At 44.8% G+C, this 72,089-nt stretch overlaps 2 protein-coding genes and 2 pseudogenes across 4 annotated transcripts; 2 read left to right on the forward strand and 2 right to left on the reverse strand.

Annotated features, from left to right (window-relative positions):
- The first annotated feature begins 18,738 nt into the window (after positions 1-18,738).
- Positions 18,739-20,181, forward strand: LOC308511587 (tryptophan--tRNA ligase, cytoplasmic-like; annotated as a pseudogene). Its single transcript has 2 exons — positions 18,739-18,745; positions 18,852-20,181. The product of its transcript is annotated as a tryptophan--tRNA ligase, cytoplasmic-like (transcript).
- Positions 20,182-36,707: 16,526 nt separating this feature from the next.
- LOC308511589 (ferritin heavy chain-like) lies at positions 36,708-37,256 on the reverse strand (the record flags this gene model as incomplete). Its single annotated transcript, XM_081081592.1, has 1 exon — positions 36,708-37,256. One exon carries the CDS (start codon positions 37,254-37,256, stop codon positions 36,708-36,710), a length of 549 nt encoding a protein of 182 aa, XP_080937718.1.
- Positions 37,257-40,047: 2,791 nt separating this feature from the next.
- LOC308511590 (tryptophan--tRNA ligase, cytoplasmic-like) lies at positions 40,048-42,252 on the forward strand (annotated as a pseudogene). The gene is made up of 2 exons: positions 40,048-40,083; positions 40,940-42,252. The product of its transcript is annotated as a tryptophan--tRNA ligase, cytoplasmic-like (transcript).
- A 2,104-nt stretch (positions 42,253-44,356) lies between these two features.
- LOC308511591 (protein FAM47E-like) lies at positions 44,357-45,838 on the reverse strand (the record flags this gene model as incomplete). The annotated part of the gene is made up of 1 exon (XM_081081593.1): positions 44,357-45,838. One exon carries the CDS (start codon positions 45,836-45,838, stop codon positions 44,357-44,359), a length of 1,482 nt encoding a protein of 493 aa, XP_080937719.1.
- Between the last annotated feature and the right edge of the window lie 26,251 nt (positions 45,839-72,089).

A 72,089-nucleotide genomic window follows, 5' to 3' on the forward strand; every position in this document is an offset into this window, starting at 1 on the left:
TGAGGCATGGACCAACAATTACTGTTTTGTTTTAAATCCATGAAAAGAAATTAGCAAGGAAAGTCAGAAAATCTTAGAGTAAATCAGTATGTTTTTCTCCTTATGTAATTCCTCCGAAATCTGGCAATGCTAAGTAAGCACGTTTCTTTGCATAGATTCAGTAAGACTGGTTCCTAATAGTGGTTTTATTAATGGAAAACTTTGACTGGAGTATCATGTTTTGAAGAGCCCTATCTGAGCTCTAAATACTTGAAGCCACTAAGAATGCCACGAAGAAAGCCTGGTATCCTGCCTGGGAGCCCTGAAGATGGCTGGCACTGGAGCGTCAGGCCCATGCCCTACCATCACTGGCGGTTGGTAAGAGTAGAAGGGGAGCAGTAAAGATGCCTCTGCATCCCTGCAGAACCCCCACACACTCTGGGCCGCAACGAGTAGGAGGGCTACTGAGATGGGCCTTAAAGACTGGAGCGTGGGCTCAGGTGGAGTTGCTACAGGTGAGGGATTCACCTAACTCAGCAGATACTGCAGGCATGCCTGATGGCAGCTGGATGGCTTGGCTTCCTGGCCCTACGGGGCACATTAAGGTTCAACCATGAAATTCCAGCAAAGGTAGTCAGTTACCATTCTTGTTGTCTTTATGCAAACATCAGGACAGTAAATAAATTAATCTTGATTTGGCTTTTTAATAGCCATGGAGGAATTTTAAGAAGAAAGATCCTATTTCAATAGAAGTTGTTAAAGCTAAAATGATTTCTTTCCCTTCCACCGGACCATTTGTTAAGTGTATAAAATAGTTCAGTTGATAGTTCTGTGTGCTCACTATGGGCCCCTAGCGACGGTGAAATAAAAGTGCAGTCCGTCTCATGATTGAGCCAGAAGTTCCAAGACAAGGGGGGAATGAAAGGGCGAGGGCTATGCCCTCTATCTTGCCCTGGATCCTCCATGTTGGGGCGGAGGCCATGTGCTCGGAGGAGTGCCTTCTTCCCGGAGGTCCAGGCCTCTCCTGGCCACGCCCGGGATTTCTTTGAACTAACCAATGGCAAGCAAGGGATGTGCACACCATAGAGATGACCACATCCTGTGTAACAAGACCCGACTTGGCGCCTGGCCAATTGGAGGGCCCACAGTCAGCTCCCCTCCCCTCACTATTAAAAGCCCTGATTTTCTCGTGAGTAGCACTCGGTTTCCGGTCGCTGCGTCCACTGGAGGCCCGGGTCGGGTTAGCTAACTCAATAAAGGACCTTCTGCTTTTGCATCGGACTGGCTCCCTGGCGTGGTTTCTTGGGGATCTTGAATTCTGGGCATAACAGTTTCTTGAAAAAGGTACATTAGATCTTAAAAGTTTGCCAAAAAGTTAATCAGAACTTGCCAAAAATTGTTTCCCCTTGTGGAACACGGCATTTCATTTCCTAGAGGCTTAAGAGAGGTCAAGGAGGATAAATCTCCTCCCCTTGCACCCTCCGCTCCTTAAGAGGAGCAGAAAGAAAAGAAAAAATGGGAGGAATGGCCTTCATGGCTCCCTCCACCTCCATGTCCTAATCCTTAAATGTTTAATTCTCCATTAATAGAATCACCTGTGCAAAAAGGCCAACTTATAAAGAAATTGGAATATTAAAAGGTACTCCTTAAAATCAGGCTGAAAAAAGAGTGCCATGGTCATCTTAATGTGGTTTCTTGTTCAAATTAAAATCTTAATTTGTGTTTGGAATCTAAAATCTGTAATAAGAAATGAAACCCTGCTGCCAAATCCGCCTCTGGTGTGGAGAGATTCAAAGGTGGCAGGAAAAGGCAGAGGTATAAGCTCTCCCACAATGAGATTACTTAATGTTTTATTTAAAAATTACTGGAGAACATCTTATGACAACCAAACTTTGGCTAAGATAACCTTGGGTGCTAGCCATTGCTTTAGAAAGCGAAATAGGGAAAAATTTTAAATGTTTTCTATTAAGCATGACTTTGGGAAAAATACGCCATCTGAGTCATTTGCTGAAACTTCCCCCAAAAGCAGAAGGTGGGGAAAGGGAAGAAGGAGCACGTGGCGATCCAGTGTGGACGCCCCCTCCCCAGTATTCTAATTTAAAGTCTCCTTCTCTTAATTGAAAAGTTTTACAAAATTTAAAAATGCGTCTGGGATTTCTGTGCACGTGTAAAGAGAAACTGGCTTGGAACTAAGGCGCGCATCGTCCAATTTTGGACATTTAGATAGAGTTTTGAGCTGAAATTGTAAGGCCGCTGAAACCTCCCTTCCCCCTTAACCAACTTTTCCAGTAAGCTCTGGTTAATGTAAGATTAAAGAGAAAACTTCCCCCTCCTGTGTCTCAACTGACCTTTCCCGTAAAGCTCTGGTGCCCTGGTCTGGTCATGGCATAGCTATCCTATCTCTTCCTGGGATCGGTCTGTGCATACCAGACCACCCTGGCCCCTAAGGAAATGAGTCAACTAATAACAAAGGCCTGTCCCTGTAAGAGATGAGTTGTGAGTTAACTGTTAACCCCGTTCCCTGTTTCCCAGGCCACCTGCGTGTGGTTTTTGCCTTTATAAACTCATGTTCTGCAATTGCTCAGGGCTCCAGTCAGCCAGCACTTCCCTTGTGTTGTTGCCTGCCTGCCTGAGAGCCCCTGCGCTGCGCTTGTAATAAAGAACCTCTTGCTTTTGCATCAAGTTTCGGTCTCTGCGTTTGACTTGGGGTCGTCGCCTCCTCCGTCGGACTCTCCGGGGGTCTTAGGACCTTACAAAATCTCTTTCCAAATGTACAGAATAAAACCCAAGACTGATTATTTCCTAAGAAAAATGGCAAATTTTACCCAAAGGAAAAAAGATGCTGGCTAGATTCTAGCAACAAGATTGGTATATTTCCATAATAAAGAACAGTTTTTAAATGCTAATGAAGGGTGTTAAAAAGTTAACTTCAAGGCCGAAAAGAAAATTCAGTAAAATTGTCTCTGTTACAAAAATTTGCTAAAGACTATGGCTTAAAATAATAATTTGGATTTGAATCTCAAGAATTATTGAACTATATTAATTATAAAAATCTAAGTAGCCCAGGTAAAAGATGGCTATGCCCTTTAATTAAGGCTGGCTTCCCAAGGCGATTTAAAGTAACTCTTTTGAAATTTCCCGCCCTGAGGCAAGCACCACCAGGAAGTTGATAGTCAAGTTTAACATGTGAATAGCTACGGTTTTGTTTCTTGACTTCCCCAACAGGAAAATTGTGACCATTTTAGCAGCTATGCCAGGCTTATTGGCTGGAAACTTAAAGCTTTTAAGTTCAAATCATCTAAAAGCATTGAAATTTATAATACTGAAATGTTGATCTGAGTATGCCTAGTATGAAGTCTAGAAGATAGAAGTTAATCTATTAATTGAAAATGCCTTATATTTTATTTGAAATATCTAAGATTTAAAGCTCTGAAAGTTTAAAGTGCAAATTGAATCGGGAGAAATTAATTAAATATCTAAGATAATTATAAAGGGTATAAACAGCTAATGAGATTTCTGTTTGTCTACAATATAATTGTTAGGTTGGAGAGAGCCCAGGATCAGATACATGTGATGAGATAATGGACTTCCCCTGGAATTTCTCACAGATCAAGGTGCCAGACACAGATACCAGCTTCTCCCTGAATTCACAAACCCCCACACAGATAAGAACTTTGTCCTGAATATTCCGCCCATCCCCTGCAGCAGAGAATTCCTCAGCTCATGTCCCCGCCCCTCACCCAACCGCAGTATAAAAAAAGCGCCCCCCTCCCTGTTGGCGTGAATCCACGTGCCCTGTCCTTGGGGTACGTGGGTCTCCCGGGGACGCAGAATAAACCTTTTCCTTTCCTTTCTTTTCTGATTCACTGGACTCTATTTCTTGCGCCGCCTCCTGAGCCACCTAACCTAACATTTGGTGCCTTGAAACCCGGGTGGCGCGAGCACTCCCTTTGGCCGTCCCTCCACGGCTCTGGGTGCCCGCCTCTCCCTCCTCGTGGCTCTGGACCCGTCAGGACCTCATCTCTTCAGCTCAGCAACTTTTCCCACTTTGGCAGCATCAGCGGTGAGTCCCGCCCCACCCCGTGCCGGTCCCATGTGGCAGCCGGCATCTCTGTCCGTAAAACGTGGCCACGTCAGAGATTGCCTCTCCGGACCCTTCCAGGAAGGCTCCTCCGGACCTGGGGGGTAGCAGGGACGCCTCTACCCCGCCCACGGTCCCTCCGTCCCTCCGTAGCGTGGGTTAAACCGCTGGGATGCCAGCCTTTAGCCCCGCTACAGGCCACGGGGATCAAGCACAGGGGGAATCCAAATTCCAAACCTGACCTGAGCACACCTCTAGGGTGCCTGCTCGCTGATCTGGCTAAACGATGGGCCTGTCCCGGACCTGCGTCCTCAGTATGAAAACGGGACCCTGACTTTACCGTCACACCGACCTCAGTAATTTCTGCCAGCGAACTGGGAAATTTGCCCAAGGCTCTCTCTCTCAGTCTCTCTCTCTCTCAGTCTCTCTAAGCCTCTCTCCATCTCTCTGCGTTCCCCGTCCCTCCCCCCACAGTTCCTTCTGCCTTCTCTCCTCCTCCTGTCCTTCCTCCTCCCTCCTGGCTGTCCCTGCACCGCGCCGAGCCCCAGATGTGTGCGGTGTATGTGGGGGTGAGTTCATGTGCTGTGTGTGGGACGCGGCGACGGCACCGCCATCGTCTCCGCGTCCCCTCACCCCCTCCACCGGAGAACTCCCCCGAATTCCCCCGGCGTAAGCCGCCGCTCTCCCACCGGCCTCGTCCCCCTGTCCGTCCACACTCTCCCCTCCTCCTCCCTGCTGGACTCTCCTCCAGCCACGCCTTCTGTCGACCCACTGGCCCCGCCTCCCCTCTTCTGCCCGCCCCACAGCGGCCGGGAAACTCAAACCGCCTTTCACAACCCCAAGTCCCTGCACACCTCCGCCGCTGCGCAGTTGGTCGCAGTCACGCAGTCGGTCGCAGTCCGTCCGTCCGCGCACCGCCGCAGCCGCTAACGCTGTAGCCTGTAGCCGCTGCGGGACCGGGACACTCAAGTCCCCTGCCGCCCCTGCCTGCTTTCCCAGTCTGTACACACACGCCTCCATAGGCTCTACCTTCCTTCTGTCCTTCTTCCTCCGTTCTGCCCCTGGGAGGTTGCGGCTTTTAAACTGAACTGCCGATACCTCTCCCAGGCCCACCCAGGCCACCTCTCCCGCCCTCTCCCCTTCCCTTACAGCCTGCCTTAGTAACCAGTACCCCACGCAGTGCCCTCTGTAAGGTCTAACCGCCCGCCTTCCTCTGTGCGCTCTGCTGTAACTCCGCCACCATGACTGCCAGCACTTTAATTCACCGGTGGCCAGCCAGTTCCCTTTGCGGGAGGTTGCAGCTGTGCTCTCTTCAGACCCTCTTAACGTGAAGCTTCCTTCTCCCCTAGAGCCCAAATCCTAAGAACGTCAGTTCCAAAACAGCCTCTTCCATTTCTGCGCCCATTCTACCCCTGCCATAGTCCCGTCAGGAACTGAGGGCATAGTCTGAATCTATGCCCCCCACTCTCTAACCCGACCTTTAAGGTCTTTATTAGTCCTCAAACCCAGGTCTGAGATCGAGTGAAAAATGGCCTTGAAGGTTCTTAATGCCCTGGAGGAGCAGGCACAGTCAGAATGGGAGGCCTGCCTTCCACAGGAGGTGGACCTGCAGACACGCCTTAGTTGTTTGTGGCCCTGAGGTTGACGGCAGCCGCCATGGCCCTAAGGGGGCTGTGAGCGGTGGGGGTGCAACGAAAGGAACGCCACCGGAGAATGCTTCAAATGCGGAAATGAAGGCCACTGGGCAATGCAGTGCCCCTGGCCCCAAGCTCCGACCAAGCCCTGCCCGGCGTGAGGTCAAAATGGTCACTGGAAGAGTGACTGCCCTGGAAAAGTGGTGGGCCCTTTACGCGGAGGCGTGAGGGGACCACCCTTCCGGGCCATGATGCTCCGCCACTGGCCATGCTGGGACTGGCTGAAGACTGAAGAAGCCCAGCCTCCATGACTCCAATCCCCTCGCTGAGCCTCGGGTCACAATGAAGGTAGTAGGTCACCTTCCCGGGCTGCCTTCTCTGTCCTGCCCTCCTTTTTAGGGCCCCTTTATCCTTCCAAGATCTCGGACATGGGTATTGACGGCAAATCCACCTGCCCTCTGGCCACCGGACCCCTTCCCTGCCTCCTTGATGATAGCAGGCCCCATGCCCCTGTTAGGACGAGACATCCTCACCATCCTAGTGGCCACCCTGCAGCTCACTCTGAGCCCTTCAGCTTCCCTGCTCCTTCCACTCCTGGCCCCCTCCCTTTACAGGGACACCGATCCTCCACTGCCATACATCCCGTTATGGGGTCCTGTTGTCCCAGACCACAGTAGCCTAGCTCAGTTGTAGCCTAGCTCAGTCGTCGCTGTGAACGCCTTTTCTCCTTCTCTCCGCCACAACTGTCCCCTCCTCTGAACTGAAAACTGCTCTGACCTCACCCCATCCCCCTCCACCCTCCCCAAAGGAAAAATGCGGCAGTTTTAAAATCCAAGCGGCTAGAGGCCTGGGAACAGGCTTCGCGACCTGCTCCCTCCCTCCCTGCCTTTTCTCCAGCCTCCAGGTCCCTGGCTTCCACTGCTCCTTCCATTTTCCTTTGGATATCAGCGCATTCTAACATTTTCTCCCACTTTCACTGCAATATCTACCTCAGGCTCACCGAGTGCCTCCCACCATCCCCGAAGAAGATTCGGCGACACCATCCAGGACCGGATGACCCATCATTCCTCACAGGCTCTTACCTGGCAAGGCACCCTCCAATTTTGCTCAGGTTTTTCATATTTTCAGGTGAAACAGACACGGAATGATGAGGGAATCATCAATTCTACTGTCTGGATGGGAAATCCTCTAGTGTCACTCTCTATTTACAAACCCTGGACCTACTCCTATGCCCACCCTCATCAACACAACTTTCCATCTACTCTCTGACATCAGTCCCTCGTCTTCTACATCCTGCTGAATTTCTGTCACTGGCTCGATCCCTCATCATAGCCACTCAATTCCAACCTATTGAACCATCTAACTAAACTCTCTCTAGAAATTCGCAGCTCCTGGCCGGACCTCCTGCCCATGGCCCTGGCCAAACTCCGGCTACACCAAGGAGCCCCACTTTCTTGAGCCCTTTTGGCTCTTCTTGCTCAACCACCGTCTTCTTACTGATCCCCCTCCCCTGGGTACGTATCTCCCATATCTGTCTTTAACCAGGCAATTGCTCCGAGAACACGAGAACAGGTTTCTGCCCAAGCCAGAGCCGACCGACCAGGACTCCCAAGACCAACCCTTCACACTGGTGACTCGGTCCTCCTTAAGAACCTACAACCACAAGCCTTGGAACCTAGGTGGACAGGACTTCACACTGTAATCCTCACAGTCCCCACTGTGGCCAAGCTGCTTGGCGACCCCAGCTTGACGACCTGTCCTGGCACCGCCTCTCCAGACTCAAGAGGAACCCGGAGCAGCATGACATCTATAAATGTGAGGTGTTGGGCCCCACTAAGGTCTGCCTTAACCACCCTCCCCTCCTCCTTCCTTCTCCTCCCTGCCGTGAGCAACCTACACCCACCCCCACCCGCTTATGTGTGGAGGTTCAAGGTCCGTGAAACCCACCACCAGAACGGCAAACAAGTCACCCGGCAGCGGAACCCAGCCAGATGTAATCAAGATGTCAACACCTATGGGGTTGCCACGGGAGAGACTGTCATACCACACTGCAGCCAGTCTCACCAAGGCCAGCCCAGGTACCTTCTTTTGGTGCAACGGCACCTTAAGGAACTGCATGAACTCCTCTGACCCTGGGCCTTGCTTCATGGTCACAGTAGTTCCCCAACTAACCTTGTATGGAGAGTCGGAGCTCACTGGTTGCTCCCTCGATCCCATCCCTGGACCCGCTGGGCTGCCTTCCTCCCCGTCATGTTAGGGGTGAGTATTGCTGCCTCAGTAGGCCTCACTGGGGGGCCCTCGGGAACAGTCTGGTCACTGCTCAGTACTTTAATGACAAGCTCCAGTTAGCCCTGGAGTCTACTACCACCTCTTTTTAGCCTCCCTACAGTGACAAGTGACATCAGTAGCCCAAGTAGCCCTGCAGAACCAGCTCGCCTCAGACCTTCTGACTGCAGAAAAAGGAGGAACCTGCATATTCCTTCAGGAAGAATGCTGTTACTACATCGAGTCCGGAGTAGTGGAGCAAAACAAAACGTACAGACCCTGACTAAGCTGAGTGAAGAACTACATGCAGGACACTTCCAGGACAACTCTCCTTCCGGCTGCTTCCAAAGCCCCTTAGCCACCTGGGTCCTACCCATGATAGGGCCCCTGATTCTCATCTGTGTCTTTTTTCTCCTAGCCCCCTGCCTCCTCAAGCTCATCCACTCCCGGATCGCGGAGATGTCACGAGTGACTGTGAATCAGCTCCTGCTCCATCGGCTCCCCTCCGACCTGCCTCTGCCAAACCCTGGCCTTTAACTGCCCCCCCCCCCCCCCCCCGCCGCCCATGGTCAGCTGGAAGCAGCCAGAAGGAGTCGCCGTCCCTTATCACCAAAAGGCCGGGATGTTAGGTTGGAGAGAGCCCAGGATCAGATACATGTGATGAGATAATGGACTTCCCCTGGAATTTCTCACAGATCAAGGTGCCAGACACAGATACCAGCTTCTCCCTGAATTCACAAACCCCCACACAGATAAGAACTTTGTCCTGAATATTCCGCCCATCCCCTGCAGCAGAGAATTCCTCAGCTCATGTCCCCGCCCCTCACCCAACCGCAGTATAAAAAAAGCGCCCCCCTCCCTGTTGGCGTGAATCCACGTGCCCTGTCCTTGGGGTACGTGGGTCTCCCGGGGACGCAGAATAAACCTTTTCCTTTCCTTTCTTTTCTGATTCACTGGACTCTATTTCTTGCGCCGCCTCCTGAGCCACCTAACCTAACAATAATGTTGGCCATCTATCTTTTAGGAATTTTGGTTTGCTCTTCCCTTGTTTATTGTGAGAATAAGGAAATCATCTTTTCTGTCAGAAAACAGTGTAGACAGCCACAATGTTGAGCTGTGTGACTTGGCAGCCGCCATGTTGGCCGCATGGCTCACTGCACCCCTGGGGGCCGCCATCTTGGAACAGCCCCTCCCTCTGACTTAGCCAATCACAGAAGGAGTGTCTGCTCACTGAGGCAGGATGGAATTTCAGGGGTGGAGCTTTAAGACAGTTTTACCGCGGAAATGCAGATGGGGCAGAAAGTGTGCTTGCCTCGGATTTATTTAATACTATTTTTAAGAAGATATTTTTAATACTTAATAAATTAGCAATCACGGTCTTAATATAATTTCAGTGGTATGATAGACCAATGTTTTAAGCAGTTGGCTTTATAAGGGCCGACAATAGAGCTCGTATTTCTTAAAAGGCTTGTAGATAGAGACATTTTTAAAAGATATCTTAAATTCTCAGTAGAACCACAGTTATGCATATATGATAAACAAATTAATAGTAATTGATTCCATGGTCAAGACTAGATCCTATTATGTTGAAAACTGTTTTTAAGTGTTGAAAATGTTTTAATTAGATATGTATTTGACAGTTTTTCCAGAGTACAATATTTCAAAATATAATATACTTGGTTGCATAAGGAATTTCTGCCAAATAAAAGAAAAAATTGATTTATTAGTAGCAAAGTCTTTACTTAAACTAGCAATGTCTTTTATTTAAAAGCTCCTCACCGCTGCATTTTAAATTAGGCTGAAAGTGAAGCAGCGTTTGCACCTCGTGTATCAGACATAAAACTTTACTAAATTTACTAATCTTTGTAAGCAATTGAATTCTAGTAAAGTAAAATTCTTCTAAAAAGGTTACTGAAGGCTTCCCATGATTCCTCTGTATATGCAAATATGCCAAAAGGGAATGCTGTTTAAAAACATTATTGTAAATTTAATAAAAAGGAGAAAGTTTAATATTTTGAAATATCTTCCACTAATATTTACAGGATAATCTAATGATTTTCTGTTAAAATACCAAATCTGAAAATAAGTACAGTCACCATAAATGTGTAATGACTTGGAATACATGGCCTTGCGGCACTATCAGTCAACATCCAAGAAGAAGTAACCCTATAAGTTACTTGGTGTAAAAAAGATTTTTCTTTTTTAAGTTAAAATTCTCCAGGTGTAATCCAGCAGGAGGAAGATAAACCAGACAACTAACAGCCCAGAGACCATCTGGGGCATGGTAAAGTGAAGTATGATAACAATTAATTCAGGTAAAAACTGTAGTTCAGATAACATGCTTAAGTTTTACCTAGGTTACCCAAGGACTCTAGATTTACCCAAAACTGTAATTTAGATAGCATACTGTCTCTGCTTCTGTAAATTGCTTTTTTTTGCTAACTAAGTTCCTTATTCCAAAGCTTGAGACAGCCAGTTTAAAATTAAGTTGTCATGACCTAGAGCAAAAAATATTCCTACATGGTATTATTCTACAAAGTTTCATTAATAATTTTTGATGCTTTATAACAGTATATTGTGCATTTATCCCAAACAAATTTACAAATGAATTTGAATGTTTTACATGAAGGGATTTATTCCTTTCCACTGTGTGGAGGGCCTCCTGGGGAAGGCACTTAAGCATTCTGCATTGACCTATCTTGACTTTTTTTGTCAAGAGGAATCCAATTGCCTACAGCTGTTACCTGAGCTCTCTGTTCAAGCTGGGATCATGAAAAGCTGGTACCATGGATCTGTCTCTTGCCCAATGGCATAAGCTGGGCCCTCTCTGGAGAAGAAACCTGGGTTCCCTATGATCAATGCCGGGGCCCCGCCAGCAGGCGAGGGGACCCAAAGGCAGTTGCTGGGCATGGAGGCCAGAGGGACATAGGCTATCAAGGAGACAGAACTGAACCTCACATCACCCTACTTGGCCCAGAGATAGCTGGTAGTCAACGACGGGTAAGATCCCAAAGGTTGGGATGACCTAAGACAGGCACAGCTGGGGGCCAGTAGGAGAAAACTTGGGGTGCAACAAAGGTGGGGCACAGATCCTCACTCCCCCCAATGGTGCACGGGCTTGAACAGTGCACGGGCTTGAACACTCGGCCCTTCTGAGGAAGGTCTCCTCTCCCCATGGCTGCTTCTTGCTTCCCATGCCCAGCCCAGATCAGGAACCAAATAGAAGAGATTTGGTCCAGCTGAAATCAGAATCCAGATAAACGGAGGTTTGGCTAACAGACCCTATGTCTAAATCTAGCCTAACAACAGGAATGCTCAGAGCCTTCACAAGGATGTAAAGTGATCCTTTCAATTAATATTTACAGTGTAAATTAAGATTATTGTTAAAATATTAAATTTGACAGCAAAATAGTTTTCAAAATTTGGCTAACTTGAAATAAATAATTATTCAAAAAGTATTAACAAAAATGTTCATGGTAAACATGCTATGAACCTAAAGCATGTTCAGGTTCAATTTTTTTTGTGCAAAAAATTAATATTTAAAGCTATCTAGACTGCATTATAAAATTTCCAAGAAGTCTCCTAATTAAAAAAAAGGGGGATAGTGGAAAAATATAGTGGAAGAATACCATGTAAGGAAAAATATCCTGTAACTACATTACATCTAGAAAAAATTTCTTTTTTCATTTTGTAATGCTAACAGCAAGACACCCATGAAAAACATATGTGGTGTCAAAATAAGCCAAAGTAAAATCATTTGGGCAAATATAAAAAGGATTCCCCAAGTAAAATTTCAATTATTAACCTTTGGTCGAGAATATGTTTGTATACTTTCAGAGAACAACTCCAAGACCATGTGGATTCCTGCAACAAGGGATCCAGGAGAGAAACTGACCGTACTGCTCCAGCCACAAAGACAGGAGAGACAGTTCAGAGATGGAGATGGTGAAGACGCCTTGCCATGCTAGCAGTCAGCAGCTGTGCGTCGCTGCAGGTTGCCCAGGACCAGACCAGAAAGGACCGGACCTGCATTTTCCACCATCCAGAACCAACATTTCATTGCTGGTGTGTACACATGAACTTTTGGACATTGAAACATGGACTCAGAACTTTTGGACATTGAAATTGGGACTTGATTATTTTTTAAAGAAAAAATAAGGGGGAGATGTGGGAAACTGTTTATTGCCTTCACTATCTGATAAGCATAGACAGAGCACTTCCCGAAACCCCCCCCCCCCCTCAAGGCTGGGTGCCTTTGAAGCCCTCCCAAAGCTCGGAGCTAGGCGCCAACTCTGTTTGTCCAGACAGTGGTAGCTGAAACTGCTCCCCCATTTATTATTATGTAAATCCTTGCTGATGGGCTAGTCTGCCTGTTGCAGGGGGTCACCTGCCTAGGGCTATGCTATGGGTGCATCCCAGATGAATAAAAGCTTGGTGAGGCCTGAGCACAGAGGAGAAGTCCTTCGGACTTGCCGCCTGGTCCCCCAATATTGCAAAATTATCTTGTGTCTTTTTCTCTCATTTGCTGTGCGGCTCCTCTTTCAGATACCGAACCCTACTCCACGCGAGTCGTGGAAGGAAACACACTCAATAAATCATATTTGAGCATTTTTTCAAATAATGCCGGAAGTATGGAGAGAGCAGTTGGTCACCCTGGAAATTCTGTTCTGACTCCCCACGCCTGTTGGCTGATTATGTATGGGCATCAGAGAAGATAGCTACTTGCACTGTGAGCTACAAGTGTATCAGGGGAAGGGGAGGAGAGGGTCTGCAGTCTGGCCTTCAGGAGCTCAAAGTCTGATAACAAGGTGGCTAATTTTCTATGATGTTACAAACAGCTCAGGCCCTTCCTGGAACTGGAGAATGTTTAGTTCCTGGAAAACTCCTGGAGGGGGTCAGGGTCCGAGCACAGCAACCAAATCAAAGTTTGTCCTGTCCTTGGTCTGTTCTCAAAATGTATTTCTTTCCTGAGTAACGGACCCATTGAGGCATCTTATCTTTTTACAGCCTTGTTTCATCCTCCAGTTTACCAGGGTCTGTAAGAAAACTTCTTATCTATAGTTCATAAGGTGAATAATTATTAAACAAATGTAGCTCGATTCTTATTTTGTGCCCTTCCCCACTATCAGAACTACAGAAGAGAAAATATACACTTGAAAGACTCAGTGAAAATGGCATCTGCAGCCAGCAAGCTTGCTCTTCTCATGTGACAGTCAGAACTCAGCTCTTTTCATCAGCATCCAGTTTTAATGTGTTTGCAGCAACCCAAACAACAATAAACAAATGGGAAAGTAAAGGAAACATACCATTTAGAAATAGGCATCTCATTTAATTATCATGTAATTAGAGGAGTCAAAAGCCAATTTCACTCAATGAAGAAAAAGTGGATATGCAACTTTTATAGCCTACGACACTATTACTGGAGAAGAAAAGAGGTTGTTAAAATGATTACACATGTGAAGTTACTACTTTCTCTAATGGGAGCTTACAATATTTTCAGGGTTCAGAGAAAACACAAAAAGAAAACACAACGTTTTCAATAAATAAAATTAGAAGTGCCTTTTATAGAGCAACTAGTGGCCCGGTGCACAAAATTCGTGCACAGGGGGTTCCCTCAGAGCAGCCTGCACCCTCTCCAATCAGGGACCCCTTGGGGGATGTCAGACATCCCTCTCACAATCTGGGACCGATGGCTCCTAACCACTCACCTGCCTGCCTGCCTGATCACCCCTAACTGCCTCTACCTGCCTGCCTGATTTCCCCCAACTGCCCTCCCCTGCTGGCCTGATCTCACTCCCAACGGCCCTCCCCTCCCATCCTGGTTGCTCCCAACTGCCCTCCCCTGCTGGCCTGATTGCCCCCTAACTGCCTCTGCCTGCCTGATCATCCCTAACTGCCCTCACCTGCCAGCCTGCTCTTGCCCCCAACTGCCCTCCCCTGCTGGCCTGATCTCGCCCCCAATGGCCCTCCCCTGCCGGCCTGATCTCACCCCCAACTGCCTTCCCCTGCCAGCCTGATCACCCCTAACGGCCTCTGCCTTGGCCCCCAGCACCATGGCTTTGTCTGGAAGGAAGTTGGATGTCTGGAAGATGGCCGGTGAACCTGGTCCAATGACCATATTACCCTTTTATAGTATGGATAGATTATAGAGGATAAGTTGCTTAAATGGGGGCGGGGGGGTCTTTTTCATCAGGAGGAGATGACCTTGGTAGACAAAAATACATAATCCCTATATCTGGACAGATAACCAGCCATATGCACTATACAACCAAACCGATTATTATAAAATTGAACTGCTTTCTTACACCTTACACCAAACAGCTGTTGCCCTTAAAACCCCTGCTCAGCCCCCACCGTAGGCTCTGCCTTTGCAATTCACCCAGAGTAGGCTCTGATTGGTCGGTTTTGATACCAGTCAGAGTCAAAAGTTCCACCTCCTAGGCAGCCATTGGCTCCTCACACTTCACCCAGATTTGGTTCACATTGGTTGGTTTCTATGCCAGTCAGCTGTCAACAGCTTCACCTCCTAGGCAACCATTGGCTCCTCACACTTCACTGAGATTTGATTCTGATTGGTCAGTTTCTATGCGAGTCAGCATCTCCGGGCCTATCAATGGGCCTGATCAGAGAGGCGAGGCTGATCAGCAGCCCCAACAGAGACCTGAGAGAAAGAGAGGCCCCAAGAGAAAGAGAGAGGGAAGGGCTGATCAAGATCTGCCATGGAGGCTAAGAATCAGACCCTGTTTCTCTCTCCAGGCCTCTCTATGGACCTGATCCATAGCCCCCTCTGCCGGGAGCCGGTCTATCCTTGCTGTTTCAAGGGACCTGGCATATATAGCATACTGTTCTTAATATGTTTGCTCCCCTTAGCGCTGTGTGTTTTAACCAAGGTCACCTCTCCGAGAAAGGTTGTTTCCCCAGGTAGGAATTTTTCCCTGAAGTCAGGGAGGGGATGCCTCTCCTAGAAAGGTTGTTTCCCCAGGTAGGAATTTTTCCCTGAAGTTAGGGAGGGAATAAAACCCCTTAACTAAGTGCCAGGCGGGTAATTAATCACTTTAACTATGAACAATCATGCTTAAGCTACATAATCTTTACTCCCTGGAATGGAGATAAGAAACGCCCTAACCTTTGTAATAGAGATTGACAGGATTAAAATCAACTGGTATAAATACAGATGTAATAAGACAGCAAGACACAGAACTTAGGAGACAGAAAGAAGACAGCACCTACACAGAACCTACAGACAGAAGAACTTCGCTGGAGAGAACATGGCAAAAGATCCTGGACTGAACCTGACTACAGAAATTGGCAAGAGAACCTGACTAGAACCTGGTGACTGAACTTTGCTGGAGAACCTGGACAGAACCTGGCTGGAGAACCTAACGAGGGAACTTGGCTACAGAACCTGGCTGGAGAACCTGGAGAACCTGGCTGGAGAACCTAGCAAGACAACATGGACACAGAACCTGGCTGGAGATCCTAAGCAGAACCTCTCTGGAGATCGAGACCAGAACTTGGCTGGAGATCCTGGCTAGGCTGCTGATCAACTGAACGCTGTCTCCATGTCATTCCTTCTTCGCCGACTCCGTCTACACCTTTGGGAACCCCTGGACCTGCTGGGGTTGGACCCCGGCATCTGGCGCCCGAACAGGGACCCCTAGGTAAGCGCCCCACACTCGGGACAGATAGGACTCCACCGTAGGAAGAGGGTGGATAGTCTTCGCCGACTCCGTCCACACCTTTGGGAACTCCTGGAACAGGATTCCCCTAGGTAAGCCCCCCACCCCCATTGAGAACCCCACACTCGGGACGGATAGGACTCCACCAGGGTACTGCAGACCCCCCTACAGAGGATAAGTAGGGTAAGAAGGTGGATAGTACAGAACTCAGATTGAGAAGATGTGCCATACTGAGTCCAAAGAAAGAAGACTCTGTATTGATCTTTAGATTAAGAAGATGTGCCATACTGAGTCTAAAGAAATAAGACTCTGTATTGATCTTTTAACACATATGCTTGCTAGCAGAGGAATTAAGGTTACTCCCAGTCAGACAGAACGTTTTATACAAGAAATATGTCCATGCTTTTCTGAGAAAGGAAAGGTAAATGTAATGGCATGGGAGAAGGTAGGCCCAAGGAGCCTTATCCTTAACCCCACTGCAGCCTTTCCACCCTGGGAAAGTGCAGGATTGGCAAGCTCTCCCTGGGGTGATAGGTCATGACTCAGGTAATAGCGGAAAGCGTCAATCCTACTCTTAAAATGGATGCAAGAGAGCATTTGGGGTTTTTCTTTTTAATGCCTGCTTTTAAAAAATAAAAAAGGGGGAATTTGCCGGGAGCCGGTCTATCCTTGCTGTTTCAAGGGACCTGGCATATATAGCATACTGTTCTTAATATGTTTGCTCCCCTTAGCGCTGTGTGTTTTAACCAAGGTCACCTCTCCGAGAAAGGTTGTTTCCCCAGGTAGGAATTTTTCCCTGAAGTCAGGGAGGGGATGCCTCTCCTAGAAAGGTTGTTTCCCCAGGTAGGAATTTTTCCCTGAAGTTAGGGAGGGAATAAAAGCCCTTAACTAAGTGCCAGGCGGGTAATTAATCACTTTAACTATGAACAATCATGCTTAAGCTACATAATCTTTACTCCCTGGAATGGAGATAAGAAACGCCCTAACCTTTGTAATAGAGATTGACAGGATTAAAATCAACTGGTATAAATACAGATGTAATAAGACAGCAAGACACAGAACTTAGGAGACAGAAAGAAGACAGCACCTACACAGAACCTACAGACAGAAGAACTTCGCTGGAGAGAACATGGCAAAAGATCCTGGACTGAACCTGACTACAGAAATTGGCAAGAGAACCTGACTAGAACCTGGTGACTGAACTTTGCTGGAGAACCTGGACAGAACCTGGCTGGAGAACCTAGCGAGGGAACATGGCTACAGAACCTGGCTGGAGAATCTGGAGAACCTGGCTGGAGAACCTAGCAAGAGAACATGGACACAGAACCTGGCTGGAGATCCTAGCCAGAACTTCGCTGGAGATCCAGACCAGAACTTGGCTGGAGACCCTGACAAGAGAACCCGGCTATGATGATCAACTGAACGCTGCCTCCGTGTCATTCCTTCTTCGCCAACTCCGTCCACATCTTTGGGGACCCCTGGACCCGCTGGGGTTGGACCCCGGCACCCCTCGGCAGTCAGTGCTGAGTTGTGGTGCCCATAGCAGTGGCAGTCAGTGCTGGGTCACCAGGGCAACCCAGCACTGGCTGCAGGACTGACTTCTGGTCGGTTGAGTCTTCGGTTGTTTTGGATGTTATGGACCTTGGGTTTTTATATATTAGGATAAACTGAAGATGCTTATAACAAATTTTCAATCAAGGATTTAAAGGTCCTCTAGCCTTAGCCAGTTTTGCTCACTGGATAGAGAATCGGCCTGCATAAGGAAGGATCCTGCATTCAATTCTGGTCAAGGTCACATGGTGGTTGCAGGCTCAATCCCCACTAGGAGGCATGCAAGAGGCAGCTGATCAATGATTCTCTCTCATCATTGATGTTTCTATCTATCTCTCTCTCTCCGTTCCTCTCTAAAATCAATAAAAAAATATATTAAAGAATAATAATAATAATAATAAAGGCTCTCTAAATTGTCCTTGGGGTATTTATGTTGTTATAGCTTATGAGAAAAACATAGCATACATGCAAAGAACAAAAAATGTTGCATATGCAAATTCATTACTGATATTTTAAAATATCCAATTAACAAGTTTCACATTTTATTTTCTTTCCAAAATTTATTTCTTTTCAAAGTATTACAGATGTTTCTTTGTATGTTTGTGTTTTTTTCCCATTGACCCCTCCATTCCAGATCCACCTCTTCAAGGCCTTCACCACTATATTATCTATGTACATTGGGTTATTTACTAGTATATATGCATAGAAGTTTCCTGGTTAATCATTCCCATCCACCCCCCCCCCCCACTCTTGCTTTTCCTCTGAAATCCCTCACTCTGTTCCATGCTGCTTTGTCTCTGCTTTTATTTTATTCATCAGTTTATTTTTTCATTAGATTCCACATATGAGTAAGAACATGAGATACATACCTTTCTCATGATTTATTTTGCTTAGCATTATACTGTCTAGATCAGGGGTGGGCAAACTTTTTCACTCGAGGGCCACAATGGGTTCTTAAACTGTACCGGAGGGCCGGAACAAAAGCATGGATGGAGTGTTTGTGTGAACTAATATAAATGCAAAGTAAACATCATTACATAAAAGGGTACGGTCTTTTTTTTTTTTTTAGTTTTATTCATTTCAAACGGGCCGGATCCGGCCCGTGGGCCGTAGTTTGCCCACGGCTGGTCTAGATCTATCCAAGCTGTTGCAAATGGTAAGAGTTCTTTCTTTATTACTGCCACATAGCATTTCATTGTGCAAACGTACCACAGCATTTTTATCCACTCATCTGCTAATGGGCACTTGAGACAAATGGCAGTTCCATATTTAATATTTTGAGGAAACTCCATATTGGCTGCACAAGAATAGATTCCCACCAGCAGTGTACTTGGGTTTCCATTTCTCCGCATCCTCGCCAAAATATTCTGTGAAGCATCTACCTGTAACCACAGGATAAGAACATGGCTAAACTGGAATATGAACTTATTTCTACCTGGCTCAAAAGGTTGTGTTTTAATACCCTTTTAAAATATTTTTTCTTGATTTTAGAGACAGGAAGAAGGAGTGAGCCACAATCTAGACATGTGCCTTGACTTGAAAGTGAACCATGACCGGTATTTCATGGGTAGATGCTTAACTACTGAGCCGGAGGGGGGAAGACTATAAAAGAGGAGACCAGCTGGACAGAGATCCCAGCTATTCCACTGGCCACCTCTTCAGTGTCCCCTGCAGCCCTGGATGAAATTAATTCTGCATTAAAGAGGCTGGTATTGCTAAAAATGAGCTACAAAGTGACAACCAGGGAGAACTACAAGGCCACTGCCTTCCAGAGAACCTTGCACCTGGGTTAGTGGCCCAGGTGCCATGGAAGCTGAAGTGGATTTTGTGGACCCCTGAAATGAACAGAAGAACAGTGCAAAAGGCAGTGACTATGACAAGCTCATTGTCTGTTGGGAAGCAATAACATTGACCAAGAGCTGATAAACAGAATAGAGAGAGCCAGGGGCCAGAGACTGCACCGCTTCCTGCACAGATGCACCTTCTTCTCACACAGAGACATGAACCAAGTCCTCGATGCCTATGAAAACAAGAAGCTGTTTCGCTGGTAAATGGGCAGGGGCCCCTCTTCCGAAGCCATGCATGTAAGCCACCACATCCCGTTCATTTTCACAAAGTGGCTGCAGGACATGTTGAATGTGCTCTTGCTCATCCAGATAGCAGATGAGTAGAAGTACCTGTGGAAGACCTGACCCTGGACCAGGCGTATGGCTACTCCGTGGAAAACGCCAAGGACATCATCACCTGTGGCTTTGACATCAACAACCCCATCTTCTCTGACCTCGACTACGTGGGGGTGAGCCCAGACTTCTACAAGAACATGGTGAAGATGAGAATCACATGACCTTCAACCAAGTGAAAGGCATTTTTGGCTTTGGAGACAGTGACTGCAAGGGGAAGATCAGCTTTCCTGCCATCCAGGCTGCTCCCTCCTTCAGCAACTCATTCCCACAGATCTTTGGGGGGTGAGACGGACGTCCAGGACCTCATCCCTTGTGCCTTCAACCAGGATCCTTACTTCAGGATGACAATAGATGTCACACCCAGGATCTTCTATCCTAAACCACCCTGCTACTCTTGGCCTTCTTCCCCACCCTGCAGGGGACTCAGATCCAAAGGAATGCCACAGACGCCAACTCCCCCATCCTACTCACAGACACAGCCAAGCAGATCAAGACCAAGGTCAACAAGCATGTGTTTTCTGGAGGGAGAGACACCATCGAGGAAGCACAACCAGTTTGGGGAAAATGGCCACCTGGACGTGTCCTTCATGTACAAGACCTTCTTCCTGGAGGATGAAGACAAGCTGGAGCGGATCAGGAAGGATTACAGCAGTGGAGCCATGCTCACCTGGGAGCTCAAGAAGGAGCTCGTGGAAGTCCTGCAGCCCCTCCTTGCGGAGCAGCAGGCCAGGTGCAAGGAGGCCAGGGAGGAGAGAGTCAAAGAGTTCTTGATCCTGCCCCACCCAGAGCTGTCCTATGACTTTCAATAACGCCCATTTTATATCTGCACAGAAAGAACCATAATTTACCCAGAGGCTCTGTCACATGGCTTCCTGTTCCTGGTGTCTGTAACTCTGTGTGTCTGTCCGTACTGTTTCTCCCTGTGTCATCCTTTCCAAAGAAACACTGTGAGCTGCCTGCTCCGCCCCTAGGAGGACATCCATTGGAAAACATCCCACTATTCCACATAGACCCTTAAAGCCTGATGGTTATAGAGCCTGTGATCTAGGTGTTCATTTCAGGAAGTTTAATTGGCACAGGCCTATTTCAGCCCCCCTCCCCCCAATAAAAAACAACAAACAGAAATGCTGGATATGCTTTTGACTGAGAGATCTCCCAGCTTGAAAGCTGCTTTTCACACTGAGTATAAGCCCCAGGTGGCCGCTTTTATTAAGTTGAGTCTGTGGGAGAAACTTTCCAGCTCACTTCCTGAAATCCAGACCTCATGTGTTCTCCTGGAACCTTTGCCCTTCCCTGAGCCTCCCCATGCTGCTTCCAGGGACTGGCCCTGAGCACAGGCGCTGTGCCCCCACCCTGTGGCAGCTGAGGGGAATGGGTGTCCTTTGTAGAAAGCTTTGTCCTGACACTTGATTGGCTGGGAGGCATTGCAAGGAGCAGGGCCCTGCTGGTGTCCTGGGCTGTAGAGAGCAAGCAGCAGCCCCAGGCACCAAGGGAAACATTCAGTCTTGTGCCCTGGGTAGTCTGGGAAAGCAGAAGAATATCCCAGGAAATCCATCCATGAAGGTGCAGGGTCCACTCCTGAGCACAATACCCTAAATAAATTTCCCTTGGTCCCATGGGGGGTGGGTGTAGGGGTGGAATCTACACTAATAAAAGACAAACATCGTAATTGGCATACGACCGCTACCCTTTTCATTGGCTAATCAGCGAGATATGCAAATTAACTGTCAGCCAAGGTGGCGGCCGGCAGCCAGGCAGCTTGAAACTAACATGAGGCTTGCTTGCCTCAGTGACGGAGGATCCTTGGAGGAAACCAACGTTCTCCGCCTGCGGCTGCAGGCCTCTGAGCAGGCAGTTTAAGAAACATTGTAACAAATACCGCCAGACTTCAGCCAGCAGATTCGCAACATTGTAAGCAAAGGCCAGAAACCTACTTTCAGCCATGGAGGCCTAAGAGCTGGAGTCAAGCCTCAAGGTAAAGCTGGCCCAGAATAAAAAAGAAAAAAGAAAAAAAGGAGCGGTTGGGAACATCAGTCACTCCCAGCCTGCAAACAGCCCTCAGCCCCTCACCCAGACTGGCCAGGCACCCCAGTGGGGACCCCCACCCTAATCCAGGACACCCTTGAGGGCAAACCAGCTGGCCCCACCCATGCACCAGGCCTCTACCCTATATAGTAAAAGGGTAATATGCCTCCCAGCACCAGGATCAGCGTGACAGGGGGCAGCGCCCAAACCCTCTGATCGCCCTGCGGCAGTGTGTGTCACAGGGGGCGGGGCCCCAACCCCCTGAGCAGCCCTGCTCTGTGCCTGATAGGCGGGAGCTCCCCCCCCCTTCCCCCCCACGGGCCCTGCTCTGTGTGTGACGGGGTAGAGCCATAACCTCCACATCGGCCCTGCCCTGAGTGTGAGAGTGGCGGCGCCCCAACCCCCTGATCGGCCCTGCTCTGTGGGTGATAGAGGGCGGTGCCACAACCCCCTGATGGGCCCTGCTCTGTGTGTGATGGGGGCAGTGCCCCAACTCCCTAATTGGCCCTGATCTGTGCGTGACGGGGGTGGCGCCGCAACCTCCCCATTGACCCTGCCTTGAGTGTGACAGGGGACGGTACCCCAACCCCCCAATTGGGCGAATTCTGAGCATGACTGAGGGTGGCATCGAAACCTCCCAATCTGCCCTGCTCTGTGCATGACAGGGGCAGCGCACCAACTCCCCAATCGGCCCTGCTCTGAGCCCGAACAGGGGCTGCACCTAGGGATTGGGCCTGCCCTCTGCCACCAGGGAGCAGGCCTAAGCCAGCAGGTCGTTATCTCCCGAGGGGTCCCAGACTGGAGAGAGCACAGGCCGGGCTGAGGGACCCCCCCTCCCCCAGAGTGCACAAATTTTTGTGCACTGGGCCTCTAGTATATATATGACATACAAACCATGTTTCCTGGCCAAACCACCTTTGTGGACAGCCAATTGAATTATTAGCCATTTCAGCTGGGAAGAAAGTTAGTCTGTCTTTATCATGTTCAGGCTGCCTTACCTCACATTTAACATCCACATAATTGGAATCATGGGAAATCTCTGTATGACAAGTCATCACATGTAAAGGCATTACAAGAAACAGGGGCTATAAGATGTTCTGATATACCTCAGGGGTTTTTGACCCTAAGAATATTAAAATTAATAGGCAGATTTGAAAAATGATCCAAAAGGTCTAACTAAATAGTTAATTTTATAAAAATATTTTACTTCATTCTATTCCATAGATGAGTGTGTATCATCTTTCCTTCAGCTAAAGTGTGGCATCATTGATTTAATATATGTATGAATATATTTTTCTTTTAGATCAGAGGGACAGTAAATTTTACTGTAAAAATTCAGATAGGAAATATGTTAGGCTTGCAGGCCATATGATCTCTGTGGCAATTCCTAAATTCTCATCCTGTAATGCAAAGGTAGCCATAGATAATTCACAAAAAATTCATAAAATTACTTTGGCTACGGGTTACAAGTTGTGCTTAACAAAATAATTGTCATAATGCATTATAAATTGAATATTATTGGAGCGATACATTTCTTTCATTCTGCACAATTATTTTGAGATTCATCCCATGCAGTAGCTGGCATAATTTATTTATAAATAAATTTTTACTGATTTTCAGACAGAGAGAGAGAGGAAGAGAGAGAAATTTCAATGTTGAGAGGGAATCATTAATCAGCTGTATCCTGTTTGCACCTCCACTGAGGATTGAGCCTGCACCCCAGGCATATGCCCTGACTTGCAATCAAACCATGACCTCCTGGTTCACAGGTCGATGCTGAAACAGTGAGTCACATCGGCTGGGCAATAAGATCCTTTGTAAGTAATTCTTTTACTTATGGTTATTTTTAATGAATAATTTAAATAAAAATATAATACTCCTAATGCAATAAAAACCAAGAGGAGTATATGTAAGTATTGACTTCATAGTTGGTAAAATACATAACACATTGATGAACCCAAGCAGAAGCTCATACAGAAAGTTTTATTAGCAATAGGTGTTAAATTTACAGATATTGTGGAATCAAATTGTCCATACACAGTGAGGCACTCATGGTGAATTCTGACTTATGTTAAAATGAGAGAGACACACTAGCCAAGTGAGCAGTAAATATAAAATTGTCTAATCCTCTTCTTCCCCTGAATCCTCCTCTTTGGGTTTGGAGAGGAGTTTCATTACTCGGTGTATAGGAGTCTTCACAGACTCATATTTCCATCCCTTCCTCTTAAACATCTTCTCAATCACACCTGGAATCTTGTATTCCTTGCTTACAATGAAATCTTTGAAGGTAATTGGTCCATAAAGTTCATCAGTAATGTCTGGTTGAAGATGCCTTCCATCGGTCCAATATTCCTTGTCAGGGATGGCTTCAGGGTCGGGCAAAGGCTGGCCATTGACCAGCTTTTTCCAGGATTTGGGGTCCAGGTACCATGCTCCATACCTTATCTTCTCCCGTTTGGGTTTATAAGGGTCTTGTTGTTTGCGGAGTTTCCTTTCCCAGTTACCTTCCTGCAGGGAGAATTTTCTCTGCTGTATGTCATCTAGCTGTTTGCAGGGCCTGATATTCAAAGGAAGCTGGCTTATTTTCTTTATTTTGACTGCATTATTGGTGAGTGGGACATCAAAGTCAATTTCAAACTTTTTCATGATGTCCTCTTCATCAATGTCTATGTCTCCAAAATTATCATTGATCCATCTGCAGAATTCACGAACTGTTCTTCTTGCTTTTTGGAACACAGGAACTTTGGGGATATCCATTTTGCATGCTGCATTTGTCTCTTCCTCAGGAAACAAACTGAATAAATATGACTGGAAGCTCTCCTTGGCCGTTTCCTGGTATGCTTGGTATTCAAGTTCCAGGTTGACCTCCTCGGGAAGTTGCATGTTGAACTTCCAGGGATATTCCAGGTGGACTACCTCGGAAGGTTCTAGGTTCACTCTCTAGGGAGGTTCCAGGTTCACTGCCTGGAGAGGCTCCAGGTTGACCTCCTCAGGATGTTCTTCACACAGGTGTGTGGGGGTCTTCTTTCTTTCCTTGGTGCCCTCACAAAACGCCCACATGTCCTCCAGCTTCCTGTCAGGATCTAGCACTTCCAGGACCTTGAGCAGGAGGTCTGGAGAGAGAGCTTCCTCCAGATTAGGGCAGTTTGCCAAGGGATGCTGGGTCAGGCTGGCTTCAATGTTCTCTACAAAGGCCTTCTGTGCTCCCTGGGCTGACAAGAGCTTGGAACACAGGTCCACTCCCTTGGGCGGCTGTTTGCAAATCAAGGGGCCACGAATATTTCACGTGTTCACAACTTCATACAAGTACTTTCATTTCTCCTGGATAAATTATAGGTAACAATCGATAGGCGGGAGATACTGAGAGCCATGTTTTTTCTATGTTCTCACAGCCCTCAGGTTTTGGTATTTGCCCAAATATGGGTGAGGTGAGTGAGGCATTGGGTATACAACTTAAGATGGCACCCAAAATCCCCCTCAGAAATCAAGATCAGTTATCTTTTAAGGTCACATTTCAACATAAGCAGAAAAACAGTGCCATAGTAAATCCTGAGGACCAAGGATAGATCAGTGTTCCTACTACTGATCCTGACTTTATTTAAAACCCATGTGTTGTTCACCATCCATTTTCTTTTTACAAATAATATTTGCCCTTTTTGGATACTGTTGTGTTTCTTGGAAATAGTTTGATTCTTTGGGGTCCTTTTTAAGATTTGATTTAAATAAACAGAGCAGTTCCCTATTATAGTCCATGGCTAAATACTGTTAGACCATGTGGTATGGTTAATTAACTGTTCCTCACTACTGAAGCAAGACCCTTCCATGTAAATTATTCAATGGCTGTGCATCTAGAGATCTTCTAGTCTGGCTGACAGTAAAGGTCACTATTGCAGGCCCTGTGTGAGTGTCAGGTATCAAGAATTCTTTCCAGTGGTTTCTTTCCTGGCTTCTAATAATGTATTCACACAAGAGCTGATCAGTAATCCCCTGAATCATTCTTGTGGGGTGCAAGATTCTGGAGTTCCCTCTCTTTCTCTCATTTTGCTCTCTGGTTGTCTGCCTTGAGATCTCTACCCACCTTCTTCTCTATAGTGTCTTAGCTCCATCTCCTCTACATAGCGTGACTGCTGGTCTTTGCCTCTCTGAGCTGTGGTCTAGAAATGGAAGGAATGTGGAGCCATCATAGGAGTTACCTCATTTATTTCCTATCTGTGAGGCATCCGTCCCTGCTTCCTGATGTCCAGTGTCTTTCATAAATTTATCTTACTTTATTTCATTATTTTTCCAGGTGTTCCAGGGCATAAATCTGATCCCTGTTACTCTACTTTGGCCAGAACAGAAAATATAATTTCCTCTTTTTTTGTTTCATCTCCATCAATTTGTGAGTCTGCCTTATCAAAGGTCTCCCACGACTTCTGAGCTATCACGGGGAGAAAGCCCGCCCGAGGGCCACAAGTGTTCACATCTTCAGGAGATGGAAAGCCCTTTGTGAAGTGGGGCTGTCCATCTCCTGGTACCGTAAATTGTTGCTATTGTCCATGATTAGAAATTATAGATCACACCGACATTATTGAAACAAATGCCTCTTCTAAAATCCATACCAATCTATTTTTCTTTTTTCCCTAATACTCAGGATAACCATTGTTAGGTCGGAGAGAGCCCAGGTTCGGATGCATGCAGGCATGTGATGAGATAATGGACTTCCCCTGAAATTTCTCACAGATCAACGTGCCAGACACAGATACCAGCTTCTTCTCCCTGAAGTCACATACCCCCACACAGATAAGATAAGAACTTCGTCCTGAATATTCCGCCCACTCCCCTGCAGCTGAGACTTTTCTCAGTTGAATGTCATGATGATCCCTGTGGTGCAGACTTCCTCAGTTCAGGCCCCCCCGCCCTCACCAAACACCTGAATAAAAAGATCCCCCTCCCTCCCTGGAGGCGCGACATTCACTGACCCCACCTTTTGGGTCAGTGGGTCTCGCCCGAGAATGCAAATAAACTTCTCCTTTTTCTTTCTGATTCACTGGGTTCTCTTTGTTCTCTTCGTTCGCTTTTCTGGGCCACCTCACAACCATCTACTTCAAATTCCAAAAAATAAATAGTAAACTCCTTAGCATGTAGCATTAGGTGTTTTACAATTTCAATGCAGCATGGCTTTTTCTTGGTCATAGCTGTTATGCCCAGAATTCAAGATCCCCAAGAAACCACGCCAGGGAGCCAGTCCGATGCAAAAGCAGAAGGTCCTTTATTGAGTTAGCTAACCCGACCCGGGCCTCCAGTCGACGCAGCGACCGGAAACCGAGTGCTACTCACGAGAAAATCAGGGCTTTTAATAGTGAGGGGAGGGGAGCTGACTGTGGGCCCTCCAATTGGCCAGGCGCCAAGTTGGGTCTTGTTCCCGGGCGTGGCCAGCAGGGGCCTGGACCTCCGGGAAGAAGGCACTCCTCTGCCTCTGCCCCAACATGGAGGATCCAGGGCAAGATAGAGGGCATAGCCCTCGCCCTTTCATTCCCCCCTTGTCTTGGAACTTCTGGCTCAATCATGAGACAGACTGCACTTTTATTTCACCATCGCTAGGGGCCCATAGTGAGCACACAGAACTATCAACTGAACTATTTTATACACTTAACAAATGGTCCGGTGGAAGGGAAAGAAATCATTTTAGCTTTAACAACTTCTATTGAAATAGGATTTTTCTTCTTAAAATTCCTCCATGGCTATTAAAAAGCCAAATCAAGATTAATTTATTTACTGTCCTGATGTTTGCATAAACACAACAAGAATGGTAACTGACTGCCTTTGCTGGAATTTCATGGTTGAACCTTAATGTGCCCCGTAGGACCAGGAAGCCAAGCCATCCAGCTGCCATCAGGCCTGCCTGCAGTATCTGCTGAGTTAGGTGAATCCCTCACCTGTAGCAACTCCACCTGAGCCCACGCTCCAGGCTTTAAGGCCCATCTCAGTAGCCCTCCTACTCGTTGCGGCCCAGAGTGTGTGGGGGTTCTGCAGGGATGCAGAGGCATCTTTACTGCTCCCCTTCTACTCTTACCAACCGCCAGTGATGGTAGGGCATGGGCCTGACGCTCCAGCGCCAGCCATTTTCAGGGCTCCCAGGCAGGATACCAGGCTTTCTTCGTGGCATTCTTAGTGGCTTCAAGTCTTTAGAGCTCAGACAGGGCTCTTTAAAACATGATACTCCAGTCAAAGTTTTCCGTTAATAAAACCACTATTAGGAACCAGTCTTACTGAATCTATGCAAAGACACGTACTTACTTAGCATTGCCAGATTTCGGAGGAATTACATAAGGAGAAAAACATACTGATTTACTCTAAGATTTTCTGACTTTCCTTGCTAATTTCTTTTCATGGATTTAAAACAAAACAGTAACCATGCCTCAGACTTTCTAGTCTAAACAGGCTTTTTCCAGCTTTACTACCCCTGACATGGGCATGGTGACTCAGGCCTGCAAGACAGTATTACAGGCTGTCAACTGTTAGCTGTCTCTCAACAGAGACCAAAACCTGATGGGCACCCTTCCCTGCCCAGTTGGGCACTTGTCCTCTTGGCAGCTAGACACCCTTTACTTTTGGGGGTCACCCCACACAGCTCCCTTCCAGGACAGCCAACATACATTCAAACCTGCAAAAGAATCAAAAGTTAATATAACATATCAATACAATGAAACATAATATTGGCATCATGGCTGCTTCAGGTGGCCAAATCTACCACTAAACATGTGATTCTATATATGGTCCTTGTCTCTTTGGAGCCATGTCCATGAAGATGCAGGCATTATCTAAGTGTATTACACAGTATTGTGGGGGCTCCTGGTGACAGGAGCGATTGCGAGTCATGTTACCGGCATCAGGCAGGTCAAGCACTCCGTAGCTTGAGCTTGAGCGGGTTGCGGGTTGCGTTGATCTCGATCAATCGATGCTCCATTTGGTGATGAAGTCTTTCCGGATGGACCCAGGTCGTGACGCCGTCTACCTTGAGAGCGGTGGGGGTCTTCAGCACCACGGTGTAGGGACCCTTCTAACGTGGCCCTAGGGTTGCCCAGCAGTGCCTTCAGACGTAGACCCAATCCCCTGGTCTGTGCTGATGAGGAGTTGGTGTTGGGCTGGTCTCATAGATGGCGCGGAGGCGCGGCCAAATGTCCTCGTGCGCCCTCTGGAGCCCTCTCAAGGAAAGAGATAGTTAAAGCGCCAGTCTCTGAGTCAGATTAGAACTTCAAAGTCCTGATGGCTTCTAGGTAACCCTGTTTATCAGTTACAACACTCTGCTTTTTGTCTTTCTACCAGTTCCCTTTGTGGCAGAGCAGCAACCAGGCCTCTTTCAAGGGAGTGCACCAGAAGTGGGTACATTTGACCAGCTTCATTCCCGCCCACCTTTACAGATTCTAAGGTCCATCGTTTTATTATTTAATTCAGCACAGGCAGGGGGAAGGGCCCATGGAATCTCTGCCCTGAGGAACTGTGAGCCCCACCCTTAAATGTCCCAATCAGACTAGAAAAGTCACAAATATCTTTTAAATCTACCCCAGAATTCTAAAATCCCAACCTAGCACAGAATATATTTCCACACTTACATAAACAAATACAGTCTTGGGATCTTGAGCAGGTAACAGGAACACCGCCCAAGTCCCCTGATGGAGGCCTGACAGGAACAGATGTGGGGGCCTCCCTTTCCCACGTCCCAGGATGGGATTCTTGACCTATGTCTCATCCAGATAGAAACGGTACTCATATTGAACAAGGAAATCAAGACTAAATAGACACGATAACTAGATACATTTCCCATTAAGAACTTTGAGGTGCATGCCACATTTATATCACAAAATACCAACAAATCAGTTTCAGTTGTGTCAAGATACAGAACAAGTCCCTGAACATAGGCGGTAGAAAACTGCCTAGGAATGCTTTTTTTTTTCTTTTTATCTTTCTGAAAGATAGGCTAGATTTGAACCCTTAGCTAGTCAGAGTTTCGACTTCCCTCCGGAAGTCCCAGAGATGGTGAATACCATCTAGAAGCCATTCCTTCAGATACAGGACAAGTCCCTTAGAGATTCTTGATAATCTACATCAGTAATCCATTTATACAATCCCCTTAAAGTTAAAGAGGAAGGAAAGAACCATTCAATGTCCTTCAAGAGGATTAAACACATTGGATCCTCTGACGTTTCACTTAACATTTCTTAGGTGGTTAGCAATACATTTTAAGGGACACTGAAAAAAGAAAAATCTTTCTTGGGTAACCTAGGTAAAACTTAGGAAAACATTTTCAACACTTAAAAACAGTTCTCAACATAATAGGATTTAGTCTTGACCATGGAATCAATTACTCTTAATTTGTGTATGATATATGTCTTTTAAAAATGTCTCTATCTACAAGCCTTTTAAGAAATACGAGCTCTATTGTCGGCTCTTATAAAGCCAACTGCTCAAAACATTGGTCTATCATACCACTGAAATTATATTAAGACCGTGATTGCTAATTTATTAAGTATTAAATAAATCCGCGAGGCTAGCACACTTTTTGCCCCATCCGCATTTCCGAGGTAAAACTCCGCCTTAAAACTCCACCCCTGAAATTCCATCCTGCCCCAGTGAGCAGACACCCCCCTTGTGATTGGCCAAGTCAGAGGGCGGGGCTGTTCCAAGATGGCGGCCCCCAGGGGCGCGGCAGGCCATGCGGCCAACATGGCGGCTGCCAAGTCAGGCAGCTCAAAGTGGCGGCTGTCTAAACTGTTCTCTAACAGAAAAGATGATTTCCTTATTCTCACAATAAACAAGGGAAGAGGAAACCAAAATTCCTAAAAGATAGATGGCCAACATTATATTGTAGACAAACAGAAATCTCATTAGCTGTTTATACCCTTTATAATTATCTTGAAGAATATTAAGTTTAAACTGGTTTTTGTATTAAAAATCTTCAGTTGAGGTCACAAAATCAATCCTCTCTTCTCAATCAGATTAATAAGCAAAGGCATTTTCAATTAACAGATTAACTTCTATCATTTAGACCTCATATTAGGCATACTCAGATCAACATTTCAGTATTATAAATTTCAATGCTTTTAGATGATTTGAACTTAAAAGCTTTAAGTTTCCAGCCAATAAGCCTGGCATAGCTGCTAAAATGGTCACAATTTTCCTGTTGGGGAAGTCAAGAAACAAAATCATAGCTATTCACATGTTAAACTTGACTATCAACTTCCTGGTGGTGCTTGCCTCAGGGCGGGAAATTTCAAAAGAGTTACTTTAAATGGCCTTGAGAAACCAGCCTGTATTTCTTTCTTAGGTTCAACTTTGCCATTTTTAAGACCAAAACATCCCCGGTTTTTTATTCTGTACACAGCAAAAGGTCAAGTCCAGCTCAAAACTATGCGCACTTGTTTTTAAACTGGCCTTTTCCCTTTACATGTGCACAGAAATCCCGGATGCATTTATAAATTTGTAAACGCTTTTCAATTACAAGAAGGATTTTAATTTTAGAATACTTGGGGAGGGGGTGACCTGTTTCCACAGACCCTCACTCAGGCAGCCGCCCGACCGCCACACAAAGGAGGGGTGAGAGCAGTCCCCCTCCCTCCACATTCATACACTTTCACCAGACATTCATTCAGAGTTTAAACAATCCATTCAATTCCTAACAACTTCCCCATTCCTGAGGGAGCTCTAAAGCCTCCCCCATTCTCCTTGAAATTATTAATCCAGCAAGTCCACAAAACAAAACGGAAACACAAACAACTAAAGGGCCCAAAAAAGTACAGCCTTCCAACTCCATGGAAGCAAACAAAACAAAACAAAACAAAAAAAAAACAAAACGAAAGCCAGACGTTGGCTGCGCGCCAACCAGCAGGAGCGACCTGCCTTTTCTCAGATTGAGGGGTTCGTACAGACCTTCCGACTCCGCGGAAGCAAAATTTCCCCTCTTCAGATGGAGGATCTGGGCGCCCCCCGACTCCTCCTTGCCTGTCTCAGATTAAGGGGATTCCTACAGACCTTCCGACTCCGCGGAAGCAAAGCTATACCCCTTCAGATGGAGGAGCGAGGCGTCCCTCGGCTCCTCCCACCTGTTGATCCCGTGCATCCACTCAGATCATTATTACAGGCATTTACAGGCATTTACAGATTTCAGAAGTGAGCTCACACTGGATAGATACACAAAACACACGACATCAACAAAACAAGAGACCTACCGCGGTCAGTCAGGCCCTCCGGACTGGGCGTCCCATCGCTGGTGTTGGGGATCCCGGACGAGCCCCCAAAATGTTATGCCCAGAATTCAAGATCCCCAAGAAACCATGCCAGGGAGCCAGTCCGATGCAAAAGCAGAAGGTCCTTTATTGAGTTAGCTAACCCGACCCGGGCCTCCAGTCGACGCAGAGACCGGAAACCGAGTGCTACTCACGAGAAAATCAGGGCTTTTAATAGTGAGGGGAGGGGAGCTGACTGTGGGCCCTCCAATTGGCCAGGCGCCAAGTTGGGTCTTGTTCCCGGGCGTGGCCAGCAGGGGCCTGGACCTCCGGGAAGAAGGCACTCCTCTGCCTCTGCCCCAACATGGAGGATCCAGGGCAAGATAGAGGGCATAGCCCTCGCCCTTTCAATAGCCAATAATACACTAATACATAAATTACAGATTAGATGTAATTCGTCAACCATGGCAGCAACTTGAATCTTGTCCTCAAATACATTTTTAATTCATTTAGTTATTCAGCATACATTGGTTCAATTCTCCTTTTGTATGAGGCAGTGTGTCCAATACTCAAACTATTGCAATTAAAGAAACAAACACTATATTTTCCCTATAATAAAATTCCCATCAATTTTTGCCATCTGATTATTTTAAAGATTTTCTTCAGACTTCACCCTTGAAGTACATTCTTTCTGAGTAAGTGTTAAGTGAAGCAGGCTGAGATTGCAAATCAATGAAAAAGAATTAAATATATTAATACAGCGAAGATGACTTAAGATGGTTGGTATAAGTTAAAATATGAAGCTAAGGAATAGAAAATCAGTGACCACGATTCAATGGGAACTCGATCTAATTTAGAAATCATTGCTTGTAAATTAGTATTATTATTAATATCATTATTAATATTATTGTTTACTGCAGTATGAAGCAATGGGAGAATATCTCCATTGAAGAATAAGAACGAAGTGTCATTTTCATAGGAAAAATGACAACTAGCCAAAAGGTAATTCCCAGTATATTCAAACGCCTTTAAAAGTTCACTATTGTCCCCATTTGTCATATGAGATATACTTTTTCCAGAGGAAAGATAGATGTGCAACAGAAATTACATGTACCCGTTATTGAAATTATCAAGTGAATCCTGGCTGTTTTGGACCATTGGATAGCAGTGATGGAGAACCTATGACACGCGTGTCAGAGGTGACACACGAACTCATTTCTTTGGCTGATTTTTCTTTGTTAAATGGCATTTAAATATATAAAATAAATACCAAACTATAAATCTTTTTTTTACTATGGTTGCAACTGTCAAAAAATTTCTATATGTGACACGGCACCAGAGTTAAGTTAGGGTTTTTCAAAATGCTGACACGCCGAGCTCAAAAGTTTCGCCAAGAGCCTCAGCCTGGGGACTGAAGTGTCCCAGGTAACATTTTGGTGAAGGTCACATGCCCAGGTGGTGCGGGCAAGAAGGCTCAATCCCCAGTAGGGGCCTACAAGAGGCAGCTGATCCATGATTCTCTCTCATCACATGTTTCTATCCCTCTTTCCCTCTCCCTAGCTCTCTAAAATGAATATATATATTTAACCAATGAAATATAATGAATGAGCCTCAGGTGTTCCAAATAATGATTCTAGAGCTCTCTTCACTCTTAAATACAAGAGGTTACATTACTGTATGAACATCAGCATCTTCCAAGTATTCATCCGACTCTGGCAATGGCAGTTAACATTAGGAAATATGGCTATTGAAAAAGGGCCTGCTGTACTTGTTTACCATCTCCCAAAGCAAATATTTCAGAAGAATGATTACTGATGTAGAGTACTTACCTTTCTAAATTGTCCCATTTTTTGCTTCTTAAATAGACAGCATGTGAAGATTGAGTCTTACAGGTAGTTGTTACCATAACTTTGATCACTTATAATAAGCACATTTAAGATAATTCCAATACCTTGTAATGTAGCAACATTTTTCAACATCAGATTATTCCACTAACTTCCCCTTTTAGTTTTCATTTTTTTAAAAAAAATCAAAATGACATTGTTTCTGGACCTATTTTGTTCATGGATTCATTTTGTTCATTAGATTACACATATAAGTGAGATCATGTGATATTTGACCTTTCTCTGACTGGCTTATTTCATTTAGCATAATACTCTCCAGGTCAATCCATGCTGTTGCAAATATTACTATCTTGCAAGTACTTCATCTGTCCTCTAATTGTTTCCTTCTATAGTAGACATTTTATTTTAATTTTGTAAATCTATTTTCTTCCCTTAAAATTCTGAGAATAGGAATTTGAATTTTTAGTAAAATTATCTTTTATTTCAATATTTTATCTGAGTTTTTCCCCACAATGACATAGTTTTGTGTGTTTATTGTGATCCTCTATTTTACCCTCCTCATACATCTGGCAAACCTTTTCCATTTATATTTATGAATAAAGGACTTACTTGATTCACCTCGGTAAGTAGCATGGATCAGATCTAGAATTGTGATGTCCATTTCACTACTAGGGTTTTGCTCAAAATGGGAGAGTGGAGTGTGTCAGTTATTCAGTTTCTTTCTCCTTGGGGATACATGGCATAGAGCTTACAGGTAGGATAGAAACACTTTCTGATGCCAAAGCAAGCACAATATTTCTCACATTGGAACACTAGTGTTTTTTCCTTCTAGGAAAATGTGTCCTATTGTTTCCCTTCTCTGCAGGTCTGTAATTGTCTTACATTCATTCACCGTCTTAGAGTGTAGTTTGGGGAGATTAAAAGGCTCAGATGCCAAAGATCTTTACTGTCCTATGTAAGTAGGGGTAGGGGAGGGTTAGAGCTGAGCAAGTTAAAACAGATCTGCTCTTCACAGAGCAGCTATTTACTCTCACAATTGACCAAGGACCATCCGCAGTGTTGCAATTTCATTTAATCTGATCTTAGAGTAAGGGGTCTCCACCCTGCTGCCCAGATGTTACCAAATATTAATATCTGCATATTTTTGTAAACCAAAAACTGTAGGTTAAATACAAGAATCCTTTCTTTTAGTCCCTGCCCAATCCCATTCTATTAACCCTTTTCCCAGAGGTAAGCACAGCTGTGATTTTAAGGATATGTTTTATATGTTTAGCATGAACATTCACCCACATTCAAAGGGCCAAAGACCTTCCACCTGAGTGCACCCTCATATACATTGTTTATAAGGGTAGGTGAATTTAGTGTTTTTCCAGGTGCCACGGAATACCTCCTCCTCCATCCAGTTTCACATGCAATAACTCCTTCTCCATGCAGGGTCCCATGGAATACCTCCTACTCCATGTAGGGTCCTATGGAATCCCTCCTCCCTCCTCCAAAGGGTCCTATAGAATATCTCCTCCCTCCATCACGGTCCAATGGACTCCTTTCTTCCTCCTTCATCAGGGTCGAATGGAATCCCTCCTTCCTCCTTCATCAGGATCCTATGGAATCCCTCCTCCCTCCCTATATCAGGGTCCTATGGAATCCCTCCTCCTTCTCTCCCTCCATCAGGATCCTATGGCATCCCCATCTCTCTTTCCATCCAGGATCCTATGGAATCCCTCCTCCCTCCATCAGAGTCTCATGGTATCCTTCCTCCCTCCCTCCATCAGAGTCCTATGGAATCCCTCCTCCCTCCATCCAGGGTCCTATGGAAACCCTCCTCCCTCCATCCAGGGTCCTATGGAATCCCTCCTCCCTCCATCCAGGGTCCTATGGAATCCCTCCTCCTTCCATCCAGGGTCCTATGGAATCCCTCCTCCCTCCATCAGGGTCCTATGGAATCCCTCCTCCCTCCATCCAGGGTCCTATGGAATCCCTCCTCCCTCCATCCAGGGTCCTATGGAATCCCTCCTCCCTCCATCAGAGTCTCATGGTATCATTCCTCCTCCCATCCAGGATCCTAAGTAATCCCTCCTCCCAACCTCCATCAGGGTCCTTTGGTATCCCTCCTCCCTCAATCCAGGGTCCTATGGAATCCCTGCTCCCTCCACCCAACAGGATCCTATTAAATCCTTTCTCCCTCCCCCAATCTGGGTACTTTGGAATCCCTCCTCCCTCCTCAATCCAGGGTCCTCTGGAATCACTACCCGCTCCATCAGGGTCCTATGGAATCCCTCCTCCCACCTCCAGCAGGATCCTAAGGAATTCCTCTTGTCTCTATTCAGGGTAATATGGAATCCCTCCTCCTTCTTACATCAGGGTCCTATGGAATCCCTCCTTCCTTCCTCCAGGGTCTTAGAGAATTCCTCTTCCCTCCATCCAGGGTCCTATGGAAACCCTCCTCCCTCCATCAGGGTCCCATGGTATTCCTCCTCCCTCCATCCATGGTCCTATGGACTGCCTCCTCCCTCCTCCCTCCAGGATCCTATTGAATCCCTCCTCCCTCCCTCCAACTGGATCCTATGGAATCCTTTCTCCATCCCTCCATCTGGCTCCTTTGTACTCCATCCTACCTCCTCCAACCAGGATCCTATGGAATCCCTCTTCCCTCCATCAGGGTCCTATGGAATCCCTCCTCCCTCCATCAGGATAGTATGGAATCCTCCTCCCTCCGTCAGGGTCCTATAGAATCCCTCCTCACTCTTCCATCAGGATCCTATGGAATCCCTCCTCCCTCCATCCAGGGTCCCATGGAATCCCTCCTCCTTCCATTAGGGTCCTATGGAATCCCTCCTCCCTCCTCCTTCCGTCAGGATCCTATGGAATCCCTCCTCCTTCCATCAGGGTCCTATGGAATCCCTCCTCCCACCTCCTTCCGTCAGGATCCTATGGAATCCCTCCTCCTTCCATCAGGATCATATGGAATCCCTCCTCCCTCCCTAAGGGTCCCATGGAATCCCTCCTCTCTCCATCTAGGGACCCGAGCTGCACTAATTGAGGCCTGGGTGGAGACTCCTGGATACCGGTTTAAAAGTAAATGTATTTGCTCAGAGGAATCAGAGAAAGACCCTTATTTATTTAAGAACCAAAGACTTTATTTGAAGAGACAGCGGACCTTGAACATGGAACTGAGGTGCCCGTTTTGCACGGGCAATGTGGCCATGGGCATCCGGGCACGGGGCAGGGAGGCCCCCTCGGCTCTCGGGAAGGCAGTCCCGGTCAGTGCTCCTCTCCATCGCCCAGGGTGAGCTTGTGGAGCAGGTCCTCCTCCAGGCCGGACTCGGGGGCCTGCATCTGGCGCAGCTGGCTGATGTGGCCGCCCCGCTCCTGGAGGAAGGCCGCCTGTGGGTGCAGGCAGTGGCTCTCCAGGAACTCGCACAGGTGGGCGTCCTCCCGGTGGGTGGCCCGGCGGTGCAGGTGCCGCAGGCCCTGGTCCACTCTCTTCGCCAGGAGCAGGGCCTGCTCCAGGGCCATCAGGCTGCTGTCCCACTGGTGCTGCTGCGGCCGGGGGACGTCCTCCAGCAGGACCCGGCCCCCGCGCTGGCTCTGCAGCCACACCAGCCGGTCTGCCTGCTCCCGCTTCTTGAGGGCCCGCTTCCGGAAGTACTGGGAGCCCTGCTGCCAGGCCCGGTCGGGCCTCTGGAAGTAGCCGGCGATGGAGGTGTACACGGAGGCCGCGTAGAGCTCCAGGCCGATCTGCTGGTTGATGGCGGCCTCGCAGTCTGGATGGTAGCGCTGGCGCTCAGAGGAGGGCGGAGGAGTGGCCATGTCTGCAGGCGCAGGAGCGGTCAGAGGCCGAGGCGGAGTGGAGGAGGCCGGCCGGTCACAGGTGCAGGCGGCTGGGGTCTCAGAAGGTCCCGGGTGAGGGCAGGGCACCGGAGACAGGCGGCTGGGGTCTCGGAGGGTCCCGGGTGCGGGCAGGGCACCGGAGACAGGCGGCTGGGGTCTCAGAAGGTCCCGGGTGAGGGCAGGGCACCGGAGACAGGCGGCTGGGGTCTCGGAAGGTCCCGGGTGAGGGCAGGGCACCGGAGACAGGCGGCTGGGGTCTCGGAAGGTCCCGGGTGCGGGCAGGGCACCGGAGACAGGCGGCTGGGGTCTCGGAGGGTCCCGGGTGAGGGCAGGGCACCGGAGACAGGCGGCTGGGGTCTCGGAGGGTCCCGGGTGAGGGCAGGGCACCGGAGACAGGCGGCTGGGGTCTCAGAAGGTCCCGGGTGAGGGCAGGGCACCGGAGACAGGCGGCTGGGGTCTCGGAGGGTCCCGGGTGAGGGCAGGGCACCGGAGACAGGCGGCTGGGGTCTCGGAGGGTGCCGGGTGAGGGCAGGGCACCAGAGTCAGGTGGCCGCAGCAACAAGACACGCAGGAGGCTGCGGGCCGCTGGCGGTGGCGGTTGGCTCTGCGGGGACCGGAAGCAGTGACCGTTACTCAGGGGCCTGGGGGAGGGGCGGGGGCCTCACAGGGGGGCTGAGGGGGGCCGAGGAGGCGGGCAGCGCCGACCTTCTCCGGATTCCATGCCCGTCTCATGCTGGGCCCTGGCCTTCATGGCGTTTTAAAGTGTGACCCGTGAGGACATGTGCGACCGCTGTCAGGACGTCAACCGCACTTGGTTTCTCGGAGCAGCTTGGGTGAATGTGGCCCCGATGTGGTTGTGTCCTTAACCGCCGCCCAGCCCTTTTGGGGAATCCTTGTTGCCTCAACATGAATCCCAAAGCTTCATCGGAATGACGTCAGCGTCCGCTCCCACAGTTCCCACAGCCTGACCCCGTCCTCGGCCTGGTGACGCCAGCGACCTCCACTTCCTCCTGTTCACCATCAAGGCCCCCCTCTCTGCGGGCAGAGCCCGGCCTCCACAGCCTCACCGACCCTCCGCCTCCCATCTTCCCGCCTGGGAACTGGCCTTCCCGCCCTTTACTCTGTCTCCTCTCCATCTCTCAGCACAGCCCAGACACCCATTCCTCCCGCCCTGTCTGCCCCAAGGGGGACAGTTCCCATGGTCTCAACGCTGACATCCCAGAGATTCCATCAAAATGCTATTAGAACTGGTAAATGAATTTAGTAAAGTTACAGGATAACAAAATAGTATTCAGAAATCCATAGCAATTTCATGTACCAATCATGAAACATCCGAAAAGAAATTTAGAAAACATCCCATTTGCAATTGCATCAAAAATACCTACCAGTAAATTTAACCAAAGAGGTAAAATGTCTGAACTCTGAAAATAATCACACACTGAAGAATGGAATTGAAGAGGAAGGAAATAAATGAAAGCATAAACTGTATCTTATGGATTGCAACAGTTAATGTAAAAAATATCCATAGTACCAAAAGGAATATATAGATTCAACACAATCAATATCAAAATACCAATGGCATTTACCATAGAACTGGAACAAATAATCCAAAAATTTATATGGAAACACAAAGATCCCATGTAGCCACAGCAATCTTGAGAAAGGAGAACAAAGTTGGAGGTATCATGCTACCGTGGATAAAACTATTCTACAAGCCCACAGTAATCATAACAACATGGTACTAGCATAAGATGTATAGATCAATGGAACAGAATAAACCAGAAACAAACTCACACCTATACGGGCCATTAATCTATGGCAAAGGAGGGAAGAACATACAATGGGATAAGCACAGTCTAGTCCAGTGATGGCGAACCTTTTGAGCTCGGCATGTCAGCATTTTGAAAAACCCTAACTTAACTCTGGTGCCCTGTCACACATAGAAATTTTTTGATATTTGCAACTATGGTAAAACAAAGATTTATATTTTTGATATTTATTTTATATATTTAAATGCCATTTAACAAAGAAAAATCAACTAGAAAATGAGTTCGCGTGTCATAGGTTCACCATCACTCTAGTCAATAAATGGTGCTGGGAAAACTGGACAAATACATGCAAAAATGATACTAGACCATTTTCTTACACTATATATCAGAATAAACTCAAAACTGAATAAAGACTTAAATATAAGATGCAAAACCATAAAACTCCTAGAAGAAAGATAGGCAGTAAATTTTTTGACATTGTTCTTAATTATATATATATATGAACTAGAGTCCTGGTGCATGTATTCATGCATGGGTGGGGTCCAGCCAGCATGCCCCAATCGGGCTAATTGACCCTGGGCCAGCCCAGGGGAGGGAACTTGAGAGGCTGACTGGTCAGCACCACCCTGATATGGCCGGTTCGCCAGCCACAGTGCATGTCATAGAGACTGGTCGTTTTAGGCACTGGGTTTTTATACTTACACTAATAAAAGAGAAACATGCAAATTGGTGTCACTCTGCTATGCCCCCAGCCAATCAGGATGAGTATGAAAATTAACCCAACAATGATGGTGGGTAATTTGCATAAGCCAGTGGGAGAAAGATCAATATCATATGATCTCACTCATATGTGAAAAATAACTAAGAACATAAAGTGATGAAAAAATAGACCTAGAGACATAGAGACATGGAACACACTGGCAACCCTCAGAGGGAAAGCAGGAGCGGGTGGTGATGGGAAGAAGTCAACCAATGAACTCATGTGCATATATGCATAACCCATGGACACAGACAATGGGTTGGTGAAGGTTTTGGGGGTAAGGGACTGGGAGAGGGCACTAGGGGTAAAAAAAGGGACATATATAATACTTTCAGCAATAAAAAGAAAAGAAAAAAGCCAGCTCAAACCGGATTAGCTCAGTGGATTGAGCATTGACCTGCAGATTGAAGGGTCCAAAGTTTGATTCTGGTCAAGGGCACATGCCCAGGTTATGGGCTCAATCCCTAGTAGGGGGTGTGCAGGAGGCACATGATCAATAATTCTCTTCATTGAAGTTTTCATCTCACTCCATCTCCTTTTCTCTATGAAATGAATAAAAATATTGTTTTTAAAAAAGCCAAAGCTGTCTTTGGAAATCCAGGTCCCTGTGACCCAGAACTGAACTTTCACAACATTGCCTTAGTGCACAATAGCCGCAGGGCACTTGGAGTCTGCCTTTCCTCCCATCAGGACAAATGTAAACTGACTCCTCATACTGAGGCTGAAGAAGTGAGAAGGGAAGTGAGTGGGGAGGTTAAATGGAGGCCAGCTTGCAGTGTGGGATGGCTAATGACCAGCAAATGATGCAATGAAAAGCTAATAGTTTGAATTTAGAGTGGGTTTCATTGGTCTCTGCACCCACCCTCCCCCAAACCACACAGTCACAGCCAACTCCTGATTGGACTGTCTCATGAGGAATTGGTCAAGAGGCTCAAGTGTTTGTGAGAAACTGGTTGATTTCTAAGAAATCCTTACTGCAAATAGCTGCAGGGTGAGGTAAACAAAAAGAAAAGAGAAGAAAGGGGCTTAAAAAAGGAAACAGTAAGAGGGGGAAGACTATAAAAGGAGAGCCCAGCTGCACAGAGATCTCAGCTACTCCACTGGCCACCTCTGCAGTGTCCCCTGCAGCTTAGGATGAAATTGATTCTGCAGTGAAGAGGCTGTTATTGCTAAAAATGAGCTACAAAGTGACAACCAGGGAGAACTACAAGGCGGACTGCCTTCCAGGGAACCTTGTACCTGGGTTAGTGGCCCAGGTGCCACGGAAGCTGAAGTGGATATTGTGGACCACCGAACTGTACAGACGAGCAGTGCAAAAGGAAGTGACTATGACAAGCTCATTGTTCTATTTGGAAGCAGTGACATTGACGAAGAGCTGATAAACAGAATAGAGAGAGCCAGGGGCCAGAGACCGCACTGCTTCCTGCACAGATGCACCTTCTTCTCAAACAGAGACATGAACCAAGTCCTCGATGCCTATGAAAACAAGAAGCTGTTTCACCTGTATATGGGCAGTGGCCCCTCTGCCGAAGCCATGCATGTAGGCCACCACATCCCGTTCATTTTCACAAAGTGGCTGCAGGACATGTTGAATGTGCTCTTGCTCATCCAGATGGCAGATGACCAGAAGTACCTGTGGAAGTCCTGATCCTGGACCAGGCGTATGGCTACTCCATGGAAAATGCCAAGGACATCATCACCTGAGGCTTTGACATCAACAACCCCATCTTCTCTGACCTCGACTACGTGGGGGTGAGCCCAGACTTCTACAAGAACACGGTGAAGATTCAGAAACATGTGAACTTCAACCAAACGAAGGCATTTTTGGCTTCGCCGGCAGTGACTGCAAGGGGAAGATCAGCATTCCTGCCATCCAGGCTGCTCCCTCCTTCAGCAACTCATTCCCACAGATCTTCGGGGGCGAGATGGACGTTCAGGGCCTCATCTCCTGTGCCATCAACCAGGATCCTTACTTCAGGATGACAAGAGATGTCACACCCAGGATCTTCTATCCTAAACCACCCTGCTACTCTCGGCCTTCTTCCCCACCCTGCAGGGGACTCAGACCCACAGGAATGCCAGAGACCCCAACTCCCCCATCCTCCTCACAGACACAGCCAAGCAGATCAAGACCAAGGTCAACAAGCGTGTGTTTTCTGGAGGGATAGACACCATCCAGGAGCACAGGCAGTTTTAGAAAAACTGCCAGGTGGACATGTTTTTAATGTACATGATCTTCTTCCTCGAGGATGAAGACAAGCTGGAGCGAATCAGGAAGGATTACAGCAGTGGAGCCATGCTCACCTGGGAGCTCAAGAAGGAGCTCCTGGAAGTTCTGCAGCCCCTCCTTGCAGAGCACCAGGCCAGGTGCAAGGAGGCCAGGGAGGAGAGAGTCAAAGAGTTCTTGATCCTGCCCCACCCAGAGCTGTCCTATGACTTTCAATAACGCCCATTTTATATGTGCACAGAAAGAACCATAATTTACCCAGAGGCTCTGTCACATGGCTTCCCGTTCCTGGTGTCTGTAACTCTGTGTGTCTGTCCGTACTGTTTCTCCCTGTGTCATCCTTTCCAAAGAAACCCTGTGAGCTGCCGGCTCCGCCCCTAGGAGGACATCCATTGGAAAACATCCCACCCCACATAGACCCTTAAAGCCTGACGGTTAGAGAGCCTGTAGTTGAGGTGTTCATTTCAGGAAGTTTAATTGTCACAGGCCTATTTCAGCCCATCCTCCCCCCCCCCCACAAAAAAAAAAAAACCCACAAAAAAACAAAAACAAACAGAAATCCTGGATATGCTTTTGACTGAGAGATCTCCCAGCTTGAAAGCTGCTTTTCACACTGAGTATTGGCCCCAGGTCGCCGCTTTTATTAAGTTGAGTCTGTGGGAGAAACTTTCCAGCTCACTTCCTGAAATCCAGACCTCATGTGTTCTCCTGGACCCTCTGCCCTTCCCTGAGCCTCCCCATACTGCTTCCAGGGACTGGTCCTGAGCTCAGGCACTGTGCCCCCACCCTGTGGCAGCTGAGGGGAATGGGTGTCCTTTGTAGAAACCTTTGTCCTGACACTTGATTGGCTGGGAGGCATTGCAAGGAGCAGTGCTTTGCTGGTGTCCTGGGCTGTAGAGAGCAAGCAGCAACCCCAGGCACCAAGGGAAACATTCAGTCTTGTGCCCTGGGTAGTCTGGGAAAGCAGAAGAATATCCCAGGAAATCCCTCCATGGAGGTGCAGGGTCCACTCCTGAGCACAATACCCTAAATAAACTTCATTTGGTCACACGGCGGGTGGGTGTAGGGGTGGAATATATATATGACATACAAACCATGTTTCCTGGCCAACCCACCTTTGTGGACAGTCAATTGAATTAATTAGCCATTTCAGCTGGGAAGAAAGTTAGTCTGTCTGTATCATGTTCAGGCTGCCCTACCTCACATTTAACACCCACATAATTGGAATCATGGGAAATCTCTGTATGACAAGTCATCACATGGAAAGAAATTACAAGAAACAGGGACTATCAGATATGATGATATGCCTCAGGGATTTTTGTCCCTAAGAATATTAAAATTAAAAGCAGATTTGAAAAGTGTTCCAAAAGGTCTAACTAAATAGTTAATTTTATAAAAATATTTTACTTCATTCTATTCCATAGATGAGTGTGTATCATCTTTCCTTCAGCTAAAGTGTGGCATCATTGATTTAATATATGTATGAATATATTTTTCTTCCAGATCAGGGGGGCAGTAAATTTTAAAGTAAAAATTCAGATAGGAAATATGCTAGGCTTCTAGGCCATATGATCTTTGTGACAATTCCTAAATTCCCATCTTGTAGTGCAAATGTAGCCATAGACAATTCACAAACAATACAAAAAATTTCTTCGGCTGTGGGTTACAAGTTTTGCTTAAAAAATAATTGTCATAATGCATTAGAAATTGAATATTACCAGAGTGATAGTTCTTTCATTTTGCAGGATTATTTTGGGATTCATCCCATGCTTTAGCTGGCATAATTTTTTAAAAATATGTTTTTACTGATTTTCAGAGAGGGAGAGGAAGAGAGATAAATATCAATGATGACAGAGAATCATTCATCGGCTGCATCCTGCATGCCCACTCCCCTCACTGGGGATCATGCCTGCAAGCCAGGCATATGCCCTGACCAGAATCAATCCATGACCTCCTGGTTCATAGGTCAATGCTCAACCACTGAGCCACATCGGCTGGGCAACAAGATCCTTTTTAAGTAATTCTTTTATTTATGTTTTTTTTAAAATGAATAATTGAAATAAAAATAGAATACTACTAATGCAATAAAAACCGAGAGGAATAAATGTAAAAATATTGGCTTCATAGTTGGTAAAATAAATACATAAAATATTGATGAACCCAAGCAGAAGCTGATTTAGAAATTTTTATTTGCACTAGGTGTTAAATTTACAGATGTTGTGGAATAAAAGTTGTCTATACACAGTGAGGCACTCATGGTGAATTCTGACTGAGGTTAAAATGAGAGAGACACTAGCCAAGTGAGCAGTAAATAGAAAATTGTCTAATCCCCTTCTTCCTCTGAATCCTCCTCTTTGGGTTTGGAGAGGAGTTTCATTACTCGGTGTATAGGAGTCGTCACAGACTCATAGTTCCATCCCTTCCTCATAAACATCTTCTCAATCACACCTGGCATCTTGTAGCCCTTGCTTACAATGAAATCTTTGAAGGCAATTGGTCCATAAAGTTCATCAAAAATGTCTGGTTCAAGATGCCTTCCGTTGCTCCAATGTTCCTTGGCACGGACAAGTTTAGGGTCGAGCAAAGGCTGGTCATTGGCCAGCTTTTTCCAGCATTTGGGGTCTAGGTACCATGCTCCATACCTTATCTTCTCCTGTTTGGGTTTATATGGGTCTTGTTGTTTGCGGAGTTTCCTTTCCCAGTTACCTTCCTGCAGGGAGAATTTCCTCTGCTTTATTTCATCTAGCTGTTTGCAGGGCCTGATATTCAAAGGAAGCTGGCTTGTTTCCTTTATTTTGGCTGTATTATCGGTCAGTGGGACCTCAAGGTTATTTTCAAACTTTTTCATGATGTCCTCTTCATCAATGTCTATGTTTTCAAAATTCTCATTCATCAATCTGCAGAATTTAGTAACTGATGCTCTTCTTTGTTTTTGGTAAACAGGAAGTTTGCGGATATCCATCATGCATGATGCTTTTGTCTCTTCCTCAGGAAACAAACTGCTTAAATTTGACTGGAAACTCTCCTTGGTGGATTCCAGGTGGGCTTTTTCTGCAGGTTCTAGGTTGACCTCCTGGGGAGGCTCCAGGTTCACCTCCTCAGGATGTTCTTCACACAGGTGTGGGGGTGTCTTCTTTCTTTCCTTGGTGCCCTCACAATACGCCCACGTGTCCTCCAGCTCCCTGTCAGGATGTAGCACTTCCAGGACCTCGAGCAGGAGGTCTGCAGGGAGATCTTTCTCCAGTTTCAGGTAGGTTGCCAAGGGATGCTGGGTCAGGCTGGCTTCAGTGTTCTCTACAAAGGCCTTCCGTGCTGGCTGGGCTGCCAAGCGGGTGGAACACAGGTCCGCTCCCTTGGGCGGCTGCCTGTGAATCTTTTTGGGTGGAGGGCGGGGAATTCTATGACCAATCATGGGGGGAAATCCCTCCCGAGGGCCAGGAGTGATCACATCTTCAGCAGATGGACAGCCCGTTCTGAAGTCGTCCAGTCCCTCCTTCACAAATACCCACCGCCCGCTGCCCATGGAGGTGGGGCACTTCCCAAGCTTGTTCTGCCTGGAGAGATAGTGGGAAGGTAACCTGTCCCTGTCCTTGAACCAGGGCTTACATTTCATGCCCAGGGGCATGGGCTCCAGGGGCCTGGGCCCAGGCATCCACTTCTTGTTGGGCTCTGGCTTCTTGTCCAGCTTCGGCCCTGACTGCCATGGCTTGATCAGCCCTGACTCTATGAGCGCCTTCTTCCTCAGGTCCGACTTTAATAGCCACCCCTCGTGGGGCTCCGGTAAGGGCCACTGCTGTCCCGCCATGGTGCCCTTGGCCCAGGGTGCCCAGGGGCCTCAGGGGTTTGTTGTCCCTGCCGCCCAGTTGCTAGGAGACCATTGCCAGGGGTGGCAGCATTCTTATTCTTTCCTGAGGCGGGTCAGCAGGCGCCCCTGCACAGCCTGCATTGTCCTGGGATGGCCTTCAAGGTTGCATTCTTGCGTGTGGTAGAGAACTATTCCCGTGTATGGGCACACCACAGTTGAGCTGTCCATTCATCTTTTCATGGACTTTTGAATTGATTCCAGTCTGAGGCTGTTTGTAAATCAAGTGGCCATGAATATTTCACTTATTCACATCTTCATACAAGTACTTTCATTTCTCCTGGATAAATTATAGCTAGGAATTGAAAGGCGGGTTCTTCTGAGAGGTTTGTTTTTTCTTATGTACTGTACTCAAAGCCCTCAGGTTTTGATATTTGCCCAAATATGGGTGAGGTGAGTGAGGCATTGGGTATACAACTTAATGTGGCTCCCAAAATCCCCCTCAGAAATCAAGATCAGTTATCTTTTAAGGTAACATTTTCAACATAATCCAAAAAACAGTGCCATATTAAAGTCTGAGGGCAAAGGATAGATCAGTACTCCTACTGAACCTGTCTGAATTTAAAACCCATGTGTTGTTCACCATTGATTTTCTTTTTAAAAATAGTATTTGCCTTTCTTGGATACTGTTATGTTGCTTGGAAAGAGTTTGATTCTTTGGTGTCCTTTTTAAAATTTTACTGAAATAAGCAGAGCAGTTCCCTGTGATAGTACATGCCTAAATGCTGTTCTACCATGTTGTATGGTTAACTGTTCCTCACTTCTGCAGCAAGACCCTTCCACGTAAATTATTCAATGTCTGTGCATCTGGTGTTCTAGTCTGGCTGACAGTAAAGGTCGCTATTGCAGGCCCTGTGTGAGTATCAGTTATCAAGAATCCTTTCCCGTGGTTTCTTTCCTGGCTTCTAATAATGTATTCACACACGAGCTGATCAGTAATCAGCGGAATCATTCGTGTGAGGGGGCAAGGTTCTGTAGTTCCCTCGCTTTCTCTCATTTTACTCTCTGGTTGCCTGCCTTGAGAACTCTACCCACCTTGTTCTCTACAGTGTATTAGCTCCATCTCCTCTACATACTAGTAGTGAGAGTGCTGGTCTTTGCTTGGGTTCTGCCTCTCTGAGCTGTGGCCTAGAAACTCAAGGAATTTGGAGCCATCATAGGCTTCACCTCATTTATTTCTTATCTGTGAGGGATCAGTCTTTGCTTCCTGATGTCCAGTGTCTTTCAAAATTTTATCTTATTTTATTTCATTATTTTTCCAGGTGTTCCAGGCCATATATCTGATGCCTGTTACTCTATTTTGGCCAGAACAGAAAATATAATTTACTTCTTTTGTTTTGTCTCTATCAATTTGTAAGTCTGCCTTTTCAAAGGTCACCGATGACTTCTAAACCATCAAATACCTTAAAATTCTTGCTGTTCTCCATGATTAGAGATTGTAGATCACACATTACTGAACAAATTCCTCTCTTATAATCCATAACAATCTATTTTTCTTTTTTTCTTATTACTCAGGATACTCATCTACTTTTAAATCCATAAAATAAATACTAAACTCCTTAGCATATAACATTAGATGTTTTACCATTTCGTTGCAGCATAATACACTCCATGACCATTGATGCTGTTGCAAATGGTAAGAGATATTCCTTTCTTACAGGTGCATAGTATTTCATTGTGTAAATGTACCACAGCTTTTTTATCCGCTGATCTGCTGATGGTCAATTGGGCTGTTTAGAAATCTTAGTTATTATAAATTGCACGGCTATGAACCTTAGGGATGCATATATTCTTTCTGATTGGTGTTTCTGATTTCTTAGGATATATTTCTAGAGTGGGATCACTGGGTAAAATAGGAATTCCATTTTTAACCTTTTGAGGTAACTCCATACTGTTTTCCACAGTGGCTACATCAGTCTGCATTCCCACCAGCACTCTACTGGGGTTCCCTTTTCTCCACATCCTCCTTAACACTTTTTGTTTATTGATTTGTTGATGATAGCCATTCTGACAGGTGTGAGGTGATAACTCTTTGTCAATTTAATTTGCATCCCACTGATGATTAGTGACTGAGCATTTTTTGTATATCTCTTGGCCTTCTGCATGTTCAGTTTGGAGAAATGTCTAAGTAAGTCCTTTGTCCTTTTTTAAATTGGATTGTTTTCCTTTTGTCAAGCTGTATGAGTTCCCTACATATTTTGGAAATTAACCCTTATTGAATGTATGATTGTCAAATATATTCTCCTATTCAGTGGGCTCTCTTTTCACTTTATTGATGGTTTCTTTTGCTGTGCAGAAACTTTTTATTTTGATGTAGTCCCAATTTATTTATTTTCTCCTTAGTTTCATTTGCCCTAGGGAATGTATTGGCAAACATATTGCTACGTGAAATGTCTGAGATTTTGCTGCCTATGGTTTCTCCTAAGATTGTTATGGTTTCATAATTTACTTTAAGTATTTTATCCATTTTGAGTTTATTCTTGTGTATGGTGTAAGTTGGTGGACGAGTTTCTTTCTTCCTTCCTCTCTCCCTTTCTTTCTTTCTTTCTTTCTTTCTTTCTTTCTTTCTTTCTTTCTTTCCTTCAATTTTCCAAACAACAATTATTAAAGAGTCTGTCTTTGCTGCATTGTATGTTCTTGCCTCCTTTGTCAAATATTAATTGAACATAATGGCTTGGGTCAATGTCTGGATTCTCTGTTCTGTTCCATTGATCTATATGCCTGTTTTTTGTGTGTGGGTCTTTTTGTTGTTGTCGTTGTTGTTGTTGCTGCTGTTTTTTGCCAGTACCAGGATGTTTTGAGTACAGTGGCTTTGTAGTATAACTTCATATCCGATAGTGTTCTTTTTCCAACTTTGGTCTACATTTTCAAGATTGCTGTGGCTATTCGAGGTCTTTTTTTATTCCATATAACGTTTTGAACAGTTTAGATCTGTGAAATATGCCATTGGTATTTTAATAGGGATTGCAATGAAGCTATAGATTGCTTTGGGTAGCATGGACATTTTAATGATATTGATTCTACCAATCCACGAACACTGTGTATTTTTCCACTTGTTTAAACCTTCTTCTATTACTTTTTTGAACATTCTACAGTTTTCCAATTGCAGATCTTTAATCTGCTTGGTTAGGTTTATTCCTAAGTACCTAATTTTTTTTGTTATAATGGTAGGTATGATTGTTTTCTTAGTTTCTCTTTCTGAGAATTCATTTTTGGTATATAAAAATGCCATATATTTCTGGGTGTTAATTTTGTAACCTGCTATGTGGCTGAATTGATTTTTTATATCTAGTAGTTTTTTGGTGGAGTATTTATGGTTTCTATGTACAATATCATGTCATCTTCAAATAATGTGAGTTTTATATAATCTTTTCCAATTTGGTTACTTTTTTATTTTTTCTTCTTGTCTGATTGCTATGGCTAGGACTTTCAGTACTATGTTGAACAAGAGTGGTGAAAATGGTAATCCTCAATTTATTCCTGGTCTTATTGGAAATTGTTTTAGTTTTTGCCCATTTAGTATGATGTTGGCTATATGTTTGTCATATAGGGCTTTTATTATTTTGAGGTATGATCCCTCTATTCCCAGTTTGCTAAGAGTTGTTTTGTTTTTGTTTTTGTTTTTTGTTATTTTTTATCAAAAAAGGGTGTTGTATTTTGTCAAATGCTCTTTCTGCAGCAATCGATATTTTCATGTGATTTTTGTCCTGCCATCTGTTTATATGAGATATCACATTTACTGAATTGTGACTATTATGCCAGCCTTGCAACCCCAGACTAAATCCCATTGGTCATGGTGTATGATAGTTTTAACGTATTGCTGGATCTGATTTGCTAATATGTTTTGAGGAATTTAGCAAATAAATTGATCATGGATATTGGCCTATAAGTCTCTTTCTTTGTAGAATCTTTATCTGGGTTTGGAATTGAGGTAATGTTGGCCTTATAGAAAGAGCTTGGAAATGTTCATTCCACTTGAATTTTTGGGAATAGTTTGAGGAGGATAGGTGTTAGTTCTTTGAATGTTTAGTTAAACTCACCTGTAAAGCCATCTGAACCAGCACTTTTGTTTGCTGGGATTTTTTATTTTTTATATTTTAATTACTGTTTCAATTTCATCAGTAGATATTGGCCTATTCAGGTTTTCTGATTCTTCTGGATTGATTTTTAGAAGATTATCTTTTTCTAGGAATGTGTCCATTTTTGTCCAGGTTGTTCAGTTTCTTTTGGAATATAGTCATTCATAGTATTTTTTTTTTATGGTCCTTTGTATATCTGTGGGGTCAATTGTTACTTCACCTCTCTCATTTCTGATTTTTTTTTTTTTAATTTTGGTCCTCTTTATTTCTTGATAAGTTTGCCTAGAGGTTCATCAATCTTGTTTATCTTTTCAAAGAACCAACTCTTGACTTTATTGATCTTTTGTATTGTTTTTAAAATTTCTATTTCACTTATTTCTACTCTGATCTTTATCATTTCCTTCCTTCTACTTTTGTATTTTATTGTTGTTCTCTTTGTAATTCTTTAAATTGTAGGGATAGATAATTTATTAAACATTTTTCTTATTTTTTTAAAATAGACCTGTAATGCTATGAACTTACCTGTCATGATTGCTTTCACTGCATGCGATAGGTTTGGTTTGTTGTGTTTTCATTTTCATTTGTTTCCGGGATGTTTTTTTTATTTCTTCTTTGATCATTTTGGTATCCCATTTATTGTTTAATAGAATGCTATTTAGCCTTCATGTATTTGGATGCTTTTGAGTATTTTATTGTAGTTGATTTCTAATTTCATGCCATTGTGATCTGAAAAGATGCTTAATATGATTTCAATCTTCTTAATTGTAGAGAATTGTCTTGTGTCCTAATATGCAGTCTATCTTTGACAATACCCCATGTGCACTTGAGAAGAATGTATATTCTATAGTTTTTAGGTGAAATGTTCTGAAAATGTCAAATAATTCCATCTGATCTAGAGTTTCGTTTTGGATCCCTGTTTCCTTGTTGAATTTTTGTCCAGAAAATCTATCCAATGGTGTCAGTGGGATATTAAATTCCCCCTCCTATGATTATAATGCTGTTGATCTCCCTTAAAATCCTTCAGATTTTTTTCTTTATTGATTAAGGTATTACATATGTGTCCTTATCCCTCCATAGCTCCCCAACCCCCCACTCATGCCCTCACCACCCTGGTGTCTGTGTCCATTGGTTAGGCTTATATGAATGCATACAACTCCCAGATTTTTTTATATATATTTGGATGCTATGGTATTGGGTGCATATATGTTTACCAGAATTATATCCTCCTGTTATATCAATCCATTTAGTAGTATAATGAAATGGCTTTCATTATCTCTTGTTATGGCTTTCACTTTGAAGTCCATTTTGTAAGATGTGGGCATTGCTACCACAGCTTTTTTTCTTTTTTTCATTTCTGCTTGCATTTTATATAGCAAAGGACTGATAGGAAATTTTTCATGTGTGAGTCCTTAGTTATGAGGTGGGTCTCTTGTAGACAGAATACATATGGGTCGTATTTTCTTATCCATTCAGCTACCCTATGTATTTTTATTGGAGCACTGAAGCCATTTACATTTAAGGTTATTATTGATAGCTACCTATGTATTGTCATTCTTATTCTCTATGTCTGTGACTTTCTCTTTATCTCTATTTCTTCTTCTAACAACAGTCCTGTTAGCATTTCTTGCAGTGTTGGTTTGGTGATAATAAACTTTTTTAGCCACTTTTTTAAGCTGCAAAGCTCTTTATTGCACCTTTGATTTTCAATGATAACTTTGCTGGATAGAGTAATCTTGGGTTTAGTCCCTTGATTTTCATTATTGTATATACTTCATGCCATCCCCTTCTGGCTCGAAGTGTTTCTATTGAGAAGTCAGCTGACAATCTAATGGGCGCACCCTTATAGGTAACTTTCTCTCTCTCTCTCTCTCTCTCTCTCAGCCTTTAAGATTCTTTCTGCATGTTTAATGTTTTCCATTTTAATTAATATGTGCCTCAGTGTTGGTCTTTTGGGGTTCATCTTGATTCAGACTCTTGGTTTCCAGAACTTGAGTAATTTTTTCCTTTTACCAGGTTAGGGAAATTTTCTGCCATCATTTCTACAAAGAATTTCTCTATTCCTTTGTCAGATTCTACTCCTTCTGGTACCCCTATAATGCAAATGTTGTTACATTCATGTTGTCCCAAAGCTCCCTTAGACTCTCCTCCTGCTTTTTAATTTTTTTGCTATTTGCTTCTCTGAATGGGTGTTTTCTTCTACCCATCATCCAACTTGCTGATTCAGTCCTCAGCTTCTTCTAGTCTACTGCTGAATCCGTCCAGTGTGTTACTTATTTCAGATATGTCATTCCTCATTTCCAGTTGATTCTTAAGTATTGTTTCAAGCTCTCTTTTCATGTTGGTGTAGCTCTCACTAAGCATTATAATTCTCATTAAATTGCTTGAAGTTCTCACTGAATTGTTTGAGCACCCTTATTACCATTACTCTGAATTCTTTATGTGACAAATTCTTTACTTCCATTTCATTTAGTTCATTTTCTGCTGATTCCACCTTTTCTTTCATTTGGGGCTTGTTTTTTGTCTCCCCATTTTGCTGTCCCTTTGATTTTGTTTCTGTGTATTAGATCAAACTGCTATGCCTCCCAGATTTTGTGGGGTGGTCTTATGTATTAGGTTTTTTGGGGAACCCAGTAGTGTAGTTTCTTAGATCTCCTGAGCTGGGTACCCTAGGAAAGCCCATTACTTGAGTTATTTGGGTTCTGCTGTTGTAGTTGGGTTTTGAATGTTATTGTCCTTTTCATGGATGGAGTCTCCTCTTAGGCTGGCTGACTATGTGGCTCATGCCCGACCATTTCATGGGTGCTGTTGTGGAAGTGCTGAACGAACAGAACAAAATACAGCATAAAAAACACACACACACACATTGCCCTAACCCACTGGTTGGCAAACTGCGGCTCTTTGGCCCCTTGAGTGTGGCGTGCACGTACAGTGCGATTGAAACTTCGTGGCCCTTGCACAGAAGTCGGTATTTTGTGGAAGAGCCAGACTCAAGGGGCCAAAGAGCGGCATGTGGCTCACGAGCCGCAGTTTGCCGACCACTATGCTAACTGGTTTGGCTCAGTGGATAGAGCATCAGCCTGCAGACTCAAGGGTCCCAGGTTCGATTCCAGTCAAGGGCATGTACCTTGGTTGTGGGCACATCCCCAGTAGGGAGTGTGCAGGAGTCAGCTGATCAATGTTTCTTTCTCATCGATGTTTCTAATTCTCTATCCCTCTCCCTTCCTCTCTGTAAAATCTCAATAAAATATATTTAAAAAAACCAAACACACACACACACACACAAAAACAAACAAACAGAATAAACAAAAGAAAAATGTACACAAGACTCCTGCACCACCAAAAAAAAGCAAACATCAGAGAACAGATAATTAGGAAAGAGAAAATAGAGTAAGAATGATAGAAAAAGGGGTATAAAAGGGTATATCATATGAGGAGAAAATAAAATGAAATAAATGAATAATAAAAAGAACAGATAAAAACAATAAGAAAAGGGGATCTGGAATATATAGATGCAGAGCTGTAATAAATAAAATCAGAATAAGGAATTAGAGGAATATGGGCAGTAAAATGGTTCATTGAGTGAAAGTAGCTAGGGCCTTTTTCACTATTAATTGATAAATATATTGATCATATCAGTGTATTTTAGCTAATCATTTTGTCGCAGTGGTCGGCAAACTCATTAGTCAACAGAGCCAAATATCAACAGTACAACAATTGAAATTTCTTTTGAGAGCCAAATTTTTAAAACTTAAACTATATAGGTAGGTACATTGTTATTAACTTAATTAAGGTACTCCTAAGGCTTAGGAAGAGCCAAACTCAAGGGGCCAAAGAGCCGCATGTGGCTTGCGAGCCGCAGTTTGCTGACCACGGGTCTAGAGTGATTATAGCTACAAGAAGAAACAACATTCTCAGTTTATTCAGTTGTTACAAATGTAGGAGGAGAAGTGGAAATACAAATAAGAAGATTCCATGCAGAATCAAGAGGCCACTTCCTTTTCTCTCACACATATTGTTTTATAAACCACTAGAGGACACCTGCAGTGGGGTTCCCTTGGCATGGCCTTCGGGGATTGAGCCAAAATTGGCAGTCCAATGCCACCTGTCGCTCCTGCCTGCTGCCCCCGCTCATCTTGGGCCCACTGTGCCTGTGCTGGCTCATGCCCAGTCAGACCCAATTGGGAGAGGCTTGCACCACCAGAGCAGCACTCGCCAGCCATGAGCCCTGCATCTGGCACGCGTAGGTCAGCTGAGCGGCACTCCCCCTGTGAAAGCACACTGACTACCAGGGGGCAGCTCCTGAGTTGAGCAGTCTGTCCTCAGGTGGTCAGTGTGCATCATAGCAACCAGTCGACTGGTTGTTTGGTCACTTAGACTTTTATATAAATACATGGTGGTGATTTTCCTGGCCATGCTATTAAATATATTTGGTTAGATTACATTCTAAATTGAACCACTTCATTAGAATAAATGTATGGGACACTTGGTTTTATAAAACTGTTTCATAGCTAGATAATGTAGAATATTCCTTAGGCTATCTTCTTGCAAAGGAGTTCTGTTGGGCTAAATGAACAAGAGAAAGTAGGTAATAAATAATGTTAGAACTATTTTTATAAAATAATTCAATTTATATTTTGTGATAAGTTCAATAACATCTTAGAAAACCATGGTGTGCATATGTGTGTATCAAATACATCCATTTGTATGGTCAGATAAAGTATTGATTGCTAATGTTATGAACTAAAGTATTTAGTCAGTGTTATTAACAGAGGTTTGGACCTTAATGTGGAATGTGATACGAATGCATATTATAAACTACTACAGGCCTGGTGAATGAAATTCGTGCACTTGGGGGGGCTTCCTGCAGCCCAGCCTGCACCCTCTTTCAGTCTGGGAGCCCTCGGGGGATGTCCAACTGATGGCATAGGCTTGCTCCCAGTCAGACATTCTTAGCAATGCCATGGAGGCAGGAGAGGCTCCAGCCACTGCCGCTGTGCTCACCATCCATGAGCCTGGCTTCTGGCTGAGCAACACTCCCGCTGTGGGAACACAATGACCACCAAGGGGCAACTCCTGTGTTGATCATCTTCCCCCTAGTGGTCAGTATGTGTCATAACAACCACTTGTTCCGCTGTTCAGTGGATTTGCCTTTTATTATATAGGATTCTGAAGAGATATTATGATTATCATAAATTAGTAACCTACATTTCACAATTAAGGTTAGAGTGATATAATTTATAGATAATACTAATATTGAATACTTTTGCCCACTCTTCCAATGTTGGACATGAGACAGGTAGAGTAGAAATTAGTGGGAACCTGCATCTTAGCTGATTGTATGTGTGTGTTCAGTGAATTTTTTTTTTTTTTTTTTTACAGAGAGGAAGGTAGAGGGATGGAGAGTGAGAAATATTGATGAGAGGATGAGAGAAAAACATCGATCAGCTGCTTCCTGCACACCTCCTACTGGGGATGTGCCCGCAACCAAGGTACATGCCCTTGACTGGAATCGTACCTGGGACCCTTCAGTCCATAAGCCGACTCTTTATCCACTGAGCAAAACCAGTCAGGGCTGTTCAGTGATTTTTTAATTCTTTAAAGGATGCAAATGTTGCATTAGGCAAAGAAGACTAAAATTAAGCCAGCAGTAGTAGATAACTGAAAATATTGATTATTATGTATTTTTTATATCCATAATATAAAGTGATTCTGTAAATTTTTTGCCAGCTACTACAAGATTTATGATAGTTCTTTGAATGCATCTGATAAAGTTTCATCAATAGAAAAGTGAGGTCAACTAAATTCCTTTGATTAAATCAGCAGACATAAAACATTGACATGTATATGTCCTCAGATAAAATTTTATAACTTTAACAACACAAAAAATGGTCAAGATTTTAGACATTTGTGAGGTCTTTTAACTATATACCAGAGAATTTCATGTGTACCTGGCATGAACCACTTTATAAAACAGAGCTGCCTGTGCTTGATTATTTCCTAAATATTACGATAAAATATACATGCACTGAGATAAGAATAACTGTCATATTCTTTCTGCAATTTATACAAAAATAAAATTAACCTTCAAGAAATATGAAAAACATATTAACCTGATGTTTTCACTTTGGGAATATGAATATGTCACTTGTTCGACATTAGTTAAGTTCCTCATTTTAAAAAGTGGTCTTGGACTCTACTACTGGAGATACTATAGTCAAATGATTTTATGTCCAGGGATTTTAGCCCTTGGCTGCGAATCAAAATCAACTGAGGGAATTCTTAGTCAGTATTTCATGATAGAACTCTGGGATGTGTCCTTTTAAGAAGAGCCACAAGTGACTCAAACCTAGCCAGGATATGGAATAGTGATTTTATATTATTAGGTGCGAAGAACAGAATGAGAATCTCAAACCTATATATTGCTTATAACTTATCTAAATATTAGAGGCCTGGTGCACAAAATTTATGCACTGGGGGGGCATCCCCTAGCCTGGCCTGTGCCTTCTCACAGTGCGGGAGCCTTGTGATTGATCACCCCAAAGAGGTGGGCCGCCCTAACCGGTTTGGATCAGCGGATAGAGCATGGGCCTGTGGACTCAAGGGTCCCAGGTTCGATTCCGGTCAAGGGCATGTACCTTGGTTGCGGGCACATCCCCAGTAGGGAGTGTGCAGGGGGCAGCTGAGCGAGGTTTCTCTCTCATCGATGTTTTTAACTCTCTATCCCTCTCCCTTCCTCTCTGTGAAAAATCAATAAAATATATTTTTTAAAAAAGAGGTAGGCCCCACCCACCCATCTAGGGCTCATTGATGGATTGCCCCAAAGAGGTAGGCTGGAACTAGGGTTCTCGCCTCCATGCTGCATGGAGTGCGGGACTCCCAGGCCTTGCCACATGGAGCCGCTGGGACCCACCTCTGTGCCAAGCATGTAGTGTCAAGTCCCTGCCAACCCACATGTGCCTCACTGCACACACAGCCTCACCCACCCACGTCTGCCCACTGTGAATTCAGCCTCATAGTGATGGATTGTAATAGAGTAAGGGCATCACAGAGTGAGGGTGTGATGACCATTTGCATATTAGCTCTTTATTATAAAGGATTATACCTTGCTAAGAAAAAATGTCAGTAGTTGTAGTAGTTATGAAATAGCTGCCATGTAGCCTATATAATGAAAGGCTAATATACAAATCAACCAGATGGCAGAAGGACCAGTCACTTTTATGAGCCCTGACCAACAGGGGGCAGATGCTCAATGCAGGAGCTGCCCCCTGGTGGTCAGTGTGCTCCCACATGGGGAGTGCTGCTCAGCGGGAAGCCGGGCTCATGGCTGGCGAGTGCAGAGTTGGTGGTGGGAGCCTCACTGCCCTTGCAGCACTGCTTAGGGCATCTGAATGATGGTTTAGGTCTGCTCCCTGCCTCAGCCATCAGTTGGACATCTGCCGAGGGCTCCTGGACTGCAAGAGTGTGCAGGTTGGGCTGAGGGACCTGCCCAAATGCACAAATTTCGTGTACCGTTCCTCTAGTCTCATTATAAGAAAAGACATAGTGTTACTGGTAGAAAAATGATTAGAATGAGCAATTTATAGGAGTTCCCAGAGAAATAGACCCTATAGTAAGGTAGACCATTAATATAAGAACATAGAAGAGTGGGAGAAGGAGAGAGTGAAAACGGGAGAGAGAGATTGATTTAAGTAATTGGCTTATGTGATTGTGGGGGCTAGCAAGTGAGAATTCTGCGGGGCAGTTTAGCAGGGTGGAAATTTAGGCAAAAGTTCATATTGTAGTTGTGAGTCCAAAGACTGGAAATTCAGACAGAATTTCTATTTTGCAATCTATAGGCATAGGTAATTCTTTAAAAAAAAATGATTTTAGAGAGGAAGGAACGTAAATGGACATGTCCATAGAAAAGAGACACATCCATGGGACCCATAACCCAGGCACGTGCCCTGACTAAGAATCAAACCTGTGACCGTCTGGTGCGTGGGCCAACACTAACCAACTGAGACACACCAGCCTAGTTGATAATTCTTTCTTTGGGGAGGCTTTCAGCCTTTGCTCCTAAGGCCTTCAACTGATTGGATGATGCTAATGCACACTATAGAGCAAGGGTCCTCAAACTACGGCCCACGGACCACATGCAAATACAAATCTTGTATTTGTTCCCGTTTTGTTTTTTTACCTCAAAATAAGATATGTGCAGTGTGCATAGGAATTTGTTCATAGTTGTTTTTTTTTCTTTTTAACTATAATCCAACCCTCCAATGGTCTGAGGAACAGTGAACTGGCCCCCTGTTTAAAAAGTTTGAGGACCCCTGCTATAGAGGGATTATCTGTTTTATTCAAAGCCTACTTATTTACATGTTAATCACATCTAAAAAACACCAAGGCGACTTCTAGACAACACAACTGGGTACCATAGCCTAGCCAAGTTTACACATAAAATTAACCCTCACAGCTGGTAAACGTTAGTGAGGGCTGATGCCAGCAGAAGAATGACTAAGTGAGTTCAATCAGAGTGAATGTGAGTGGGTATATGAGAAGGGTTGGTCAAACTGTGTGGGTAGGGGCAGGAGCAAGATTTCAGATCACCTGAATCTGTTGGGGTATGAAAATGGTATCCTGAGCCAGTGTTAAGCCTACAGTAAATTTGGTGGGCAGCTGCGGGTGGGAAGAGGCACACAGTAGTCTTCTCCTTTTTTCTCATGCCCTCTACAGTTTGGAGCCGTTCTGGTCAGAATTGGGACTATTTAGGCATCATTTAACCAATGAGTTTCTTCACATTGATTTCCATAGTTTATTCTCAGTCTTGTTTTCACCTGCTCATTCATTATATGGTGCTCCAGTGAGTCTTTCAACTTGCTTGAGCATTTGCTTATTAGCTTGGTTGGTGTTGCTTTGGGTTGTCAGTTCTGCAGTAGTCATTTTTGGAGTAACACTTCATACTAAGGCAGTTGCTGCCTGTTGATGGAGCAGGCCGGTTGTAATTTCTCTGCACTCTATAGTGATGTCACTTTTCCTTGATCCAGGAAGTGGTGAGTGGTATTTGCATAAACAAGTTGGTTCCTTTTCTACTTTTTTTTTTTTTTTTACTGTTACTTGGATGCTTGCACATTTTGTATCTTCTTAGCTCTTCTATCATGACCCCATTTTTGTGTGGGCCTACCAGTTATATATTATCTCAGTGAATTATTTTGTCCACAGGCTCCTCTGATATTTCCTTTTCTCATTCATATGCTGAATTTTAATTTTCTCCAAATTTGGTTATGTTGAATAATACCATTAATTAAGACTGAGGTTTTAAGACTAAAAGTAGTTTTGGGCTTATAAAAGGCACAGGGCTCTTGAAAAGTAAGTCTCAGATTTTTGTGTGTATAAGAATCATTGAAAGACCAAGTGAGAGAGACAAAATGGCGGTGGTACAGACAGATGTGTTCCGTGCCTAGTCCCAGAGCAGATAGGGCGAGCAGCTGAAATGAGTAACATCCAGCCAGAATTGGCAGAGGAGATTCAGCTGGAAGACAGTTTGAAGCTGGGAAAGGCAGAGGACTCCAGGAGAAAGGTAAAGTCAAGGCTCTGGGAAAGATAATTGGCCAGACATCCGATCCCTGAGGATCAGAGCGAATCCACATGGCACCAGCTTGGGCCACGTCCCTTGGGACAGGCGCAGTGGAAAGAAGGTATGCAGAACTGCTGGTCGGCAGGGGATTCTAGATATGGGTCCACAATCAGGAAAGGCTGAGGAGTGCTGGCAGGAGAAGAGCGCACAGATGCGCAGCCTTTCCCCCCTAGCAGGGGATTCTAGTTCCGGGTCCACAGTCAGTAAAGGCTGAAGAGTGCTGGCAAGAGAGGAGTGCACAGAGGTACAGCCTCTCTCTCTCTGTGGCTTGTGCCTTTCTTCATAGAGCCTAGTTCATAGGACCTTTCTTATACAGACACTTACCCATGGCTGGAGTGTGGGAGAAGGTGCGGAATTGTGGAATCTGGGGGGAGAGGGGGATCCAGGAGAAGTGGCAGTGAGTTTGGTGCTGCCTTATACTGAGCCTGGGACCAGGGCAGCCTTTTTGTCCTAAAGAGATAGCCCCTCCCTCCAGTATCCAGGCAACCAATATAGCCACACCCAGATTCCACCCTGAATGGTAAAAAGGATTAAAAAACAAACAAACCCCTAAGTAGTCCTTGGCAGTCCAAAGTGGCTGGATTAAAGAGAAACTTTCAGTCCCCACATGGGCACCTGAGAAAAACTGCAGTACAGAAGACTGGGATGTTCAGCCAGCCAAAGGAACACTTCACTTTTTCATTTTTATTTTATTTTTTATTACTTTGTTCTCTCTCTCTTTTTTCTTTTTTCTTTGTTTTTCTTTTTTTGTTTTTTTTTTGCTTTATTTTCTATTCATTTCACATTATTTTTCCATCACTCTATTTTATTTTATTTTATTTGCTATTTTTAAAACCATTTTTCAAATCAAAGTTTTTCTAATTTTATTATTATATTTTCTCATTCTCTTTCTTCTTATCCACCCACCCCTTTCTACTTCGTCTATAGTGAACTGAGATCCTCCCCATATTCATCCAATTCTTAACCTTATCTTCTATATATAAGCTCAGCATCTACAGATTCTGCCCCACCCTCTTTGCTGGGGGTTTGGTGTTTGTATTTTGTTTGTTTGTTTTGTTTTTATATTATTTATTTATTTATTTATTTATTTATTTATTTATTTATTATTTCTGTTGTTTTGTTTTGTTTATCTATTGGTTCTGTGGTATTTCATATATATATATGTGTAATCTTCTTTTTCTTTCTTTTTCTTTTCTCTCATCTTTTTCACTTTCTTCAATATCATTTATGCTCTCTTTTGTCGCCCCTAATTCTCTTTTCTCAGGTGGTCACTTATAGTGGAGTTATTATTGTCGTGAGTACATTCGTGATTTGGTCTCATTGTGTTGTGTCTTGTCGAGGTGAATTTTATCTTGTCGGCTAGGCGCTAGAGAGTAAGCCTCATAACCAGACACCTGGAGAGGAAACTCCACCCACAAACGGGTCAATAGCACGCCAAACCCAACTACAGAGGCAGGAAGAAGGCAGCAATGAGGGAGAGAGCGTGAGTCAGTGACGGACCAAACGAGGAGTGTGTGGTCATGTGGGATGTGTGTGTGTGTATGTGAGTGAGGCACAGATAGATCCCACTAGACCTTTTGTGTCAGGCTAAATGGGCTCGCCTAACTAGGCAGCCTCTACTACCATTGTAAGCAGTTCCTGGGGGCCGGCTCATCCTCAGAGTCCTAGCGCTTTTAAGGGGAGTGCTGCTGTAACTGGGAACCAGGCCTCACCCTCACCCAGGGTGCCCTCAGATAACACCTGGGACTCTACAGACACCCCTGCCAGGGACCTGCTACCTCACCTGTGCTCCCATGGTCAACGAGTCTCCAGCCACCCTGGGTGCAGCCTCCTGTGAGTTCTGAAGCATGCTCCCCTCTGACCTGCCCAACGTCTTAGTCCAGGGCACTGCAACCACACAAGCAGCAGACACGTGAGCAGCCCACTCCTGTCCAAGGAGCAGCAGTCCTGTGAGCAACCTGTCCCAGGCCTAAGAGCAGAAGCCTCACGTGGCCTGCCCCTGTCCAAGGAGCAGCATCTGTGTGAGCAGCCTGCCCGTTCTGAGGAGCAGCAGCTGCACAAGCAGCCTGCCCACTATTGAGGAGTGGCAGCTCCATGAAGCCCACCCCCATCCGAGGAGCAGCAGCTGTGCAGCCCACACCCTCCTCCTGTCTGAGGAGCAGTAAGTGTGTGTGAAACCAGCCCCCATCCAAGGAGCAGCAGCTGCACAAGCAGCCTGCCCCCATCCATACAAGGAGCAGCAGTGGTGTGAGCAGCCCATACCCATATGAGGAACAGCATCACTGTGAGCAGCCCTCTCCCATTCAAGGAGCAGTAGCTGCCTGAGCAGCCTGCCCCAGTTTGAGGAGCAGTAGCCACACAAATAGACCACCCACATCCAAAGAGAAGCAGGCCTGCACATTCCACAGTGGTCCGAGGAGCAGCAGACACACGCAACCTGCACCTATCTGACGAGCAGCAGTTGGGTGAGTAACCTGCCCCCATCCGAAGAGCATACACATATGCAACTCACTCCCGCCCAAAGAGAAGCACACACACAAGCAGCCCATACTCAATCTGAGGAGCACCAGCCATGTGAGCAGACAGCCCCTGTACAAGGAACAGCAACCCCACGTGCATCTCACTCTGGCCCATGGAGCAGCAGCCACCCGAGCCACTTGCCCCTGTCTGAGGAGCAGCAGCCACACGAGTAGACAGACCGACCACATCAGAGGAGCCGCAGCCCTGCACAGCCCACACTAGTCCAAGGAGCAGCAGCCACATGCAGTCTACATCTGTACAACAAGCAGCAATTGGGTGAGCATCCAGCCCCCATCCAAGGTGCAGTAGACGCACATGCAGGTCACTCCCACCCGAGAAGCAGCAGCCACACAAGCAGCCCACCCCCATCTGAGGAGCAGCAGCTGTGCAAGCAGCCACACTCATACAAGGAGGAGTAGCCCTGTAAGCAACTTGCCCCTGTCCAAAGATTGTCAGCCTCATGAGCAGCCCACCCCATCTGAGGAACAGCAGCAGGTTCACCAGCCCCAATCCAAGGAGCAGCAGCCACGTGAGCACTCTGTGCCCATCTGAGGAGCAGAAGCCATATGAAAAGCCCGCCTCTGTCCAAGGAGCAGCAGCCACACTCAGCCTGACCCCACCTGAAGAGCAGCAGCCTCGTGACCATCCCACCCCTGTTCAAGGAACAGCAGCTGTGCAAGCAGCCTCACCTACCAACCAGAGGAGACACCACTGCTCTGAACAGCACCCAGCAGAGAAGCTGCTGCCAACTGAGGAACAGCCACTACTGCGACCACTTGAGGAGCAGCTGCAGCCTGAAAAACCACTCTACCCAAGGAGCAGCCCCTGCACTACTTGATATCTAGATCAGTCGGTGAGACCAAAAATGGGTAAACAAAGAAACCCCCAAAGGAAAGAAAAGGGAGGAAGCGCCAGAAAAGAAGCTAAGTGAAACAGAAGCATGCAATATGTCAGAAAAAGAATTTAGAATAAGGGTCCTAGAGTGCATAAACTGGATGGAGGAAAAAATCAAAAACTTTTGTAAGAGTCAAGAAGAAATGGAGGAAAATATCAATAACTTATATAAGAATCAAGAAGAAATGAAGAGTGATATAGCTGCAATAAAAAACACCATGGAAAGTTTCAACAGTAGACGAGGAGAAGCAGAGGACCGAATTAGCGAATTAGAAGACAGGGAAGCAAAACACACACAAACTGAAATACAATTGGAGAAAAAAATTAAAAGACAGGAGTAGAGCCTAAGGGAGCTATGGGACAACATGAAACGAAGCAACATGTGAATAATAGGGGTGCCAGAACAACAGGATGAGGAACAAGTGTTACAAAACCTATTTGAAGAAATAATGTCAGAAAACATCCCTGAGTCGGGAAGAAAAAAGTCACGCAAGCACAGAGAGTCCCAAACAAGGTGAACCCGAAAAGACCCACACCAAGACACATCATAATTACCATGGCAAATGTTCAGGACAAAGACAGAATCTTAAAGGCTACGAGAGACAGAAAGTTACATACAAGAGATCTCCCATTAGATTATCAAATGATTTCTCAACAGAAATACATCAGGCCAGAAAAGAATGGATGGAAATTTACAAAGTGATGCAAAGCAAGGGACTAAATTCAAGAATACTCTATCCAGCAAGGCTATCATTAAAAATTGAAGGGGAAATAAGAAGTTTCACAGACAAAAAAAGCCTAAGGGAGTTTATCACCACCAAGCCAGCAATGCAAGAAATGAAAAGGAACTAGTGTAAAAAAAAAGAAATTAATAGCTAAGAAAGAAAACAGGCACAAAAAATAAAAATGGCTACAAACCAGTACCTTTCAACAATAACTTTAAATGTAAATGGAGTAAATGCTCCAATCAAAAGACATCGAGTGGCTGAATGAATAAAAAAACGTGACCCATATATTTGCTGACTACAAGATCCTTACCTCAGAATAAGGGATTCAAACAGACTGAAAGTGAAGGCATGGAAAAATATCTTTCAGGCAAATAGAAATGAAAAAAAAGCTGTGGTAGCAATACTTATATTGGACAAAATAGACCTCAAAGTGAAGGCCATAAGAAGAGATAAAAAAGGCCACTTCATAATACTAAAGGGATCAATACAACAAGAGGATTTAACCCTGGTAAACATATATGCACCCAATTCAGGAACACCCAAATACATAAAACAAAATCTCCTGGAAGATATCAAGGGCGTGATCGACAACAATACAATCATATTAGGGGTCTTTAATACACCACTGACATCACTGGACAAATTCTCTAGACAAAAAATCAGCAAAGAAACAGGAAGCCTAAATGACTCACTAGATCAGATGGATTTAATTGACATCTTCTGAACATTTCATCCCAAAGCCACGGAATATATGTTCTTCTCAAATGCACATGGGACTTTTTCAAAAATAGACCACATATTGGGTCACAAACAAAGTCTCCCCAAATTCAAGAAGATTGAAATCATGCCAAGCATCTTCTCAGATCACAATGGCATAATATTAGAAATAAACTACAATAAAAACAATTCGAAATACTCAAATACTTGGAAGTTGAATAGAATGTAATTAAATATTGATTGGTTTACCAATGAGATCAAAGAAGAAATTAAAAACATCCTGGAAACTAATGACAATGAAAACACAACAATCCAAAACCTATGGGACACAATGAAAGCAGTCCTGAGAGGGAAGTTTATAGGTCTACAGGCCTACCTCAAAAAACAAGAAAAAATGGTAGTAAATCATCTAACTCTAAAACTCAAAGAATTAGAAAGAGAGTAACAAGAAAACCCCAGAGTGAGCAGAAGGAAGGAGGTAATAAAGATTGTCTGTATTTCAAATCTTCATAAAACAGCTTTTTCATAGGTATTATAAGCACTACAACAGAGGTAAAAACTTAACTGATATTATTTACAGAAAATTAAGGATTACAGTTGGAGCTATAGAGTAAGAAATATAAGTCTGTGACTTTAATTACCTAATGCTTAAAAGGAAAATGTCTATTTGGGGGGATCTTTTCTTCTTGTAGATCATGTTATGCCACCACTATTTAAAATTCTCATATCATTCCTTCATTTAAAAAATCATTTTGTTAAAGCACCTTTTATAGAATTTTAAAAAAAATATGAATGCATGATGGGAAAATTTGCTTAGTATTTGCACATTTGCCTTAGTTTACAGAGTTGATTTTCTGACTAGGTAACAATTGTTGGTACAAAATAGTGTTCATCAGGCATTATTCTATTGATATCTAGTATCCAGCATTTCTGATAAAGGGTTGGAATTTGCATCTGATTCTTATTACTTAGTAGGAACCTTATTTTTCTGCTCTGAAACCTTTTTAAAAAAACTTATCATTGTGATTCTAAAATTTCATCAGTATATATTTTGGTATGGTTTCTTTTATCCCTTGAACTCTGTACTTTACTCCATAGATTTGTTTCATTCTGAAAACTTGGATATTTCTTAAGCTCAGAGATACGATTTTAATAACATCTCTTTGATGATTCCTTCTCTATTTCTTATATTCTCTGATTTTAGGACTTGTCTTAGTTTTGTGTTGGACTTAATCACCACACTTCTTAATTAGCACTCATATATTTAATAAATCTTTTGCTCAACTTTCTGTAATATTTCCTAGATTTGATTTCCTTTTTCCTAATCTAGTTTGTTATTTAATTCATATACTGAAGATTTAAATTTCAGAAGTAGTATTTTGATGTTTTATTTATGATACATAAATACAATATTTTATATAGCAGCACAATTTGCAATAGCTAAGATCTGGAAACATTCTAAGTTCCCATCAGCAGATGACTGGATTAATAAACTGTGTTACATCTACCAAATGGAATACTATGCTTCTGTAAAAAAGAAGGAACTCTTACCATTTGCAACAATATGGATGGAACTGGAGAGCATTATGCTAAGTGAAATAAGCCAATCAGATAAAGAGATATATCACATGGTCTCATTCATATGTGGAATATAATGAACATAAACTGATGAACTAAAATAGATCCAGAGACAGAGAAGCATCAAACAGACCATGTAACCTCAGGGGGAAGGGTGGGAGTGGGGGGTGGGAAGAGGGGAGAGAGATCAACCAAAGGACTTGCATGCATGCATATAAGCATAACCCATGGACACAGTCAGTAGCGGGGGTGAGGACATGTACCAGGGGGAGGCAACAAGTAGGGAGAGGTCAATGGGGGGAAAGGGAGTCATGCATAATACTTTAAACAATAAAGAATTTAAAATTAATTAATTAATTAATAATGAATAAAGCACTAAGTATCCCTAAGCCAATTATGAAATGTAAATGATTTCTGGATTATCTCAAACCAAAAACTTGCTACTACGGGATCTTCTCATCTAAAAATAATTTTCAAAAGAAAGGTTTTTTAAAAATATTTCATTGGACCACTGTATCTTTGAGATACAATTGAAGCATTTATAATTAGAACATGTATAGTTTTATCTGAGTTCACAGATAGGTACTGAATAAGTACACTCTTATTGATTTGTTTTCTAGCTCTAGGTTCCATGTTTGTTTGTTTATCTGTTTGATTCCTTGGTTGTTTGGTTGGTTGATTCTCCACGCACATGTACATTGAGACAGATTGGACAGACAAAAGAATTAATTTCAAAATATTAATTTATATTACTTGCTTAAACTAAATTATAAAATACAGATAATATTCTCTTATCTTAATGTTTCCCCAATGGTGTTCTACTTGATCTGTGAAAGTTTCTTAGGTATTACTTGAAAAACATGATCTGTTCTGAGGTGCAAAAAGTTTAGGAAATCATTTGTTTGACAAATATTAAACTTATTCCTTGAATCCATTATTGTAAATGGCATTTAAAAACTGCATGGACATTGGGAAACTTTAAAAAGTTGTTTTATACAGGGACTTTTTTTGATTTGTTTACTGAAAATATTTATCAATTAAAGAGCACATTAAGGCACAGGGAAGTTTAATAAATGGAACAATGCCACTTGAGCATATATAGCATTGCAAATATATTTTTACAATGAAATTTAGCTTAATTTAATGTGATTTATTTCTAGAAATCTCTAATATATTTGTATTAAATAAATACATTAGGAAGTGCTCTCACAATGCAAGAGTAAGGGAACATCATTTATCCTCTGTGCTCCATTCTATTTCCTCCTCCAGGATTTCAAAACTAAATTTTTACATCTGTGCTTTGGTGACAGTTGGAATTTTGGTTGTATTTTTTCTAGATGATTGTAATTATATAAATGAGGGGAATTGGAGGAGGACTGAAAGGCTTGACTCAATTTATTTCAGCTCTCCTCCTTATCACTATTAGAAAATAGTATTCAATCAAGATCTGCCTGTATGGAGGTAGAATAACTATTGACAGGCTCTAAAATGCTATGTAAGATTGTTTCTTGTGTAAAATTTATTGCAATCAGATCAACAGTGGGTCATTGAAATAACTTTGTAAAGGTAGAACCAATCAGTCAACATACATATTGAGTATATCTTTGTAATAAAGTAAGCTGTATCAGGAACTGCCTGTTATGTGGCCAAATTACAGGGAAAAAAGGCAATTGTTTATTTCAGTGATGTTTTTGCCTCCAACAGGATAAACAAACAGTCTCAGAAATATTACAAATATTTTCAGTGTAGTCAGTTTTGGGGTTACAACTGTTATTTATTTGATTCAATTCATATGGTTAAGTGCTTGTAAACCCCTTTATATGTAAATATTTGCTACATTATAGTACATTACTGAACATTGAACTACATCCAGTTCGTTAGATAATGAAATTTTATAATCTTTATTAATTTTTTCCTTTTCATATGCAAGAGGAAATAAATAAGTTTATCGTTTTAAATAATATATTTTGTAAGATGAATTTACTTCAAATAAAGGCAAGCAAAAACAAGTAAATAACTGAAAAGCTTGCTGCTATCTTCTGCCATCACTATCTTGCAGAATACAAATTTCATATTCATATTAAAAAGACATATTGCTGATGTTGATCATTAACTAGGAAAAGGAGCCATAGGGGATACATTAAGCTAAAGAACAGTTAAATGAGACATATTCCCAAGACACTTGTCTCTTGAAAACAGCCTTTAAGTAAAATCTTTTAAACAGCATTCTATTATGTTGTAAACTGTTACTAGAGGTCCAGTACACGAATTTGTGTACAGGTGGGGTCTGGCTGGCCCAACCCCAATAGGCAGATCGAGGCTGGGCCTGTCCAGAGGAGGAGAAGGTGGGAGGTTGGATGGCTGTCCTTCCCTAATTGGGGCAAATAAGGGCCAGCCAACTGGAGGGAGGGGCCACGGGTGATTGGACAGTGCTCCACTCTCTGAAATGGGGTCGGGAGGCGATCAGGGGTCAGTGACTGTGGGAGGTGCCATGGGAGGTTTGCCAGCCAGCCCCACCCCTGAATGGTGTGGAGGGGGCCGATTGGCGGTGGAGCTGGTTGGGAGGAGGGTCCATGGGCTGATCAGGGTGGTAGGGGTTCATCGGGGGTGTGGCCAGCCTGGGGGACGGGCTGCAGTTGGTTAGGCAGCCAGCCCAGCCTTCTATTGAGGGGATATCAGTGTTGGGCCAATCAGGGGCAGTGCTGGCCAAGGGGAAGGGCCGTGAGGGGGTTGGCCAGCTGCCCCACCCTATATCAGGGTGGGACAGGCTAATCAGGGTTGGAATCAGTGGGGAAGGGAGGGGCCTTGGGAGGTTGGCCAGCTGGCTCCACCCCCTGATTAGCTGGTTCCATGGCTCCAGTGGAAGTCATAGCAACCGGTAATTCTGGTCATTGTGGCGTTACAGTCACTGGCTTTTTATAAATATAGACTGGAGGACCGTTGCAAAATAATATCTGCACTCGGTGGGGAGGGGGTCCCTCAGCCCGGCCTGTGCCCTCTCGCAGTCTGGGACCGCTCGGGAGATAACAACCTGCTGGCTTAGGCCTGCTCCCAGGTGGCAGAGGGCAGGCCCAATCCCTAGGTGCAGCCCCTTGTTGGACTCAGAGCAGGGCCGATTGGGTAGTTGGGGCGCTGCCCCCTGTCATGCACAGAGCAGGGTGGATTGGCAGGTTGCAATGCCACCCTCAGTCAAGCTCAGGGTAGGGCTGATTCGGGGGCTAGGGCACCGCCCCCTGTCACACTCAAGGCAGGGTCAATGGGGAGGTTGCGGCGCCACCCGCTGTCACGCACAGAGCAGGGCCAATCAGGGGGTTGGGGCGCTGCCCCTGTCACACACAGAGCAGGGACAATCAGGGGGTTGGGGAGCTCCCCCTGTCATGCACAGAGTAGGGCCAATAGGGGATTTGGGGCACCGCCCCCCATCACACACAGAGCAGGGAAGATCAGGGGTTTGGGGTGCCGCCCTCTATCACCCACAGAGCAGGGCCGATCAGGGGATTGGGCACCACCACTGTCACACTCAGGGCAGGGCCAATGGGGAGGTTATGGCTCTACCCCATCACACACAGAGCAGGGCGTGTGGGGTGGGTGTTGAGGTGCCGCCTGTATCACCCACAGAGCAGGGCCAATCAGGGGGTTGGGGTGCCGCCCCTCTCACACTGAGGGCAGGGCCGATGGGGAGGTTATGGCTCTACCCTGTCACACACAGAGCAGGGCCCGTGGGGTGGGGGTTGGGGTGCCGCCACTCTCACACTCAGGGCAGGTTCGATGGGGAGGTTACGGCTCTACCCCATCACACACAGAGCAGGGCCAGTGGGGGAGGAGGTTGGGCACTGCAACCTGTCACATACAGAGCCGCAGGGCGATCAGGGGCTTGAGGAGCTCCCCCTATCAGGCACAGAGCAGGGCTGATCAGGAGGTTGGGGCGCCTTACCCTGTCACCAACAGAGCAGGGCCGATAGGGAGGTTGCAGCTTCGCCCCCTGTCACACACAGAGCCACAGGGTGATCAGGGGTTTGGGCGCTGCCCCCTGTCACGCTGATCCTGGTGCCAGGAGGCCTCTCGGATCCACTGATCCCGGTGCTGGGAGGCATATTACTCTTTTACTATAGAGGATAGAGGCCTGTTGCATGGGTGGGGCTGGCTGGTTTGCCCTGTAGGGTGCCCTATACCAGGGTGAGGGTCCCCACTGGGGTGCCTGGCCAGCCTGGGTGAGGGGATGATGGCTGGTTGCAGCTGGTCACACACCCTTCAGGGTGGAGGTCCCTACTGGGGTGCCTGGCCAGTCTGGGTGAAGGCCTGAGGGCTGTTTTCAGGCTCGCGGGTGACTGAAGCTCCCAACTGCTTCTTTCTTTCTTTCTTTCTTTTTTTAAATTCTGGGCCATCTTTAGCTCTGGCCCCAGCTCTGAGGCCTCTGCTGCTGAAAACAGGTATTTGGTTTGTTTGGGTTCTATAATGGAAACAATGTATAACTCCAGCTCTGAGATCCCTGCTCACTGAAAGCAGGTTTCTGGGGTTTTGTTTAGCTTCTATATTTATTACAATGTTTCAAACTGCAGGCTCAGAGGCCGGCAAGGCAGGCGGGGAACGTTGCTTTCCTCCGTCACTGAAGCAAGCAAGCCTCATGTTAGGTTCAAGCTGCCTGGCTGCCGGCAGCCATCTTGGCGGCAGTTAATTTGCATATCGCCCTGTTTAGCCAATGTGAAGGGTAGCGGTTGTATGCTAACTACCATGTTTCTCTTTTATTAGATAGGATACTGAAAAAGTTAATAGTCAATGCCCAAATTTAAGAGGTAACCACCAACCTACATTGTGTGACCTCATCTATCCATAATCAACGTCCTCATTTTGCATTAATTTTAGTTATAATGGTGAATATTCTGGTTGTAAAGGTATAAATATTAGCTTTATGATAAAATGACAGCCTTGGTAGTTGAGATAATATGATCTATATTTTCATTGTACTGCTGCTTCAATTAAACTACACAGGTGCACAATGAATGAAATATGCATTCTTTATTCTGTTCTTAAGAGGTGATGGAGGACATGGGGGCAGGCAGAGGGTTCTGTGTTAAATAGTCCTTAGTTGAAAGACCGACTTACCCATTCCAAGGTGCCCAAGCTTTTGTATAGTGGTTTAATCAGAAAAACAGGACTAATAATGCTAGATATTATAAGTATTAACTTAGGTGATGCGTTTAAAATGACACTAATAATAAATTTAACTCAGTGGTTTCAATCAATATGTGGTAGCAATTGTTTTTAAAAGGCTGACCTAAAAAAGTAGTCTCTTCATTGTATAAAACTCAAGTTTTGCCGTAACCAGTTTGGCTCAGTGGATAGAGTGTCGGCCTGCAGACTGAAAGGTCCTAGGTTTGATTCCAGTCAAGGGCATGTAACTTGGTTGCGGGCACATCTCCAGTAGAGAGTGTGCAGGAGGCAGCTGATCGATGTAACTCTATCATCGATGTTTATAACTCCCTATCTCTCTCCCTTCCTCTCTGTGAAAAGTCAATAAAATATATTTTTTAAAAAACCCTCAATTTTTATACAAGTTTTTAAGTTTAGATTCTACTATAATTTTGGAAGGCTAATATAATACTTTATCTATTCCCTTTCATGTTATTTTTTTTTTTCAGCTAGTCACTAAAATCTCATTTATATTTTTTCAGGTAGAAGTGTTAGTAGATAGGGAATTTCCAACATATGAATAGCTTTTGGAATCCATAAATCCCAAAGATTAGTCAGAGACAGTAGAACCAAACTTCAAAAAGTAGTCTTTAGACGTTTCTTATATTATTGTCCTGAACTGCTATTTAATTTTAAGAGCACCTGTCTCTCTAAAACAACAATAACAGTAAAGGAACCTTATATTTTGTCTATGTTTCCATTACAATTTTGTTTCTCCTGAAGGCTCAATAATAATGGTGTAATAAAAAGCAGTTGACCAGCTGGCTCCACCCTGATTGGCCAGTTTGCTGGCTGCAGTGGAAGTCATAGTGACCGGTCATTCTGGTCATTACAGAGAACTGTGTGAAGTGTTCAGATCCTATAGAGTTATTTTA

Source organism: Myotis nattereri (genome assembly GCF_964212035.1).
Source record: "Myotis nattereri genome assembly, chromosome: X".
Lineage (NCBI taxonomy): Eukaryota > Metazoa > Chordata > Mammalia > Chiroptera > Vespertilionidae > Myotis > Myotis nattereri.